Below are 72,089 nucleotides of genomic sequence, written 5' to 3' on the forward strand. Positions count from 1 at the left end.
AAAATATAATTAATAATTAGTTTTTAACACATGAAAACATTTAATGAGAATAACAAGGATTCCAACATAAACTATTTTCCTAACAAAAGGGATATATTTTCCAATAAAACTGAATAGGGTATGTGCTATGGTGAGTGCTGTGAATTGTGCAAGACTGTTGAATCACAGATCTGTACTTCTGAAACAAATAATGCAATATATGTTAAGAAAAAAAGAAGAAGAAGATAGCAGGAAGGGAAGAATGAAGGGGAGTAAATCAGAGGGGGAGATAAACCATGAGAGACGATGGACTCTGAAAAACAAACTGAGGGTTCTAGAGGGGAGGAGGGTGGGGGGATGGGTTAGCCTGGTGATGGGTATTAAAGAGGGCACGTTCTGCGTGGAGCGCTGGGTGTTATGCACAAACAATGAATCATGGAACACTACATCAAAAACTAATGATGTAATGTATGGTGATTAACATAACAATAAAAAAAATAAAAAAAAAAAACTGAATAGAAAACTTGGACGGACCCAGCAGGTACTCTGTTAAGTGAAATAAGTCAGTCAGAGAAAGACAAATACCATATGACTTCACTCATATGTGGAATCTGAAAAACGAAACATGAGAACAACAACAACAAACAAAAACCAAAAGCAGAAACAGATCCATAAACAGAGAACAAACTGATGGTTGCCAGAGGGGAGAGGGGTGGGGAGTTGGGCAAAATGGGCGAAGGGGAGGGGGAGGTTCAGGCTCCCAGTTACGGAACGAACAAGTTTTGGGAATAAAAAACACAGCCTAGTGAATATAGTTGGTGGTATCATAATAGTGTTGTAGGGTGACAGAGGGTAGCTACCATTGTGGTGAGTAGAGCATAACGTATAGCGTCGTCAAATCACTGTACTGTCCACCTGAAACTAATGTAACGTGTGCCAACTATACTTAAATAAATATTTTTTAAAAACTGAAAAGTATTGCTTAAAAAAAAACCTATGCCTTAACTACTTTCTCATCACAATTTCTGTTTCTGTTCTCTCTTTATAACTAGTGGGACTACAGCGTGTGCCCTTCCAGTGCTGGTGAATTTGTGAGGGTAAATAAGGAAGAAAAGAAGAGAGAGAGAGAGAGAAAGAAAGAAAGAAAGAAAGAAAGAAAGAACGAAGAAAGAAGAAAGAAAGAAAGAGAGAGAGAGAGAGAGAGAGAGAGAGAGAGAGAGAGAGAGAAGAGAAGAAAGAAAGAAAGAAGAAAGAAGAAAGAAAGAAAGAAGAAAGAAAGAAAGAAAGAAAGAAAGAAAGAAAGAAAGAAAGAAAGAAAGAAAGAAAAGAAAAAGAAAGAAAGAAAAGAAAGAAAGAAAGAAAAAGAAAGAAAGAAGAAAACAAAGAGAGAGAGAGAAAGAAAGAAAGGGAAAGAGAGAAAGAACGAAAAAGGTCTAGCAACAGTTCTTAGGTTTTCAGTTCTACCAGCAGAAATGATTCCATTCCATCAGGGAATAGCAAAAACAGTGCAAAGGAACTATATCATTAGGTGATAAACCATGCATTGTTTGCATTGTAAACTGACATGGTCAATTCCCTACTTTGCTGTTATGTTTTCCTCTCTCTTGCACTCTGTTTTTATTGAATGGGGAGGTGGCTGTCCTGACTTCAGACAGAAAAGAAGTTGGAGACACTGTCTTAAAAAGCACGATTAATCTATATACAGATCATATCGTGACACTTTAAATATAAAGATACATGTAAATAAGTAATTAGACTGTACATAGATCCTATCATACTACTCAAAAATATAAAAGATACATGTAAATAGTAATTAAACTATACATATATCCTATCATACTACTCGAAAATATAAAATATACATGTAAATAAGTAATTAAACTATGCATAGAGCCTATCATACTACTGGAAAATATAAAGATGCATGTAAATAAATATATTTTATTTATATAAAAATTTGTAGGATGCCTGGGTGGCTCAGTGGCTTAAGCATCCGACTCTTGATTTCAGCTCAGGTCATGATCTCAGGGTCGTGGGATCCAGCCCAGAGTCAGACTCCACGCTAAGCATAGAGCCTACTTGGGATTCTCTCTCTGCCCCTCCTCTCATGTCTCCCTCTCTAAATAAAAATTAAGCAAATAAATAAATAATTTGCAAATATAAATATATGATGCTATTACACACCTATTATGTTTGTACATGAGTACATTACATTATTCGCATCAAATGTTGATTTGCAATTGTGAATAAAAGTTTCCTTAGAGGTAAAATAACTCACCAAGAATGGTTCTGTCTCTACTATAGCACGCTCACACTGTATTATCATTTATTCATCTGGTTTCCCCTTCTTAAGAGAAAGAAGGAATCATGCTTTGTCTTTATAATTCAACATTATGTCTTTTCTTTTAAAGATTTTATTTATTTACTTGTCGGGGAGCGAGAGCACAAGCAGGGGGAGAGGTGGCAGAGGGAGACGGAGACTCCCCGCCAAGCAGGGAGCCCGACATGGGGCTCGATCCCAGGACCCTGGGATCATGACCTGAGCCGAAGGCAGACGCTTAATGACTGAGCCACTCAGGTGCCCCTTTTTATCAGTTCTTATTTCAATTCCAGTAAGTTAACATACAGTGTCATGTTAGTTTCAGGTGTATAATACAGTGACTCAACACTTGCATACATCACCTGGTGTTTTTCTCGACAAGTGCCCTCCTTAATCCACTCACCTATTTTACCCATTCCCTCACCCACCACCCCTCTGGTAACCATCAGTTTGTTGTTGTTGTTAAGAATCTATTTCTGTTTGCCTCTCTCTCTTTTTCCCTTTGTTCATTTGTTTTGTTTCCTAAATTCCACATATGAGTAAAATCATATGTTATTTGTCTTTCTCTGACTTATTTCACTTAGCATAATACTCTCTAGCCCCATTCATGTCGGTGCAAATGGCAAGATTTCATTCTTTTCTTGTGGCTGAGTGAGTAATATTCCATTGTGTATATATCACATCTCCTTTATCCATTCATCAGCCGATGGACATTTGGGCTCTTTCCATAACATGGCTATTGTTAATAATGCTGCTATAAGCATAGGGGTGCATGTACCCCTTTGAATTAGTATTTTTATATCCTTTGGGTAAATATCCTGTAGTCAGCATTATGTCTTAAAGTTTACAACAAAGTAGGTGTTGGATAAAAATTTTGTGAGTTTTAGGAGGAAAAAAGAATGAATGAATGATCTTAGTAACCTTTTTCCCAAATATCTTGATTGCTTCCAGACCTGTTGATATTAAACAGCTTTACCATTTTTAAATGGAACCCAATGTCCCTTTCTACTTTCCACTAACTCCAAAATGTAAATATTACTAATGACACACAATAGGACATTCACAATCTCAATGAGGCTTTTAAGCAACATCCATTTATGTGGTTTTGCACGTTCTACCTCGTACTTACGAGGAGTACACTGTAAGATGAGTCACTTAAGCCAAACTGAATGGGTACCAGGGAGAAAGGCACAAAAGCTATTGTCTCAGTAATGCTATTGGTGTCCATTTGCTTTGACCTACAATGTTTTCATTTAGGAGGGACCCACAGGGAAGGTTAAAACGAAAATAATACCTAGGTAGATGCTTCTATTTAAAGCAAAGAAGTCACCGCTCATAAACTTCATAGGACACAATTGAGGGAAGATAATCTCCGCAAAGAAAAAGCCATTGTCAAAAGAGACACAGATTTAAATATAAGTACTATCTGCTAAAGGGAGGCGCCATCATGAGCCTGTGCCAGGTTTATTCTTACTAATGCTTATAACAGACAAGGACGGACTGCCAGGTGACCTAACCAGGATTGACTGGTCTGTGTCTTTGAAGTGAAGGCCCAGAAATGTGCACTAAGAGAATGACCAGGATAATGAGATAAGTAAATTGGAGATCTGAAAGCAGGATAATTTTATTAGGGCTGGAATAGAATAGTTACCTAGGATATCAAAATGAAGAATATTAGCTGACCGGGGTGACTAAGCTAGGAAAACCACAGGACATGAGAACATCAGAATTGCTGATCAACAATCATCCACAAAGGATTTAAGGGGATTTCGATGAAAGACAGCTGAACATAGTACAAAATGGTGGCTAATTATAAGAATTGAAACTCAGCAGTCAGGCCTTACATTTCTGCTATTTCAATGACAAGATTTGGAATTCTAAGCAAGTTAATTATAGCTTGGTTTCTTCATCTGTGCAATGGAGAAAATTATATATACATAATAATAGTTACAGTTATTGATATGGAGATTAAATGAGATAATATCTATAAAACATTTAGCACAGTGCCTGGTACTTATAAAAGGTCAATAAACAAATAACAGTCACTGTTATTATTAGCATACAGTCTTAAGTCAGGGAGATTCTTGGACACCAGTTTGACATATATAAAAAAAATAGAAGAAAAAGATTTTTTTTTTCAGTGACTAAGAAAACTACACAGTAAGATTCTGTATGAAATTGACACAGAAGCCAAGTAGAAGATTGAGGATTCTAAAATAGAATAAAATCCTGGCTCCACTGTAAAAATCTATCAGGTTATAATGAAAAGGCTGTGTTCTGGAGTTCACCAATTTAAATATAACCTGTGGCCCTGTGACCTCAATGTGAGTTCAGTTGTACTCTGTAAATCATGGTTCACATGTTATATAGAACAGTTCAAAAAATGAATGAAATAGACAAAATCCTAATGCCATATGCTTTAGTATTAAAACCCCTAAACTCTTATAGCTGCATAAATTGCAAGATAAGCTTATCTGTTAGCCGCATATCATATTCCATTCGATCAGACCTATGGTTGTTTCAAGGATAAGTGTTACCTAATTACCAGGCAACCTGGTAGTTTTTGTTGCTGGGAAATTTTTTTTTTACAATAAATCTTTACTTACTAAAATATGATTAGGGGCAACTCTAATCAGGTTTAAGTAATATTGAGATTCTCCTGGGTTATATCCACCATGTCTAGATCCTGAAGAAGTATCCCAATTACTTAGTCTTTTCTCAATCAGCAAATTAACATTCATGCCAACACCCAATAAAAAGTGGCCACTGATTCTCTCTGTTCTCAGTTCGGCCTTGAGTCCTCAGACTGACCCAACCCAGACTGACCCAACTCCCCTTCAAGTTCTGATCTATTCTTGATGATTCTGGGTCCTGAACTTGTGAGTTCCTTTACAACTACAGTTTTATTTGTTCCCAGATTTCATCTCAGTATCATTGCCAATTCTGTCCTGTTGTGTTTTCTACCAGGAGCTGGATTTCATCTTTGTCTCCACTGCTATGAGTTACTCTTTGCAAATAACCCAAATAGTCCAGCCAGGATTTAAGAACTTACACCTCACCACCCACCCTGGAAGGTAGATGTTCGTGACATTTTCAGAGGAACCAGACCATAGGGAGCCCTCAAATTGGTGGCAATCTCTGGATAGAACTTCTAACTTGAGCCCCACATTTAATATAGTGATGAAGATATTGTAAAGATTCCTCTTAATACTCTTCCATTAGTTTGGTAAAAGCCCCACATTTCTGCTCTCACAAGAAGGTCCAAAGCCCCTCTTACTCTTCAAATTAATGCATAATCCATAACTCTGTTACTCCTTTTATTCAAGCTATCACCTAACATTCCCTTCCCTGTCGTATCTGGACAGAAAAAAATGTTTAGTGGGTAAATAAGAATGTTTCCAGTTGCTTGTCTCTTTCTGGGCCATAAGAGAGTGTGCTATTTTAGTCCATCTCAATAATTTTTCCTTGGCATTGTTATTAGTCAATTTGGATCCCTCAACTTCATATCCTTGAAACTTCCTACAGTTTTTTTTTCCTGAGAATTTGGGCGAGAGGCCAAAGTTAAATGTGGGGAAATCAAGTTCTCTGTCAGACCAGGTGGTAGTGTCAGTCATCACCATGACATTCTTGGATTATTGGATTTCATACCTTCCCGCCAAGCCACCGTTTCCTTCCAGATTCCAGCTGGCCCATTCTTTCAGCCTCAGCTTGTGCTTACAAGCATAATTCTCTTAGTTTATAATTAGTCCTCCACATTCACTGGGGAAGAAATGATGGAGGAGAGGGAAGGGAATGGACATAATGCTTCAATTCTAAAACATGATCAACTGTAAGAAAGTGAGAAACATCATCGATTTAGTATTAGCTTTGGAGGAGGAATCTTATAAAACACATCACAGATTTTTTTTAAAGAGTTTATTTATTTATTTGACAGAGAAAGAGCACGAGTAGGCAGAGTGAGAAGGAGGGAGAAGCAGACTCCCCGCTGAGCACAGAGCCCAATGTGGGGCTCGATCCTGGGACCCTGGGATCATGACCTGAGCCGAAGGCAGACGCTTAACCAGCTGAGGCACCTAGACACCCCACAGATGTTTTAAAAGTACAAAATATCTTTGGATGGAAAAAAACGTTGTATCTGTAGATCGTTTATCTTTCACTGGGTCAGGCACTGTGCTAGGCACATACTACATGCATTAACTTGCTTATTTTTCTCAATTGTCTCGCCTTGCATTCGATTTTAACCTTTTTGTAAATGAGGAAACTGAATTTCTTTATACCTAATGAACTTGCTCAAGGTTACTGAGCTAGTAAGTAAAAGAAAGGCCTATGTTCTTTAAATTCAACTGCCAAGCTCATACCTCTCTCCTGGAGGTATAGTAGATGAAATACCCTGCCTCCTAGCCTCAAGGATCGCTGGATGGGACCAGAGTTTCGGCGACTTCCTATAAGCCAACTGCCTTCTCCAACAACTTATAAGTAACTCACTCCCAAGGTTATACCTTTTCAGTGCCTGAAATAATTATCAACCTCAAAATTTGAATCTACAGTCCCACTCAAAGACAACGTTTTGTGTACTACTCATGTTTTGTTTTGTTTTGTCTGGCCTTCCTGCTGATTTAATCAGTTCTCACTCTGTCAAGCAGGGTATTCAGAAAAGCACGCCACCATTCAGCCTGTGTGCATCTGTTACATGTGGTTAGTGTCCACTGACCTACCTGAGCCTCCGGCACTGCTGAGAATCTGTTTTCTACTCTCCCTGGTTACCTCATCTTGCTTGTCCCATAGTGACTCTTCCAAACTCTAATTATTCTCACTAGTTCCTTATTCCAAGCCCATGTTGTTCTTAGCATCTGACCTTGCTTTCTACTTTCCAGGGAAGGGAGAAAACTTAAACCCCTCCTTTCCAAAACCCACCCTTTTCCATGGGCTCATGTCAGTTCTCCCCAGTATTTACAGGACTAACTCCTTGAACTCTTTCAAAGACTTGGCTTACATGCCATTTTTTCTCTCACTTCCAACTGCCTTCTTTAATTCGAAGCATCTCTTTCCTCTGCTCATTTGGTCCTCCTCATTGTCCTCAGAGCAATCACTTTCTAACATACTGTCTAATTTATTTACAATCTTTACTGTCATTGCTTACCTCCCTCAGTACAATGTAATCTCCCCTAGGAGCTTTATCTATTTTGAACACCAATGTATTCTAAGCATCTAAAACAGTACCTGGCTCATGGTAGGTGCCAATAAATATTTGTTGAATGAATGAACAAATACGCACAAGTATTTTGGTTGCTTGCATTCTTCCTTGTCCTTCCAGAGGAAGAGGTTACTCAAACCATGTTTAGGTAAGATTGATTATGATAAATGTTACTCCAGCAGAGATCAGGAAGATGATATAATTTACTTCTTCATGTCTGAATTATGATGTTAAGGTTGCATACTTGATGCCCAGAATGAGAAAGCTCTCCTTGCGACTCCTTCTACCTAACTCAAGGGCAGGGAATGCATTCGGTGATGCCCCTCACCTCTGATTATCTCTCAGTAAATCTGGACAGAACACATACCTGTGCTCTACTCCATCTCTGTCATTAAATACACTCCCCAAACAATTGGCCTCCAGGTTGACCCAAAGGTACTGAATTCTGCTGTATTTCATTTTCTTTGATAGCTTTGGCCACGGATTTTTGTCATTGCAACTGAATTCTGTGCAGATGATAGTCGGGTATACCAGAGACTTCATTGACACCAGCAAGTATATTTCTCTTTGAGCACAAGTTGAACTTGAGTCATAGTCCCCAGTGAACAGGAATTGTTGAGTGTAATATAATCGATATCCCCTTTGGCTAAAAACTGCCTGAAATCCATAACCTACTGGAAAATGCAATGCAAACACCTGCTGTCTACCGATTTCCTAGAACAAAATATGATTGCAAGAGATACTTTATCAGATAGAGAATATTTCCAAATGCTGAATTCCAGGCTTTATCAAAAAAGTCTTTCCTAGAAGATCCATTGCATTTACCCTGAGGGCCAAGTTCCGCAGAACAAATACATCTTTTCTTAATGTTTGACAGTACTATTGTTGCCTGCCTTCTCTTCCTTTTGATGGACAATAGCAATTCCTGACACACACACGAAAAACTCCAAATAGTTTTGTTCAATTTACTCTTGGGGCTGTCTAATTCTTCCTTTGATTCTTACTGTTACTTGGGGTTGGCTTCCTTTGGTTCATGTCAGAACATCTTTTTGATTTTTAAGTAAAATATTCTGTGAAGTAGACACTTGATTCTGTTTTTTTTTTTTTTTGTATTAATACATCGCTTATAAAAAGAATGATGAGGGGCTCTTGGGTGGCTCAGTCATTAAGCGTCTGCCTTTGGCTCAGGTCATGATCCCAGGGTCCTGGGATTGAGTCCCACATGGGGCTCCCTGCTCAGCGGGGAGCCTGCTTCTCCCTCGCCCTAACCCCCCTCCCCACTTGTGCACTCTCTCTCTATCTCTTTTTTTAAATTTTTTGTTGTTATGTTAATCACCATACATTACATCATTAGTTCTTGATGCAGTGTTCCATGATTCATTGTTTGTGCATAACACCCAGCGCTCCACGCAGAACGTGCCCTCTTTAATACCCATCACCAGGCTAACCCATCCCCCCACCCCCTTCCCCTCTAGAACCCTCAGTTTGTTTTTCAGAGTCCATCGTCTCTCATGGTACCTCTCCCCCTCCAACTTACTCCCCTTCATTCTTCCCCTCCTGCTATCTTCTTCTTTTTCTTTTTTCTTAACATATGTTGCATTATTTCTTTCAGAAGTACAGATTTGTGATTCAACAGTCTTGCACAATCCACAGCGCTCCCCATAGCACATACCCTTCCCATTGTCTGTCACCCAGCCACCCCATCCCTCCCACCCCCCACCACTCAGCAACACTCAGTTTGTTTCCTGAGATTAAGAATTCCTCATATCAGTGAGGTCATATGATACATGTCTTTCTCTGATTGACTTATTTCACTCAGCATAACACCCTCCAGTTCCATCCACGTCGTTGCAAATGGCAAGATCTCATTCCTTTTGATGGCTGCATAATATTCCATTGTGTATATATACCACCTCTTCTTTATCCATTCATCTGTCGATGGACATCTTGGCTCTTTCCACAGTTTGGCTATTGTGGATATTGCTGCTATAAACATTGGGGTGCACGTACCCCTTCGGATCCCTACATTTGTATCTTTGGGGTAAATACCCAGTAGTGCCATTGCTGGATCATATGGTAGCTCTATTTTCAACTGTTTGAGGAACCTCCATACCGTTTTCCAGAGTGGCTGCACCAGCTTGCATTCCCACCAACAGTGTAGGAGGGTTCCCCTTTCTCCACATCCCCGCCAACATCTGTCATTTCCTGACTTGTTAATTTTAGCCATTCTGACGGGTGTGAGGTGGTATCTCATTGAGGTTTTGATTTGGATTTCCCTGATGCCAAGCGATGTTGAGCACTTTTTCATATGTCTGTTGGCCATTTGGATGTCTTCTTTGGAAAAATGTCTGTTCATGTCTTCTGCCCATTTCTTGATTGGATTATTCTTTGGGTATTGAGTTTGATAAGTTCTTTATAGATTTTGGATACTAGCCCTTTATCTGATATGTCATTTGCAAATATTTTCTCCCATTCTGTCGGTTGTCTTTTGGTTTTGTGGACTGTTTCTTTTGCTGTGCAAAAGCTTTTTATCTTGATGAAATCCCAATAGTTCATTTTTGCCCTGGCTTCCCGTGCCTTTGGCGATGTTTCTAGGAGGAAGTTGCTGCGGCTGAGGTCGAAGAGGTTGCTCCCTGTGTTCTCCTTTAGGATTTGGATGGACTCCTGTCTCACGTTTAGGTCTTTCAACCATTTGGAGTCTATTTTTGTGTGTGGTGTAAGGAAATGGTCCAGTTTCATTCTTCTGCATGTGGCTGTCCAATTTTCCCAACACCATTTGTTGAAGAGACTGTCTTTTTTCCATTGGACATTCTTTCCTGCTTTGTCAAAGATAAGTTGACCATAGAGTTGAGGGTCCATTTCTGGGCTCTCGATTCTGTTCCATTGATCTATGTGTCTGTTTTTGTGCCACTACCATACTGTCTTGATGATGACAGCTTTGTAATAGAGCTGGAAGTCCGGAATTGTGAGGCCGCCAGCTTTGCTTTTCTTTTTCAATATTCCTCTGGCTATTCGGGGTCTCTTCTGGGTCCATACAAATTTTAGGATTATTTGTTCCATTTCTTTGAAAAAAGTGGATGGTATTTTGATGGGGATTGCATTGAATGTGTAGATTGCTCTAGGTAGCATTGACATCTTCACAATGTTTATTCTTCCAATCCATGAGCATGGAACGTTTTTCCATTTCTTTTTGTCTTCTTCAATTTCTTTCATGAGTATTTTATAGTTTTCTGAGTACAGATCCTTTGCCTCTTTGGTTAAATTTATTCCTAGGTATCTTATGGTTTTGGGTGCAATTGTGAATGGGATCGACTCCTTGATTTGTCTCTCTTCTGTCTTGTTGGTGTATAGGAATGCCACTGATTTCTGTACATTGATTTTCTATCCTGCTACTTTACTGAATTCCTGTATGAGTTCTAGCAGTTTTGGGGGTGGAGTCTTTTGGGGTTTTCCACACACAGTATCATATCATCTGCAAAGAGAGAGAGTCTGACTTCCTCTTTGCCGATTTGGATGCCTTTGATTTCTTTTTTGTTGTCTGATTGCTGTGGCTAGGACTTCTAATACTATGTTGAATAGCAGTGGTGATAGTGGACATCCCTGCCGTGTTCCTGACCTTAGGGGAAAAGCTCTCAGCTTTTCCCCATTGAGAATGATATTGGCTGTAGGTTTTTCAGAGATGGCTTTTATGATATTGAGGTATGTACCCTCTATCCCTATACTCTGAAGAGTTTTGATCAAGAAAGGATGCTGTACTTTGTCAAATGCTTTTTCTGCATCTATTGGGAGGATCATATGATTCTTGTTCTTTCTTGTTATCGTATTGTATCACGTTGATTGATTTGCAGATGTTGAACCAGCCTTGCAGCCCAGGGATAAATCCCACTTGGTCGTGGTGAATAATCCTTTTAATGTACTGTTGGATCCTATTGGCTAGTATTTTGGTGAGAATTTTTGCATCCATGTTCATCAAGGATATTGGTCTGTAGTTCTCCTTTTTGATGGGGTCTTTGTCTGGTTTTGGGATCAAGGTAATGCTGGCCTCATAAATTGAGTTTGGAAGTTTTCCTTCCATTTCTATTTCTTGGAACAGTTTCAGGAGAATAGGTATTAATTCTTCTTTAAATGTTTGATAGAATTCCCCTGGGAAGCCATCTGGCCCTGGGCTTTTGTTTGTTGGGAGATTTTTGGTGGCTGCTTCAATTTCCTTATTGGTTATAGGTCTGTTCAGGTTTTCTATTTCTTCCTGGCTCAGTTTTGGTAGTTGATACATCTCTAGGAATGCACCCATTTCTTCCAGGTTATCTAATTTGCTGGCATAGAGTTGCTCATAATACGTTCTTATAATTGTTTGTATTTCTTTGGTGTTGGTTGTGATCTCTCCTCTTTCATTCATGATTTTGTGGATTTGGGTCATTTCTCTTTTCTTTTTGATCAGTCTGGCCAGGGGTTTATCAATCTTGTTAATTCTTTCAAAGAACCAGCTCCTAGTTTCGTTGATCTGTTCTACTGTTCTTTTGGTTTCTATTTCATTGATTTCTGCTCTGATCTTTATTATTTCTCTTCTCCTGCTGGGTTTAGGCTTTATTTGCTGTTCTTTCTCCAGCTCCTTTAGGTGTAGTCTCTCTCTATCTCTTAAATAAATCAATACAATCTTTAAAAAAGAAAAAGAATGATGATTCAATCTGCAACCTGTATTTCATCAGCAACAATATTTGAAAGGAATGACTGCCATCTGCTTGTCCGCTGTGGAGGTGGGGATTAAAGCACTTTGTGGTTAAGGAAATTCAATATGGAATTGTGTTCTCCATTCCTTTCCTTTAAGGAGCCTTTTCTAGCTCTCATTTTTCCTCTTTAAATGAACTATTGGATCAGAGATCCCACTTTACTTAGGCTGTGACAAGGTAGAACAAGCAATCAGTCTCCAAACTACAAATGGATTGTGTCACCAAAATGTGTTTGTTATCTGCTTTTAGTCTTGTGACTCCCTAATAATTTTTTAGGCAGAAATGACATTCCTGTACTAGTTAATGTGAGCCTCCTGTCATGACATTTCTTTTTTATTTTTTCCCCTGGTTCTACACAAGATCATCTTTATTTTATTATATATATGTGTGTATATATATATATACACACATATATATAAACATATAATGTATTATTTGTTTCAGGGGTACAGGTCTGTGATTCATCAGTTTTACACAATTCACAGTGCTCACCATAGCACATACCCTCCCCAATGTCCATCACCCAGCCACCCCATCCCTCCCACCCCCCCTCCACTCCAGCAACCCTCAGTTTGTCTCCTGAGATTAAGAGTCTTTTATGGTTTGTCTCCCTCTCTGGTTTCATCCCGTTTCATTTCTTCCTCTCTTCCCCCATGATCCTCTGCCTTGTTTCTCAAATTCCACATATCAGAGAGATCATATGATAATTATCTTTCTCTGATGACTTATTTTGCTTAGCATTATACCCTCTAGTCCCATCCACATCGTTGCAAATGGCAAGATTTCATTTTTTGATGGCTGCATAATATGCCATTGTGTATATATATATATATATATATATATATATATATATATATATACCACATATTCTTTATCCATTCATTTGTCAATGGACATCTAGGCTCTTTCCATAGGTTGGCTATTGTGGACCTTGCTGCTCTAAACATTGGGGTACATGTGCCCCTTTGGATCACTACATTTGTATCTTTGGGGTTAATACCCAGTAGTGCAATTGTTGCATCATAGGGTAGCTCTATTTTCAACTTTTTGAGGAACCCCTATACTATTTTCCAGAGTGACTGTACCAGCTTGCATTCCCACCAACAGTGTAGGACATTTCTTATGCGAGAAAGGAATGGCGGTGGCCAGTTTGGGTGTTTTGCTCCTTTATATATCTCATCCTCTCAATTTCTCTCTTCTGTTTTCCTCATGTTTTATCTCTGATCTTTCTGAGGCATTTTGTCCTTCAATCCCTCCTGTTTCCCCTTAGTCTCTTAGCCTTCTTGCATGGCTTCCCTTCTCTCCCTACCAAATGTCAACCCACTCATCCATAACTACACATTCACCAGCAATGTCAGCCTCTTTGCCTTCTGCTACAAATGCCTATCAAGGTCTCATTCCTTTGTCATCTACTCCAACTCATTTATGGTTTGAGTTTTCATCTGGATATGCAACAATGTGTGATAATTCTAAATTTTCACAATTTTTTTTAGTTCTTTTGCCTCATTCCCACCTACATTTTCACTCTCTGCAGGAAATTTGTACTTGTTCTTTATAGAGAAATTAGAAACCATTGGACATGCATTCCCTAAACTTGCCACTAATATAATCATGTGTCATTATCTTCTTTCCATCTCTTTCAAAGGGCACGTTGTTCTTCCTCTAACCAAGTTCAACCCTTCCACCTATGCTTTTGTATTTTTCCTCACCCTTCTTAGACATTTTTCTCCTTCACTAGTGAATGAAATTCATCGTTTTCAACCACTTATTCTCCATTGGATCCTTTTTGAACATGTATTTGAAAATATTCTGTATATAAAAGTGAAATAAAAACAATCTATAAACGTTTCCTCTTTTTTATCCATCTCAACTAAGCTTCTGAAAGATTAGTCCAGTGGTAGAAGAGTTTCACAAGAAGCCAAGTTCTGGTATGAGCCCATGGCAATAGGTTGTAAAGTAGACTGGAGGCAAATGGAACAGGATGAAAAAATAAGGAAACAGAGAGGCTATTACATTAGATGGTTGCCAAAGTGAGGTTTGAAGCCACTTAAAATAAAGGCCCACCTTAACCAGGAGGAAACACTATGACCAGATACTAAAATATTAGTCAAATATTAGTAAATGAGCAAGAATTCAGAAAGTCCATGGATGATTTATGAGATGGGTGAAGAGGGGTTGGTATAAGCCTCCAAAGAGCATGATTTTTACTCTACAGAAAAGGAAAAATAGTATAGATTCCAGAACCAAAGTCAGAGAGATGCCAGTTTAATTCCCAGATGTGAGGTCTATGAGAAGTCAGAGAAAAAAACTGAATCCAGATGAAAGAGTTGCAGGGAAAATAGCTTTACATGGCAAAGCCTACTTCCAGTTAAGATCAGGAAGAGTTGGGTTGTTCAGTGAACAAGTCACAAATGAAGGAGAAATTAGTAACCAGATCAGGGTCTCCCAAAGGCACGTAGAGGGTGAGAACCAGGCAGAGTACATTAACTGAGAATGTACACGGTCGATGAGTGGAAAAGCTTGGATCATAGGCAATGAGCAAGGATAACAGACTTGAGTAATGGCAGACTAAACTGGCCACACACTTCCAAGATTTGCTGTAAGAGTTTCCTATTCATCTGGGAAAGATCAACTATGGCTTGAGTTACTATAATTCCGAAGGAAGGGGTACTCAGTGAGGAACTTCTGATTTAAGTTGACCATACTGGCTCTGATGACAAGGCTCTGGGCATGAGGTTCCTACACTGAGGACCCCACCATTGTGGTGTGTGTGCGGAAGGGTTAAGGAGGAGTTCTAATGCTCAGAGGCTGGGTCATAAAAACTGAGAGAAGCTCATCATGAATCCATGCGTCATAAATCCACGGGAGCCACCAACTACGAGTATCTCTGCTAATAGTACTCAGTCTTGCTCTAATTGACATATCTCACAGCAGGCTGCGTTATCTAGGACTCTATTCAGAAATCCAGGAGAGATGATTGCTGCACATGCAATTATAGAAATGCTCATCACCCTTCACCTCTTTTTCTTTCCCCAATAGAGACATATTTTTGTTAAAAATACAGCCGTTTCATGAACTTAGCTTGAATTTTTCCTGATGCATTCACTGATGGAAAACAGAATTAGGCCAACTTTATTTCTGGGTTTGATGGGCTTTCCAGACTTGTTAGGGTTAGCTGGAAGTAATCTTACTCCCTGTAGTGTTTAGATGTTTAAAAGTGCTTTGCTGCACATACAGAGCAGATTTTTACTGTGGCTAATCAGAAATAAGCAAAGGGCAGATTTACAGTGGGAAAGATAGGGAATATAAATGAAAGAGCTCTGCTCAGCTAATCTGAATATAAACATAAAATTAAAACAGGATGTATGGTAGGGAAGGCCATGTTAAAATTTCCAGTTTTCATTTAGATATTGTACATCAGGTAGACCCAGTTACCAGTATCAAACCTTCTATAAAGCATATTCCAATCTCTCCCATCTGCAAATTATGCTCATGCAGATGTTACATGTCTTATGATGGAAAGACTTCCAAAGGGGAAAGTGGTTTCTTTCATATCAAATGTAATAAACCCAAACCAGGTAAGTCAGCTTTGCAGCCTGGAATCCTATTTGTTTGCATTAGGTTGGCTTTTCTCATCTATCTTTCACCAGTAATATTAGACTATACATCCATTCTGATGATGTATAAATGGAAAATTTTCAGTGTAAGAGCACATGGGAACCTCTACAAGATCACTCTGACATGCTTTTTCTCTTATTTTTTCCTGCTGTGATTTTGGAAAGCTATAGTTTTCTCCTGTTAAAATGATCAGTGCTTTAAGTGAATGAGATCACTTACTGAAATAAAAGTCCAGCCAAGGCATATTCTCATATCGTGATCTCATACAGGCTCAGCCTCAAGAGAGGCCCCTTGAGAGATTTTGCAAAGTTGTTCATCCAATTGTTGTATGCGGCCTCTGTTCAAAAAGGAAACATGGTTGACAAAATCTAGTAAAAAGGGCCCCTGGATGCCAAAAACAATATAAACGCATGTGTGCCTTAATATAGGCTGCTATCTTGCACAAATAATCTTCCTCTGTTTAAAGCCTGTGGTGCATGAAACACCTGAATACTTATGTAATCCTCACTTTCTGCATGGTGAGAGGCCCACGATGCTGAGCTCTGTATGTTGCCCTGGGCCCACAAACAGATCATGGGGCATCTGGGGATGCTGAGACCACCTCCAAGCATCACTTGGCTTCAGAACTTTTGAATTGCTGTTCCTCTGACACATATATCTTTCAATTTTCCAATTACTGTCCACTCACAACTAGAGGCAGTGGTCATTGAACATGTCTTAGATTCTAAATAGTTCAAAAATGATGATGAAAATATGAGATAAATTAAAGTAATAATTGTTGGCTTACCACCAGGATTAATCTAGAAAACACTGCACTATAAATCTTTTTTTTTCATTAACCAATATTTATTCAGTGCTTAATTTGACAACGTTGTATGCAGGCCTTGGTCATGCATTGTCCAGGCAGCCCAGCATAACCTCCAAGCTAAAGTTCCTGTGCCCAAGGAACAGACCCGATCTCACCATGTTTATTTCTGATACCTTCTTGGGCATTTTTTTTTTTTTTATTTTAAATTCCAGTATAGTTAACATAGTGTTATATTAGTTTCAGGTGTACAACATTGCGATTCAACGATTCCATTCATCAACCCAATACTCATCATCTATCCTTTTGTATTGGAGTCAACTTTACATAAAGTGAAATATGTAAAGTGAAATGAAGTGTATAAAGCTTTAATAAACCAACACACTCTTGTCCCATCTTCATCAAGGCATAAAACACTGCTAACACCCAAGAAAGTTGTTCCATTTTCCCATTATCAATTCCACCCCCTATAGGCCATCATCACTTTGATCTCTATTGTCATAGATTAATTTTGCTTGTTTTTGAACTTCTAGCAAAATGGAATCCTAGAGTATATGCTCATTTCTTCTGGCTTCTCTCAATTAACATCATGATTTTGAGATTCTTCCGTGTCGTTATGTGCACACCATGAGTGGATTCTTTATTTTCATTGTTTAGTACACCATGGTATGACTATCCCATGATATATTATTCTCCTGTTGATGAACGCTCAGTTTTGTTTCTGGTTTTTGAGATTATGAATAAAGCTGCTATGAAAAGAATCTCATATAAGTCTTCGGCGGACATGTTTTCATTTATCTTGGAAAAATACTTAGGAGTGAAATTGATGAAGATGTTTAATTTTATAAGAAACTACCAAATAGTTTTCCAAACTGGTTGAACCATTTTGTGCAACTTTCCAATTGTTCCAAGCCCTCGACAATATTTGGTCTTTTTAATCTAGCTGTTCTAGTGGATGTGAAATGGTATCCTATTCTGGCTTTAATTCACCTGATAATTAATGATATTAAGAATCTTTTCATGTGCTATTTGCCTTTCATATATCTTTATGACTGTTTTTTACCCATATTTGTTGGAGAAGAGGTATTCTTTGCCTCTTCTCTTGACGTGTTAATGTTCTTGTATATTCTGGGTAAATTCTTTGTTAAATATGTATGTTTCAAATATGTTATTTCATTTTCTGGCCAGACTTCTTAACTTTTTAATAATGTCTTTTGACGAATAGAAATTTTTATTTTGCATTAAGTTCAACTTGCCAGCGTTTTGTTTTATGCTCAGTGATTTTTGGTGCCTAAGAAAACTTTGCCTACCACAAGGTCATTAAGATATTCTTTGATATTTTCTTCTAGACATTTTATAGTTTCAGCTTTTACATTACTCTTATAAACTCCAAATTAATTTTTGTGTATCATATGATAAAAATACTAGATTCATTTTTTAGTGAATCACTTTAAGTGAGATTTTACAGAGCAATTAAAAACTATATTTTTCTCATTGAATTGACTTAGTGCCTTTGTTAAAAAAAATCCATTGACATATATGCTATGGCCTAATATTAAATTCTCTCTTCTGTTTCACTGGTGTTTTTTGTTTATTTCTATGCCAACACCATAATCTTTCAATAACTAACTTTATAACATGTCTTGAAATCAGATAGCATGGGTCCTTCAATAATGTTCTCCTTCAAGATTCCTTTGCTATTCCAAATCTTTTGCTTTTCCATATAAATGTGTATAATTAACCTGTTGATTTTTATGAAAATGGCAGTTGGGATTTGAGTTGGATTACGTTAAATTTATAGATCAATTTGGGGGTAATTCACACTTCAAAAATGTGTCAGGAAATGCTTTTTTGTAAAGAACTAAAGAGTAAATATTTTAGGCATCGTGGGTGGGCCATACTGTTACAACATCTGTTGTAACAAATCACCTCTTCCATTGTGGGATGAAGGCAGTCAAAGAAAATACACAAATAAATGGTGTAGTTGTGTTCAAACACAATTTTACCAAAACAGACAATGGCTTGGGGAGCCTGTGAGCTGTGGTTTGCCTTGCATTAAAAAATTGAGTCTCCTAAATCTCTGGACGTAGTACATATCTCCACTTGTTAGACATTATTTACTTATTCACTACAGAGACTTGTGGTTTTCATTTAGAGGTCTTGCATCTCTTTTTAATTTATTCCTTAGCTCGGCGTGCGCTCCTTTCCACGTGCGAAAGCACAGAACTCGTGTAGTCTGGGACGCCGCAGAGTCCGGAGCCGGGGAGCTGAGCTCTCGCCATGAAGCCAGGTTTCAGCCCCCGTGGGGGCGGCTTCGGTGGCCGAGGGGGCTTTGGTGACCGTGGTGGTCGTGGTGGAGGCCGAGGAGGCTTTGGCGGGGGCAGAGGTCGTGGTGGCGGCTTTAGGGGCCGAGGCCGAGGAGGCGGAGGACGAGGTGGTGGAGGTTTCCAGTCTGGTGGCAACCGGGGTCGTGGTCGGGGAGGGAAAAGAGGAAACCAGTCGGGGAAGAATGTGATGGTGGAACCTCATCGGCATGAAGGTGTCTTCATTTGTCGAGGGAAGGAAGATGCACTTGTCACCAAAAATCTGGTCCCTGGAGAATCGGTTTATGGAGAGAAGAGAGTCTCAATTGCGGAGGGAGACGACAAAATTGAGTACCGTGCCTGGAACCCCTTCCGCTCCAAGCTGGCAGCAGCAATCCTGGGCGGCGTGGACCAGATCCATATCAAGCCAGGGGCCAAGGTGCTCTACCTTGGGGCTGCATCAGGCACCACTGTCTCCCACGTCTCTGACATCGTAGGCGCGGACGGTCTAGTCTATGCAGTTGAGTTCTCCCACCGCTCTGGCCGTGACCTCATTAACTTAGCCAAGAAGAGGACCAACATTATTCCTGTTATTGAAGATGCTCGGCACCCACACAAATACCGCATGCTCATCGCAATGGTGGATGTGATCTTTGCCGATGTGGCCCAGCCAGACCAGACCCGGATCGTAGCCCTGAATGCCCACACTTTCCTTCGTAACGGAGGACACTTTGTGATTTCTATTAAGGCCAACTGCATTGACTCCACGGCCTCTGCTGAGGCTGTGTTTGCCTCTGAAGTGAAGAAGATGCAGCAGGAGAACATGAAGCCCCAGGAGCAGTTGACCTTAGAGCCGTATGAAAGAGACCACGCAGTGGTGGTGGGTGTGTACAGGCCACCTCCCAAGGTGAAGAACTGAAGCCCCGCACCATCTGGATTGCCAGGAGATTGTGTTGCTACTGTTTCACGTGTGTTTTTCTATTAAAAGACTCATCCAGGGGCACCTGGGTGGCACAGTCCCTTAAAAAAAAAAAAAAAAAAAAAAAAAAAAAAAAAATTTATTCCTTAGCTCTTTGTTTTGAGTTATCAGGAATGGAATATTAAGATTTTATTTTCCAATATTGACTGCTGGTCTAAAAAAAAATACAGTTGATTTAGTATATTGAGCTTTTATCCTGAGAACTTGCTAAATAAACTAAGTTCAGCAATTATTTTGAAGATTCCATATGATATTCTATGTAACCAACAATTTTGCCTGTGGATAAAGACAATTTTATGTTTTCCTTCCCAATCATTATGCCATTTATCATCCCTTTTCCTCCCCATTACACTCGCTATGACTTATGGTACAGCGTTGGATATAATGGGTGAGTGAATACATCCCAGCATTGTTCTTGGTATTAGGAGGAAAATACCAATATTTTATCATTACTTTTAATTTTAGCTGTAGGTGTATGTAAATGCCCTTTATCATATTGAAGTTTCCTTCCATTCTTAGATTGCTGAGAGGTTTTCTCATTAATGGATGTTGAGTAATGTCAATATTTGTTTCTACAACTATTGAGCCCTTCCAGTTTTATTTGGAACAAAGTTAGGGCAGCATTATCTTATTTTGGTACTTTATCTTAACCACTGGCATCTTTATATTTAAAATAGTTTTCTTGTAGACACCTCATTGTCAGGTCTTGTTCTCTGCATCTAGTTTGACAAGCTCTGTCATTAACTATGATGTGTAGATCAAATAGTTTAACATGATAGTTGGTAGGATTGAGTTTAAATCTTACATCATGCTATTTGCTATTTATTTGCTCTATTGTCCTTTTCATTTTTTTTACTTTAAAACAATTTTTTCTGTTATTTTGAAATAAGTATTAATTATGACTTTACTTCTTCTCCTTTGTTGGCTTATTAGCTGTAACTATTGTTTGTTTTATTTTAGTTTTTGCTCTAGGGTTTATAGTATACATCTTAATTTATCACAGTCAATTGATCTTTTGCCACCTCACACACAGTGGGAGAAACAACAGTATATTTCAAATTTTCCCCTCCTAGAACTTGTGCTTTGTTGTCACACATTCTACTTCTTCGTGTACTATTAACTCCATAATTTATTATTATTACTTTTCAGACTACCACTACAAGAAATGAAAAATGTTCTTCAAGTAGAACAAAAATTATACCAAATGGAAATATGAATCTACACACAAAAAATCAAAAGTCATGAAAATAGTGAATAGAATGATAAATAGAAAAAGAAATTTTTCTTCAGATATCCTTAAAAGACCATAGACAGTTTAAAACAAAACAATAACCACATGTGAAAACAATCACACAGTGACTGGTCGGTAAATGGAATATTCCAATTTAAGGCAATCATATTATATGTAAAGTAGCATTATATTATTTGACTATCAACCATGAAAAATTGAAGATTCATATTGTAAATTCTAGAACAACCAGAAACATAAAAACACAAGAGTATAACAAAAGACAATGATCAAAAAATGTAATCATACAATATGTCAATTCAAAAGTAGGTCAAAAAAAAAAAGAAAAAAGAAAGGAAAGAATGAAGAGAAAAAGAAAAGCAATAATATGCAGACAGGTACATAGAAATCATATAACAAGAGGAAATATGTGAAGAAAACATAGTGATAATTACTTTAAGGGTAAATTATACAAACAATGCAAATAGAAATCAGATTGTATATATAAAAAAAGAGTGAATCCCTGATGTATCTTTTGTGCAAAAGGCACGTAAAATTATCAGGGATAAAATGGGATATTTATAATCATAAAGAAATTAATACTCAAAAAGACATAACATTTCTAAATGGACATGTACCTAATAACAGAGCTTCAAAATACATAAAGCCAAAACTAATAGAATGGAAAGAAGAAATCTATATTTATTGTTAGTTATCACTGTTTGGCTCACAGTAATCAATACAAAAAGTAGGCAGAAAATCTGTAAAAATATAAGACTAGAGGAACACTATTGATGAAATTGATATAATTGATGTTTATAAAATACTCCACCTAAAAAAAAATACTCCACCTATCAATAGCTGAAGATAATTTATTAAATGGACACAGAATATTGGCCATGATAGATCATATTCTGGATGGTAAATCTCAACAACTTTAAAATATTTGAAAACATAAATCATATATTTTTTGAGCAAAACAGAATTAAAGTAGAATTTAATAACAGAAAAATATCTGGATAATCCCTAAATAATTGGAAATTAAACAATTTACATCTGAAAAAAGTACACACATTACTTCTTATTGGATCATAGACTTATATATAAGAACTGCAACTCTAAAACCTATAAACATTAATTTAGGAAAAAAAATCCTCACAAACTTATGTAGAGTAATATTAATTAAAGAAGAAAGAACACTAACCAAAAAAGAAAAAAATTGATAAATTGGACTTTGTTGAACTTAAAACGATTAAAAATATAAAAAGACAAACTTCCAGCCTGGAAGAAAATATTGGCAAAACACACAACCAATAAATAATTCCTATCCAGAATATATAAAGAACACTTACAGATCAATAAGAAGGGGAAAAAATTACTTTAAAAAACCAAAGATTTGGGGGCACCTGGGTGGCTCAGTTGGTTGGGCGTCTGCCTTTGGCTCAGGTCATGATCCCAGGGGCCTGGGATCAAGCCTCATGTGTGGTTCCCGGCTCATCAGGGAGTTTGCTTCTCCCTCTCCCTTTGCCCCTCCCCCACCATTCATGCTCTATCTCTCTCTATCAAATAAGTAAATAAAATCTTTAAAAAAAAAAACAAAGATTTGAACAGACATTTCTAAAAAAGAAATGAGCACATGAGCATATGAAAATGAGCACATGAAAAGATGCATGGAATCTTGAGGAAAATGCACATTAAAACCACAATGAGATAGTATTACATACCTATTAGAATAGGTAAAATAAAAATGCCTGATCACATCAAGTATTATAGAGCAATAAGAACCATTGTATATCGCTGGTAGGAATACAAAATGTATAAATCACTTTGGAAAACACTTTGATAGTTTCTTCTAAAGTGGTACTTATATTGCTCTAGGACTCCACCATCTCATTCTTATTTACCCCAGAGAAATGAAACATATGTTTGCATAAAGACTTGCAGTCTACTTTTCATAGAAACTTTATTCACAACAGCCAGAAAGTGGAAGCAACTCAAATGACCATCATCTGGTGAATGGATAAACAAACCGTGGTATGCACATATAATAAAACACTATTCAGCAATAAAAAGACAATAGCTATTGATGCTATGCAACCAAGTGGATGCATCTTGAAAGCATTATGCTAGGAGAAAAAAGCCAGACAAAAGAGATTATATGGTCAACGATTCTATTGAATGAAATTCTAGAAAATGTAAAACTTTGGTGACATAAAGTAGGTATGTTTTCAAGTAGCTGAGGGTGGGAGTAGCAGAATGACTCCAAGGGGGCACAAGGTACCTTTTGGGGCAATGGAAATATTTTATATCATTATTCTGGTGTTGGTTACTTGATTATATCCATTTGTGCAAACACATTGCCTTGTACTGTTAAGATTGGTAAACTTTATTATATATAAATCATCAGTAATGCTGTTTAAAAATAATACAGCTCCAAAATTGTAGAAGAAATATCCTAAGGTATTACTTGGCAAAATAACAACACAAAGAAAAATGAAAAGAGAATTTCTGTAGAGTAGAACCAAAACCAGAATCTCCCCACAGATTAATGACTTAGAATGGCCTCAAGAATGACCTAATTTAAAGGTAAGTGACTATTAATGGGAGATCTATTTGAAATTCACATAAGGGGTTGTGTGTGTGGGGGGGGGTGTGTGCGCACAAGCGCGCGAGTGTATGGATGGGGCGGGGGAACTGTTGATGGAAAGACTGAAATATCAAGGGAGCCAATGGAGAGGGGATGAACTGGACAGTGCCCCAGAAGGAACAGTGCTAATAGGATGGCCAAGCCTGGGCTCCTGGGAAGGCTGGCCCGATTTGCAGCATTGTTTTGAAAGCCTGCTTAAAAGTGCTCCTTGCTAAGCGAAATAAGTCAATCCTAGAAAGACATGTATCATATGATCCCCCTGATAGGAGGAATTCTTAATCTCAGGAAACAAACTGAGGGTTGCTGAGTGGTGGGGGGTGGGAGGGATGGGGTGGCTGGGCGATGGACATTGGGGAAGGTATGTGCTGTGGTGAGTGCTGTGAATTGTGCAAGACTGTTGAATCACAGACCTGTACCTCTGAAACAAATAATACATTATATGTTAAAAAAAAAAAGAAGAAGATAGTAGGAAAGGGAAAAATGATTGGGGGGAAATCGGAGGGGGAGATGAACCATGAGAGACTAGAGACTCTAAGAAACAAACTGAGGGTTCTAGAGGTGGGGGGGCGGGTTGGCCCTGTGGTGGGTATTAAGGAGGGCAGTATTGAATGGAGCACTGGGTGTTATACGCAAACAATGAATCATGGAACACTACATCAAAACCTAATGATGTAATGTATGGTGATTAACATAACATAATAAAATAAAATTTAAAAAAACAATTGCTCCTTGTTTGCAAGCAGTTACCCATCTCCCCAGGTAACGCACCCTGTGTGTAAGCACCCTTCCTCAGGAATCGAAGATGTGCAGATTTGCTGCTAATACGCAAAGTGTTTCATTTAGTAAAGGCTTTCAGTAGGCTCACTTAAAGCTCTCCTACTGCTATGGCAATAGACTGGATCTGTATATTGTTTCCTAACGGTTGCTGTTTGCACTAAATACAATCAAACGGCAATATACTTATAAAGTAAACAAAGAAGTTTCTATTCTCTTCAGTGTTCTCCAAACAAAATTAATCCTACCACTGTTTCTTGGTTCACGTTATTTTCTCCTACACTGCTTGGAGGCTTTCTGAGAATACCAGAGGCCTTTGCATTCCCTTGTAGCAGGCAGGAGAGTATCACAGGAGGGACAAGACACAGAAAAGACTTTGTCTCCACTCTTTCCCTTACAGCTGTCAGGCCGTCTCCACGATGCAGTCCATCCCTTCTCTGCTCCTAAGAACAACGGGTGGTCATTATTTTACTTCGAAACCCTGGATCTGGAGGATAAACAGAAGTGGGGAAGGCATGGTAATGAAAAAGCAGAGCTGGTTTGGGGAATGTTTGTTGATTTTCCCAGTGAACTCTTACCTGCTCCATTGCGTCCATTTGCCAGACCCAACACAGAGGCAAGTGGGGCGAGCGTTTAAGAACTGTTGAAAGCAGCTGATAGAAAATGACTGATAGTCTGTTGGTCTGATTCTTTTCCATTCCACAGGCGAAAACAGGATGCAGATCTGGCTTTGTGTGGCGACCTAGAATCTGTACATATTTGCATGTCATTTTATTACTATTTCCTGCAAATACTTCCTGATTTCTCCAGATGAAATCACAGCCTCTGTCAGCACCTGCCCTCTCCCACCCAAAAAGTGAGCAAATGAACAATAAAAATAAAGTTATCCCTTCATAGTATGCCAAGTATAAATTGGTTTTTCAATTTATGAACAAATATATTTCAATCTAGTTGACTGTATCAGAGAGGATTTGAATGGGATGTGTTGGGATTTATACCAGGGTGACAGAGCATTTATTTGAACACACCTGATTACCCTCAGGTTAACTATTTTCTTCTGCCACTTGCATGCCCCCATTGACGTGCCTACAAAATAATAATAATAGTAAAAACAAAAGCAAAATGTTTATAGTAATGCAAACACTATGAATATGAATATCTATTTCTCTTCAAAAACCTAAAAAGCCTTCCCTGTCAGGTGCCCAGTTCTTGCTCCATTTGAGCTCAGAATGTCATTTGAAATCTCCTAAAAGTTCCCAGGTGAAACTATCAGTATTTGGGAGAAAAGAAAAATTATTTGATGATGAAATCATAGGACCATTGAATTTTACTGTATTTAGGGGACCATCAAACACAAGTCTAACCCCATGACACTGAGATTTAGAGAATTCTAATGGATTTGCCTTTGAACAAGTAGCTTGTGTCAGAGTTGGGATAAAATTCTAGAACTTTTATTCATTCTCAGTATGATGCCTGCGCCACTGCACTAACAGTGGGAAATGGGGCAATAAGTACACTGGCTACATGTATTGATAAATACAAGGTATGTTAATAATAAAAATAAATGGGTCATATATATATGTATGCCACATACATATATATATATATATATGTATTTGGTAGATGGAAAAGAGCTCCCTATATAGCTAGTCAGAGAGCTTTGTGAAAAGCAACCTTTTTCCAACATGGGCATTGAAAATAAACCCAAACATAGATGCCTCATGTATGTACTCCACGTCAGTAAGAGAGTAATCCAACTCAGAAGACATCACAACATGATTTGCCTCTGATAATTCACTGGACTTCCATACCACCCCAAATTGCTTTTCATCTTCACAGTCTCATTTTACCTTGTCATAAGCTAGAGAATTCAAATGGGACATTTGTTCCAGATTCAACAAATGCTTATGACACACAGCACATAATCTGCCTCATGCCAAGGGCTGGCTGCACAACACTGAACAAGCCAGGATTTGTCCCTGCCCTTGTGCTGCTTACAGTTAAACCTTTCAAGGAATACCAGTCAACAGTGCAGTGTAAGTTCTGGGGCTCCAGCTCTAGTGATTCTGATTGAATAAGTCCAAGTAGGCCCAGGAATCTGCATTTTAAGGTGCCCAGGTGCCTTTCAAATAAGTTTTCCAAAGGTGTTGCTCAGACAGCTCAGGAATATGAATCACGAGAGCCATGACATCTGCTTTAGTCTGGCTAGGGTTGCCTAACAAAATACCACTGGTTATGTGGCTTTAACACAGAAATGTATTTCCCACCATTCTGGAGGCTGGAAGTCTGAGACCGAGGTGCCAGCGTGGTCAATTTCTGCTAGGGGCTCGTCCTGGCTTTCAGACAACTACCTTCTTGCTGTGCACCCAAATGGCTTTTCCTGGGTACACGTGCACAGAAAGAGTGAGCGAGCTCTCTGTGTCTCTTCATATAAAAGTACTAATCCCTACTGGACCAGAGCGATACCCTCAGGACCTCTTCTAAACCTATTACCTCCCAAAGGCCCCATCTTTAAATACCATCACATGAGGGGTTAGGAATTCAACATATGAATGGGGGAGGGTACATAAATCAGTCCAGTGGAGCATCTTCAGTATATCCACTCATTGTCCCATTCCACTAACCTTCACTATCTTAGAACTTGGGGAACGCCCCTGCTGCGGCTTCAGTGTTGTGACAGAATTAGAATCTTGGACAACTTAACCCTGCTCCCTGAGAGGACTGATGCATTTTTTAATGAAATAATGACTGCCTTAAAAAAAAAATAGTCCTGGGGCCCGTGGGTGGCTTAGTCAGTTAAGCCTCTGCCTTTGGCTCGGGTCATGATCTCAGGGTCCTGGGATGGAGTCCCACATCAGGCTCCCTGTTCGGTGGGGAGTCTGCTTCTCCCTCTCCCTCTGCCCCTCCCACCCCTGCCCATGTGTGTGCCCTCTCTCTCTCTTAAATAAATAAAATCTTTAAAAACAATAGTCCTGAATTATTTAGCTCAGAGTAAAAGTAACTATTAGATGACATTAAGGGCCCCCACCACCAATGTGATGTCTTCATTTGAGAACTCTATAAACAGTAAACTTTCTAAGGGCATCAGTGGGGAGAACTGTGAATTCAAACAGCATTTTGCATTCCACAGAAACATCTAAAATCTCTGCAAATGTCTTCTCCCAATTTGTATGTTCTAAATCAGTCCAGAGTAAATACAATCAAAATAAAAGGGAATGATACTTTGCTGCTTTATAGCTGTCACCCAGGCCTTTCCCTGTTCTGAGAATAGCAGTTAAAATCTCAGCATTGAATCTTTGCAAGTGCGGTGCAATCTCTCTCTCTCTTTCTCTCTCTCTCTCTTTCTCTCTTACACACACACACACACACACACACACACACACACACACACACACACACATGAGTATAAAGATATTACAAGTGTTTAGGAGCAAGAATTGGTAGAGAGATGTAAGCAGTTTTGGACATTACACATTTCAAATTTTTCTTTTCCATTGCCTCGAATTTTTTTTAACAGTTTTACTGATGTATAATTGGTATACAAAACAAACAAACAAACAAACAACCCTGGACATATTCAATATACCTAATCTGATGAATGTAGAGATATGCATGCACCCATGGAAACATCACAATGATCAAGGTAATAAACATTTATCACCTCCAAAACGTTCCCCCTGTACCTTCACTGTGTGTGTGTAAGATTATTTAACATGAGATCTACCCCCTTAATACATTGTTAGGTGCACAATACTGGATTATTAGCTATAGGCACTGCTTTATACAGAAGATCTCCAAGACTTGTTCATCTTGTATAACAGGAAATTGCCTAGAATATTGTGAAACAAATACTTGCTTATAGATAAAAACAAACAAAAGTCTTGGTTTCCTTATATTGAGACATATCATGATGCAAAAAGATACAATGTTACTGGTCTCCAAGTTCTTTCAGGCTCAAGACCTCTATTCATGATGACACTTGTCCCTTCTTTCTGTTTACGCTGTCCCCTAATCCCAATCATTGGTTCAGGTCAGTGCCACCTCTTTATTCTCTATTATCTGACTCAGATGGCTGTTTTCACAATTTGGTGTTTCCTTTTTGGCTGATTAGGAATATAAAGTCTTTATTCCCTTTGCACCGTAAGCATTACTCCTGGCATGCGGCGGGTGCTCAAACATGTATTTGTCGAATGCATGAATTCACTGCATTGATAGGCAATCAGGACAGATGCAGAGGGCATGGGTTAAAAGAGTTGTATGCATTTTTGCTTAGTTGTGTGTATTTTTCTCCCTCAGAAATGGAATGCAGGAAAGTATGTTAATCCTTCTCATAAGAACACCTGACGACATGTCACACTTCAGTATAGTTGGTATGTCATGTTTAGGAAAATTAATTTGTTTTTTAATCAGATTTTTAGTCTTGCATGCTTGCCAGTGTTTATGAGAGAGAGAGAGAGATAGATAGAGAGAGAGAGAGAGAGAGAGAAGCCAATGGACTCAATCTTCCTGGGCATGTTTTTAATTCCTACATGTTTCTATACTAAATAAAAGGAAGAGATGGGGTGATTACAGGGTCTTACAATATGATTTTTTAGGTAGCCACCATACAAGAGAGTCAAGGACATGTTTTATTCCTTCCAATTCCAAAACATAGCAGCTAAGTTCATTACAAGTTAAACTCTTTGATACAGATGGGAAATATTTTAAAACATACTGGTTCAAAGTTCTCATCCTTACCAAATTAGCCTACCATTGTATTCAGGTATATAGGAATTATACAATTTCACCTAGAAGAAAAAAAAATGAAAAGGATAAAGTATAATAGAACTGATTCCAAATAACATCATGGGGTTTAACAGATAAGCACATAAGCACTTGAAGGCAGGCAATTATTTCTAGGAAACAAACAAACAACACGAAATGTTGTCACTGCCCTTTACAATTAGGGTGAAGCTATCCCAGTTTTCCTGTCCTGGCAAAATTTTTAATAGTGCCTTTTTTCACCTTTAAAAACATTCTAGTTTGTTAGGCTTTCTGTCAATTCCATAGAATGGGGCGCCTGGGTGGCTCAGATGGTTAAGCTTCTGCCTTCGGCTCAGGTCATGATCCCGCATGGGGCTCCCTGTTCCTTGGGAGCCTGCTTCTCCCTCTGCCTCTCTCTCTCTCTCTCTCTCTCTCTCATGAATAAATAAATAAAATCTTTTAAAAAAAATTCTAGTTTGGACAATAAACTATATGAATACCTTATTTGTGATTTATGAACACCTGCAGCTTAGAAATCTAGGAAATTCAAGATGTATCTAAGTAAACAGCAAAATACATCCATATATCCTTTAGTATTGATTTTGTCCTTTTCAATTATATTCTGGAAAATAATTGTCCTGAAACTCAGAATAACAATTTCAACTCTTATTCCCACATATGACTGGATATAGCATATTCTTTGTCCTCACAATGAATCCTGTGGTAATCACGCTTTGAAAATGTGTGTCACATCAAATGCAGGGCATTAAAACAGTGGTAAGACACAGGATAACTATGGAAAAAACCTTGGACACTTGGAATTTCTGCTCAAGGGATCTAGATTCTGGCCTAAACTCTACCATAAGCTGACTCTGTGGCCTTGGGCCATTCAGATAACCTTTCTAGACAAAAATTTTCTGATATGTAAAAAGAGATGAAAAAATTCTCCCTGCCTATTTCACAGAATTAATAGCATCAGTGAAGAAAATGCATCATGCCACTATCATTAATCTGATCGCATTTAAGGGCAGCCTGAATGGTACCTTACCTGTGAAAATAGACAGCTATGAAGCCCATCAGGTTCAGAATGTGATTGGGCTGCTAGAGGTCCTGGCTTACCAGGTAACTTACCTTGGAGAACCTACTTCACCTGCTCAATTATTTGTTTGTTTGCATACAAAATGGGTATAACTGTACCAAACCTTGTTTCTCCTGTTTGTGAGATAATGCAAAACATCTCACAAATAGACATTAGCTTTGGTACTTGAGAGCAGGACTACTGTGAAGGTGGTTTCTTGCAATATAAAGCTGGTGGTAGAACCTCTAGCGCTTTTAGAAGTCTGAAATTCATCTATACATATAGGAGACCCAACAAAGTGGTGGGGTGAGGGTGGGGGAGGTGAATCCAAATTGTTTTGGAAACTAAAGAGTAACAAACTCCACAGGCTCTATGTGTTAGTAGGTTGAGTTTCCAAGGAGTTCCTTCTATTTTTCTATATTCTATAACAGCCTGTATCCAATGTTACCAAAACTTGAGTTTGTAATAAATTGAAACATTTGTTAACTATGAAGACAGTTTGATATAAAAGTAGCCCCTAAAATGGAAACAGGAGAGTGTTAGTGATTATAGAACTTCACTGGCTAGATTGAAGCAGATGGAAGGAGAACTCAGATCTGATCTTCAGAGATTTAGTGGGATTAGGAGAAAAACAAAGTAGCAGGTGGATTTCCAGCAACATGATATTCAAAAGCTGTCACTGTGGTAGAGGATGACTGTAGTTGAAAACCCTCATAAAATTCAACCACGCTTATCTGGTTGAGCCTGTTTCTTGCCTTAGTACAAAGACACCTCACAACATTTTTCATGGACAAGAAGTGATTGCAGATTTTCACACATTTCAGAGTAAGGTTAATTGTAGCATTAAAGAGAGGAGAAACAAAATACAGACTTGTTGCTCCATGGAGATTTTTATGAAATATAACTTGTTTTGTAGCTTTTTAAAAAAATTTTGTTTCAGCTCTTTGTTAAACAAGATGTGAAACATTTTACATATTATATGTTAAACATTGGATCTTTGACAATTTACTTTTTATGATCTGAGAATGAGAAGGAGAAAGATATTATAGTTTAAGGGGTAAATAACTCATTTGTCACCTCTTTGGATTGAGAACTGTTCTGAGTATATACCTAAATTGACAGTTTATTAATCAACATTGGCAATTTTTGATGGAGGTTCTCTCACTATTCTGCCTTCTTGAGTATTAGCTATTTTTGTTACATCCTCTAAGATGGGCATTAAAATGAGAGCAAACTCAACCTGACAAGAAAAAAAATAATTAAGGGAGAAAAAAATCAGTGTAAAACCTTATAAATTGTAAAAAGATTACTGGTAATCAAAGTGTCTGACTTTCTCTTTATGCAAATATTATTGAAATTCATGCATATGCAAATAAAGATACTTCTTTATGACAGAGATTAAAGACATACAGTACAGTGATTAGTATTCTTTGTATACATTCAAATACAGCAAGATTGATATGCAAGCAAAATGAATTACAATCAGGAATAACACTCTATTATTATCATATCACTCAAAATCCATATCAAAGTACCAAGTAGGCAACATAGCATTCAGGGCAATGTGGGAATGTTGTAAGGCATTAACAAGAGACGGGAAAATTTCTCTTTTAGCAGACGACTTTATATCACTTGTGATTTAAAAATCTATAGGTAACACACAAAATAAAACACAATGGAAAGTATAATTATTTATAATTATATTATATAATTTGTTATGAAACAAAACCAGTTTTGCATACATTTGCAAACTTTGGACAAGGCTGATCTTTTTAGGGCTTAGCCCCTGCTAGATCAATGCTAAACTTTCCGCAAAAATTTCCATTGCAGAAGACAACTGCAACTGATCCCATCTAATATTTTATAGGGAAAAAAACCCTATAAAATCCAAGTTAGATACTCAATTTGGAAGCTATTTGGAGGAACCTACTCTTTCTTTAGGGCAATCATATTTAAAAAAATGTTATGCGCATCTACTAAGAAGGAGTAATTACTCCCAATCTTTCAGAGTGACAAATTATATTGCATGCCAAGGTTAACATAAAATATAGTCATGTACTATTTCCTTTTGCATATTGAGCCACAGTAGCAACTAGGGTAATAATAATTTATAAGTGTGAATTAATAAAGTATCTTGTTCTCATATTGTTAAGTTACAATTTTGCTTGAATAGAATAAATATGGTATTTCTGAAATCCACTTCCTTTAAAAAGGCATACTGTGGAAAGTAGATTAGTTTAGTTCAGATCTATTGCCAAATAATTTAAAATGTCCAAGCCTCCCCATAACTTAATCTAAATGGTCCTTGAGTTACTGCACCTACTTTTAAGTAGTTGACAGATCTATGCTACCTGAGCTAATCCCTACCCTACCTCTGACTTAAGATTTGGAAATGTTGGAAGTGCCACATGCAAAGATGGGAGTGCAATAAGAATTATGTTCTTCATCCTCAATCCTCTTCTAGAGTCATCAGAAAGAAAAAAGTAACATCCCAAATAATGAATGGATGAGCTTAGAAGCCAGGTAATAAAGAGAGGCAGAAGGGAGACCATAGAAGTTTAATGAGTAAAATAAATATCCTAAATTAAAAAAAAGTATTGCTGAGCACCTAGGTTTTTTTTCTTTATCTCATTTTTTATTGTTATGTTAATCACCATACATTACATCATTAGTTTTGATGTAGCGTTCCATGAGTCAATGTTTGCATATAACACCCAGTGCTCCATTCAGTACATGCCCTCTTTAATACCCATCACCAAGCTAACCCGTCCCCCCACCCCCTCCCCCTAGAACCCTCAGTTTGTTTCTCAGAGTCCATAGTCTCTCATGGTTCATCTCCCCCTCTGATTTCCCCCCCTTCATTTTTCCCTTCCTACTATCTTCTTCCTTTTTTTTTTTTTTTTTGACATATAATGTATTATTTGTTTCAGAGGTACAGGTCTGTGATTCAACAGTCTTACACAATTCACAGCGCTCACCATAGCACATACCCTCCCCAATGTCTATCACCCAGCCACCCCATCCCTCCCACCCCCCCACCACTCCAGCAACCCTCAGTTTGTGTCCTGAGATTAAGAATTCCTCATATCAGGGGCACCTGGGTGGCTCAGTTGGTTGGGTGACTGCCTTCGGCTCGGGTCATGATCCTGGAGTCCTGGGATCGAGTCCCGCATCGGGCTCCCTGCTGAGCGGGGAGTCTGCTTCTCCCTCTGATACTCCCCCCCTCACGCTCTCTCTATCTCATGCTTTCTCTCAAATAAATAAAATCTTAAAAAAAAGAATTCCTCTTATCAGTGAGATCATATGATACATGTCTTTCTCTGATTGATGTATTTCTCTCAGCATAATACCCTCCAGTTCCATCCACGTCATTGCAAATGGCAAGATTTCATTCCTTTTGATGGCTGCATAATATTCCATTGTGTGTGTGTGTGTGTGTGTGTGTGTATACCATTGTGTGTGTGTGTGTGTGTGTGTGTGTATATATATATATATATATATATATATATATATATATATACACCACACCTTCTTTATCCATTCATCTGTCGATGGACATCTTGGCTCTTTCCATAGTTTGGCTATTGTGGACATTGCTGCTATAAACATCAGGGTGCACGTACCCCTTTGAATCCCTACATTTGTATCTTTGGGGTAAATACCCAGTAGTGCCATTGCTGGGTCATAGGGTAGTTCTATTTTCAACTGTTTGAGGAACCTCCATACTGTTTTCCAGAGTGGCTGCACCAGCTTGCATTCCCACCAACAGTGTAGGAGGGTTGCCCTTTCTCCGCATCCCCGCCAACATCTGTCGTTCCCTGACTTGTTAATTCTAGCCATTCTGACTGGTGTGAGGTGGTATCTCATTGAGGTTTTGATTTGGATTTCCCTGATGCCGAGCGATGTTGAGCGCTTTTTCATGTGTCTGTTGGCCATTTGGATGTCTTCTTTGGAAAAATGTCTGTTCATGTCTTCTGCCCATTTCTTGATTGGATCATTTGTTCTTTGGGTGTTGAGTTTGATAAGTTCTTTATAGATTTTGGATACTAGCCCTTTATCTGTTATGTCATCTGCAAATATCTTCTCCCATTCTGTCGGTTGTCTTTTGGTTTTGTGGACTGTTTCTTTTGCTGTGCAAAAGCTTTTAATCTTGATGAAGTCCTAGTAGTTCATTTTTGCCCTTGCTTCTCTTGCCTTTGGCAATGTTTCTAGGAAGAAGTTGCTGTGGCTGAGGTCGAGCACACCTAGGTTTTTAAATTCTGCACTGTCACTGGAACATTTCGTATGGGGAACTGCCCAGTCTGGTCCACAGGATTGATTATTGCCATTTTTATATCTATTCAAAAAGTCAATATATTTCCTTTCCAAATACTGGAAGTGATCAGTATCACATCAATACTTGTATATTGATGATGGGGAGTGGGGCGGTTGATGATAGTATCAACACCAATAACATGGTTATATAAAATTAAATAATTTTCATAAATTATCTTTTTGGTCTTTACAACAACACCAAAATGGACCAGGACAGACTTTACCATTAACCTTAGTTATGTGGGGAGAAAGTTGAGATAAATGACTCACCAAGGCTAAATGTCAAGGCCACATGGCTGAGGCAAGTCATTGGAACCTGGTTATGAAAGTTCCATTCCCAGTACTCTATGGTAGATATCATATAGCCACTCTCTCACTGCCTAATGCTGAAATAGACACTTCCTCAGTCTTAAACTTTGTGTAAGAATACGGAAAGTGATGTTTAGAATGATGAACACTTGCTAGTATTTCCTATATTATGTTTCAGTCTGAACATCAACACAGGATTCTGTTTGCACTTAAAAGGCAAGATTCTATTTTTATGAGAACCATTAGCAAATCATTGTTTTATTTACCACAATAATGTTGTTCTCATTTCATGCTAAAAGCAAAAATACCAGTTACCTCCTTAGATCTGAAATCAAGTTATAAATCTTTACTAAAACATAAGTCTCATTTCATTTTTCTCTTGTCAACAATGTCCTTCATTGCCCAGTTAATTTAATTTTTCTTTATTTAATTTAATTTTACTTTATTTTTCCCAGGATTATTAAGATATAATTAATAAATACAATTGTATATACTTAAAGTATATAATATCATGATTTGGTATATGCATACATTATGAAATGATTACCACAACTAAGTTAATTGAAATAAATTTTAAAAATTAAAAATAGTTATCACTTTTTTGTGATAAGAATACTTACTATTTGCCCTTTTAGCAAATTCTAAGTATACGATATGGTGTTATTAACTATGCTACAATCCTTTACATTAGATTACCAGAACATATTCCATCAGTGGATCAAGGTTGATCCCTAGTCTGAGAGCTCTAGCCTGCCCTTCCTGATAAACTACCCTAAAGATTTTGGACTTGCTTAAACAGCCCCACTATGTGGGTACACCCTTCTTCAGCTACTTTGAGTGTTGACTACTAACACTCACAGTTGCACCTTCTGAGAATCACCCTCCTCAGACAAGAGCTAGCTAGCATGCTGTAGCACAGCAAAAGTGAGCTTCTTGCCCATGACCAACCCATGCAGATCCTGTGATTACATTGGGTCCATACAAATTATCCAGAATAATCTCTCTCTTTTAAGTTGAATTATCTAAATTTGTTTACGTGAGTTCTGGTCCAAGATGAATTCATCTGAATTCACATCCTCCCATGAACAAATATATATACTGAATATACGCATGGAGCAATTCCTTCTGATAGAAATTTTAAAAACCAGCTGATTTATTCCTACAGATTAGATAAATGAGAAAATATCCACATCAAAAAATGGTGCTCAGTGCAGAGGGAGAAGAGAGAAACACTCATCAGCTAGTTTTTCCCTGAAAGATGTCTACTTGCATACTTTAAAATATGTTCTCCAAGTGTCTGACTTCCAATCAGCCTACATCTGGATGCAAATTGAGATCCTCCCTTTTGCGACACTGAAACTTCATGGGACACCCTCATGTGCTGGAAGTCACTAAAAACAAAGAAGGCAGCTTGGATAATCACAAAGATTTGAGAGAAAACCAAGAGGTCAGGATGAGCACAGTGATAAACTTTATGTTCTTTATGAACCACCCTGTCAAGACTGAGAGAGATAGTTGTTGTATCTTATATGCAGGAAGCAAAGAAAAATCAGGAAACAGAAAAATCTGTTTCAAACAAAAAAACAAGATAAAACACCAGAAACCAGTCTTAATGAAAAGGAGATAAATGATTAACTTGATAAATAATTCAAAATAATAGTTATAAAGATGCTCACCAAGGTCAACAACAGATGAATAGGGAATAATTTCAACAGAGATAGAAAATATTGAAAAATACAAAAGAGAAATCACAGAGCTAAAGAATACAATGACTTTACTGAAAAATTTCAATAAAGATGTTCAACAATAGACTAGATCAAGCAGAAGGAAGGATCAACAAATGCAAAGACAGGGCTATGTCATTCATCCAGAGGAGCCAAAAGCAAAAAAAGAATGAAAAAGAGTGAACCTAGATGAAAGAACTTTTGGGACACCATTGAGTGGATCATTACTCCCATTATATGGGTCACAGAGGAAAAGAGAGAGAAAGGGGTAGAAATCTTATTTAAAGAAATATTGGCTGAAAGCTTTTCTACCCTGGGAAAAGAAACAGACATCCAAATCCAGGAAGCACAGAAAGTTCAAAATAAGATGAATCCAAAGAGACCCACACCGAGACACATTATAATTAAACTGTCAAAATTTAAAGACAAGGAGAGAGTTTTAAAAGCAGCAAGAGACGGACAACTTGTTACACACAAGGGAACAATCAGCAGATTTTTCCACAGAAACTTTGTAGGCCAAATGAGTGTGACACAATATATTCAAAGGGCTGAGAGGAAAACAAAACAAACAAAAAACCCACAACAATCAAGAATATTCTATCCAGCTAAGTTATCCTTCAAAATTGAAGAAAAAATAAAGTCTTCCAAACAAGAGGTTAAATGAGTTCATCACCACCAGAACAACCTTAAAAAAAAAATTGGACTTCTTCAAGGGACTTCAAGGAACTTCGAAGGGACTTCTTCAAGTTGAATTGAAAGCATATGTTTCACTCATAAAGGTGAATATATATATTTTAATTCAGAACACTCTAATGTAAAGGGGTAGCTAAACTACTTATAAATATACTATGGAAGTTGAAAGAAAAATATTAAAAATAACTAAACTACAATAATTTCTCAATAGAAACAAGAGATTAAAAGATGTAAATGGTGATATCCAAGATGTAAAATGTGGAAAAGAGAATAAAAATGTAGAGTTTTAGTGTGCTTTCAAAACTGTTTGTCATCAGCTTCAAAATAGACTGTTACAAATAAAAGATAATTTATATAAGCCTCATGGTAATCACAATTCAAAAACCTATATTAAATAACAAAAGATGAACAGAAGGAAATCAAAGCATACCACTACAGAAAATCATCAAATCAAAGAGGAAGAGAGTAAGAAAGAAAAAAACGAATCACAGAACAACTAGAAAATGACTAACAAAATGGCAATAGTATGCCCATACCTATCAATAATTGCTTTAAATGCAAACAGACTAAATTCTCCAGTCAAAAGACACAAAAAGTTGAATAGATTGAAAAAAAAAAGACCCAACTATATGTTGCCTACAAGAGACTCATTCAGCTTTAAGGAAACACACACTGTAAGTGAATCGATAGAAGAAGGTATTCCAAATAAATGGAAATGAGAAGGAAATAGGGGTAGATATTTATATTTATAAGAGACAAAATAGACTTTAAGACAAAGACTGTAATAAGAGACAAAGATGGTCATTATATAGTGATAAAAGTATCAATTCATAAGAGGCTATAACATTTATGAATACTTATGAACTCAACACAGAAGTGCCTAAATATATAAAGCAAAGAGAAACACAACTAAAGGGAAAAATAGAGAGCAATACAATGATAGCAGGGACTTTAATACCCCACTTTGACATAGGTACTGGCAATGATTTTTTGGATTTGACACCAAAAGCAAAGGCAACAAAAAGGAAAAATAAACAAATGGGGCTCCATCAAAGTAAAAATTTTCTGTACAGCAAAAGAAATCATCAACAGAATGAAAAGGTGACCTAACGGATGGGATAAAATGTCTGCAATCACATATCTAATAAGGGGTTAATATCTAAAATATGTGATGAATTCATACTACTCAATAGCAAGAAAACAATCTGAAAAAAATGAGCGGTTGAACTGAATAGATACTTTTCCAAAGAACACATACAAATGGCCAACGGGTTCATGAACAGGTGCTCCATATTATTCATTATCAGGGAGTGCTGATCAAAATCACAATGAGGTATCCCCTCACACCTGTTAGAATGGCTATCATCAAAAAGACAAGCGATAAGAATAGGCAATGCTGTGGAGAAAATAACCCTTGTCCACTGTTGGTGGGAATGGAAATTGTCACAACCAGTATGGAAAACGGTATGGAGGTTCCCCAAAAATTAAAAAAGAATGACCATATTATTCAGCAATCCCACTTCTGGGTTTATATCCAAAGGAAATGAAAACAGGATATTGAAGAGAGATCTGCTCTCCCACGTTTATTGCTGTATTATTCACATTAGCCAGGATACAGAAAACAACCTAAGTGTCCTTCAATGGATGAATGGATAAAGAAGATGTGTATATATACACAATGGTATATTATTCAACCGTGAGAAAGAAGGAAATCCTACTATTTGCAGCAATAGGGATGGAACTTAAGGTCATTATGCTAAATGAAATAAGCCACATAGATATAGACGAATACTGCCTGGTATATGAAATATTTTTAGAAAGCAAGGAAAAGTCAAACTCATCGAAACAGAGAGTAGAAAAGGGGTTGCCAGTAACTGCTGGGCAGAGCGGGGATAGGGATTGGAAAAGGTCAGTAAAAGGTACAAACTTTCAGCTACAAGATGAATAAGGTCTGGGGCTCTAATGTAAAAATGGTAACTATAGATAACACTGTATTGTAGAACTGAAATTTGCAAAGAAAGTAGATCTTACATATTCTCACCAAAAAAAAAAAAAAGTAAGCGAAGTGATGAATGTGTTAATTAACCAGATGGGGGGGATTCTTTCACAATCTATATTTATATCAAATCACCATGATGTCCACTTTAAATACCTTACAGTTTTATATGTCGTTTATACTTCAATAAGGCTGAAATTAAAAAAAAAAAAACACTTCAGTCAAAATCCTGTATATTAGCTTTCCAGAACATATTCATCTTCAAAATGAAACTTTATATTCTTTGACCAACATCCAGACTTCGTCCCCACCCCCATCCCCTAGAAACCAGTATCCTATCCCCCATTTAGGGAGTTTGCCCCCTTTTATACGGTTCCACATAAGTGAGACCATGCATTACTTGTCTTTTTCTCTGCCTTATTTCACTTAGCATAATGTTCCCCAGTTTCATCCCCACTGTCACAAATGGTAGGCTTTTCTTCTTTATTAAATCTGAGTGATAGTGCACTGTGTGCGTGAATGTCTGTATATATCTTTATCTATCTACATCTTCATCCATCAACAGATACTTAGGTTGTGTCCTTATCTTGGCTAATGTGAATAACACTACGACGAACGTGGAGTGTGGATATCTCTTCGAGATCCTCTTTTCATTTCCCTTGGATATATACCCACAAGTGGGATTGCTGGATCATATGGCAGTTCAATTTTTGATACTTTGAGAAACATCCATAGTGTTTTCCAGAATGGTGCACCAAGCTACGTTCCCGACAACAGCGCACAAGACTTCCTTTTCTCCATACCCTCATGAACACTTGTTATCTCCTGCCTTTCCATAACAAAGCAAAAGATAGGGGCGCCTGGGTGGCTCAGTCGTTTAAGCGTCTGCCTTCGGCTCAGGTCATGATGCCAGGGTCCCCGGATCGAGCCCCACATCGGGCTCCCTGCTCGGCGGGAAGCCTGCTTCTCCCTCTGCCACTCCCCCTGCCTGTGCTCCCCCTCCTGCTGTCTCTCTCTGTCAAATAAATATATTTTTAAAATCTTGAAAAAGAGAATTAAAATAAAGCGAAAGATAGTACATGTGGATTTGTTTTACTCACTTTTAGCTTTTCTATCACGCACATGCCGGGGAGGTAAAACTTTACCTCGACCCTCTTAGGGTTTTGGGCTGGACCTGAGAATTACATTGATATAAACCAGATGAACAGGAGAAAAGCACCCAGGTTTATTTTATGTTTTGGATGACACGGGAGCCCACTAAGGAAAGGCAGACTGAAGGAAGTGCCAAACCTAAACGCTTCTATACCAGATTGAACGAAGAGAAGATATTGTTGAGGAGTAAGTGAAATATACAGGGGAAACTAATAGAAGTACAGTTTGGTTTTTGTTTGTTTATTTGTTAACGAGGTCTGTTCATACAGATTCCTCTGGGCCTTGACTCCCCATTTCTGGTGATAAGAATGTTTCTTTCCTCTTGGCATAGGGAAGGCACCTTTCACATAGAGTTTTATCTCCTGCTTTCAGGAAGAAAAGGGAAAGTCAAACACTCTTCTCGAATTTGCTCTTTTTCAAGTGCTTTTACCTCAAAATACACCTTATGCCGAATATTTAGGAATAGCAAATGCTGCCATCTTTCATGCACCACACAAGGAAGAGTTCTTAGTTTATCAGTTAGTGGATAAACCTGAATGTCAGTAGAAGGTGTGAAGGATGTATTTACAGTCAGCTTCTAAAAAGATATCTTTATTTAACTGTATATAACCTATATGTTAACGGTCTGATTTTTCTGTCTCAGGGAATAGGTCACTCAGAAGACAAGGGAAGAAAATAACCAGAAAAACCTGATATAGACATTGTAATCACAGGCAAGAGGGTGCTATAAACTCAGGAGAATACAATTATTTTGAGAGAAAAAACAACCAAACAAACCTGAAGCTAGCTATATATATATATATATATATATAGCTCATTTTTAAACAGAGACTACATTGAGTCTCTCTGCTCCTTGGAGGCTGTTTGGTGGTGGTATCTAAGTACTTGAACTTATGATTTCAGAATCAGTCACATGATATTGAGAATTTATACTTAGGTTGAATCTTTAGCTTTGTCTGAAATGACCAAATGGGTTCCTTGATGATGATATGTTTTTATTGTTTATTTGATTGGATTTTTTGTTTGATTGTTCTGCTTCTTAATTAATTTTGGTGTTGAATCTGTATGTGTTTATTAGAAAAGTATTGATTTTCTTTTTGTGTTTTACTAAAACATGTACAGTTTTTGATGAAACAGCAAGTGGGTAGCTCATTTTTTGGTTGGGGTATTGTTCTAATTCCAAAATTTCCCACCTCTTAGGAAAACCTAACGTATTTGAACATAGTATATCATACAAAAACCACCCACTGATTATACAACAATGACTAAGAAACAGGGAAAAGTAATAAAAAGAATTCAACAAGCTTTTTATGATATATCTGAAATCTTTGCTTCTGCACTGGTAAGTCAAACATCCTAAGGGAGAATTTCATAAAGCAAACAAAAAGCAATGTCAAATGTTACATGTTTGATGTTAGACTCGAAATGTGGGTACATTATAGCACATTATAAAATCTGATCTCAAAAAAAAAAGAAAAAAACCCAGGTAATGCATAAAAAAAATTTAACCATTTCTATTTCTCTTCAAGGGATTTGTGTGTTAAACACATCCCTAAAACTCGGAGGAGTTTTATGAATCCTACAGTAATAAATAAAGCTGAATTAAGACCTACAAATGATATTTCAGCAACAGGGGAATTACTCCTGTGATTACCAGGTATATCGCTTTTACAAGTACATTTTTATTTAGTTGTATTTCCTGGCCTTATATTTAAAATTTATTGGTATAGATTACTATTTTTAACAGCTCTGCAAAGAGAGAAATCAAATAGAGTTTTATGATTTGAAAATTATTTTGCCCAAGCAGCAAAGTGAAATTTTTTACAGTGAAATCCAATGATGAAAATGGGCTTGCTGACACTCTTGGATTAATGTAAGGAAAATCTATATACACTCAAAATAATTTAAATGACCAATAGTTGTACTTTTCCTCAGGCCTTAACATGGGAATGATGACAAACTCTCCATACTTACTTCTTCAGATTTGGCATTGTATTTTCTATAAATTGCTTCAATGATGTAGGTAGCAATAATCTGCTTATAAATTTTAGCTTGCATCACCTTTGAAAAATTCTAACCATGTCTCAAATTCCCTCTCCTTCAACCAATTCTCTGTAATGTCAAAAACATTCTGGAACATTCAACTTCAATTTAATTGGTTCATTAATAGAACCTTTGAAGATCTTTATTTCTGTCTACAAATATGTTGTTTGAATACAGTATTGGTCTTCCATGTGTATGTATGGAAAATTAATTTCTAAGCTAGGCTGATTCAAAGTAACTTCGCACACTCAGCCAAGGGAATTGATAAAATGCCTTAGGTACATTATTTTCTATTATGTAACCTTGTCAAGTAGCAAGCAAATATTCCCGAGCCATTCAAAATCACAATTGGTTTCTATTAAATTCTAAGTAATTCACATTTTATTTATTGGGATTAATATTGATTATGTCTCCTCAAAGCAGCTTTTTTTTAAAATTTTTTATTGTTATGTTAATCACCATATATTACATAATTTGTTTTGGTGCAGTGTTCCATGATTCATTGTTTGTTCATAACACCCAGTGCTCCATGCAGAATGTGCCCTCTTTAATACCCATCACCAGGCTACCTCATCCCCCTACCCTCCTCCCTTCTAGAAACCTCAGTTTGTTTTTCAGAGTCCATCATCTCTCTTGGTTCGTCTCCCCTTCTGACTTAACTCCCCTTCATTCTTCCTCTCCTGCTATCTTCTTCTTTTTCTTTATTTTTTTTCTCAAAATATGTTGCGTTATTTGTTTCAGAAGTACAGATCTGTGATTCAACAGTCTTACACAATTCACAGCGCTCACCATAGCACATATCTTCCCCAATGTCTATCACCCAGCCACCCCATCCCTCCCACCCCCGACCAACCAGCAACCCTCAGTTTGTTCCTGAGATTAAGAATTCCTCATATCAGTGAGGTCATATGATACATGTCTTTCCCTGATTGAATTATTTCACTCAGCATAACACCCTCCAGTTCCATCCACGTCGTTGCAAATGGCAAGATCTCATTCCTTTTGATGGCTGCATAATATTCCATTGTATGTGTGTGTGTGTGTGTGTGTGTGTGTGTGTGTGTGTGTGTGTATATATATATATATATATATATATATACACCACTTCTTCTTTATCCATTCATCTGTCGATGGACATCTTGACTCTTTCCACAGTTTGGCTATTGTGGACATTGCTGCTATAAACATTGGGATGCACGTACCCCTCCGGGTCCCTACATTTGTATCTTTGGGGTAAATACCCAGTAGTGCAATTGCTGGATCGAACGGTAGCTCTAATTTCAACTGTTTGAGGAACCTCCATACCGTTTTCCAGAGGGGTTGCACCAGCTTGCATTCCCACCAACAGTGTAGGAGAGTTCCCCTTTCTCCACATCCCCGCCAACATCTGTCATTCCCTGACTTGTTCATTTTAGCCATTCTGACGGGTGTGAGGTGGTATCTCATTGAGGTTTTGATTTGGATTTCCCTGATGCCGAGCGATGTTGAGCAATTTTTCATGTGCCTGTTGGCCATTTGGATGTCTTCTTTGGAAAAATGTCTGTTCATGTCTTCTGCCCATTTCTTGATTGGATTATTTGTTCTTTGGGTGATGAGTTTGATAATTCTTTATAGATTTTGGATACTAGCCCTTTATCTGATATGTCATTTGCAAATATTTTCTCCCATTCTGTCGGTTGTCTTTTGGTTTTGTGGACTGTTTCTTTTGCTGTGCAAAAGCTTTTTATCTTGATGAAATCCCAATAGTTCATTTTTGCCCTGGCTTCCTGTGCCTTTGGTGATGTTTCTAGGAAGAAGTTGCTGCGGCTGAGGTCGAAGAGGTTGCTACCTGTGTTCTCCTTTACGATTTGGATGGACTCCTGTCTCACGTTTAGGTCTTTCAACCATTTGGAGTCTATTTTTGTGTGTGGTGTAAGGAATTGGTCCAGTTTCATTCTTCTGCATGTGGCTGTCCAATTTTCCCAACACCATTTGTTGAAGAGACTGTCTTTTTTCCACTGGACATTCTTTCCTGCTTTGTCAAAGATAAGTTGACCATAGAGTTGAGGGTCCATTTCTGGGCTCTCGATTCTGTTCCATTGATCTAGGTGTCTGTTTTTGTGCCAGTACCATACTGTCTTGATGATGACAGCTTTGTAATAGAGCTGGAAGTCCGGAATTTGATGCCGCCAGCTTTGCTTTTCTTTTTCAATATTCCCTTGGCTATTCGGGGTCTCTTCTGGGTCCATACACATTTTAGGATTATTTGTTCCATTTCTTTGAAAAAAGTGGATGGTATTTTGATGGGGATTGCATTGAATGTGTAGATTGCTCTAGGTAGCATTGACATCTTCACAATGTTTGTTCTTCCAATCCATGAGCATGGAACGTTTTTCCATTTCTTTGTGTCTTCTTCAATTTCATTCATGAGTATTTTATAGTTTTTTGAGTACAGATCCTTTGCCTCTTTGGTTAAATTTATTCCTAGGTATCTTATGGTTTTGGGTGCAATTGTGAATGGGATCGACTCCTTGATTTGTCTCTCTTCTGTCTTGTTGTTGGTGTATAGGAATGCCACTGATTTCTGTGCATTGATTTTATAGCCTGCTACTTGACTGAATTGCTGTATGAGTTCTAGCAGTTTTGGGGTGGAGTCTTTTGGGTTTTCCACATAAAGTATCATATCATCTGCAAAGAGTGAGAGTTTGACTTCCTCTTTGCCGATTTGGATGCCTTTGATTTCTTTTTGTTGTCTGATTGCTGTGGCTAGGACTTCTAACACTATGTTGAATAGCAGTGGTGAGAGTGGACATCCCTGCCGCGTTCCTGACCTTAGGGGAAAAGCTCTCAGCTTTTCCCCATTGAGAATGATATTTGCTGTAGGTTTTTCGTAGATGGCTTTTATGATATCGAGGTATGTACCCTCTATCCCTATACTCTGAAGAGTTTTGATCAAGAAAGGATGCTGTACTTTGTCAAATGCTTTTTCTGCATCTATTGAGAGGATCATATGATTCTTGTTCTTTCTTTTGTTAATGTATTGTATCACATTGATTGATTTGCGGATGTTGAACCAGCCTTGCAGCCCAGGGATAAATCCCACTTGGTCATGGTGAATAATCCTTTTAATGTACTGTTGGATCCTATTGGCTAGTATTTTGGTGAGAATTTTTGCATCCATGTTCATCAAGGATATTGGTCTGTAATTCTCCTTTATGATGGGGTCTTTGTCTGGTTTTGGGATCAAGGTAATGGTGGCTTCATAAAATGAATTTGGAAGTTTTCCTTCCATTTCTATTTTTTGGAAAAGTTTCAGGAGAATAGGTATTAATTCTTCTTTAAATGTCTGATAGAATTCCCCTGGGAAGCCATCTGGCCCTGGGCTTTTGTTTCTTGGGAGATTTTTGATGACTGCTTCAATTTCCTTAGTGGTTATAGGTCTGTTCAGGTTTTCTATTTCTTCCTGGTTCAGTTTTGGTAGTTGATACATCTCTCGGAATGCACCCATTTCTTCCAGGTTATCTAATTTGCTGGCATACAGTTGCTCATCATATGTTCTTATAATTGTTTGTATTTCTTTGGTGTTGGTTGTGATCTCTCCTCTTTCATTCATGATTTTGTGGATTTGGGTCATTTCTCTTTTCTTTTTGATCAGTCTGGCCAGGGGTTTATCAATCTTGTTAATTCTTTCAAAGAACCAGCTCCTAGTTTCGTTGATCTGTTCTACTGTTCTTTTGGTTTCTATTTCATTGATTTCTGCTCTGATCTTTATTATTTCTCATCTCCTGCTGGGTTTAGGCTTTATTTGCTGTTCTTTCTCCAGCTCCTTTAGGTGTAGGGTTAGGTTGTGTATTTGAGACCTTTCTTGTTTCTTGAGAAAGGCTTGTATTGCTATATACTTTCCTCTCAGGACTGCCTTTGCTGTATCCCAAAGATTTTGAACAGTTGTGTTTTCATTTGCATTGGTTTCCATGAATTTTTTTAATTCTTCTTTAATTTCCTGGTTGACCCATTCATTCTTTAGTAGGATGCTCTTTAGCCTCCATGTATTTGAGTTCTTTCTGACTTTCCTCTTGTGATTGAGTTCTAGTTTCAAAGCATTGTAGTCTGAAAATATGCAGGGAATGATCCCAATCTTTTGGTACCGGTTGAGACCTGATTTGTGACCTAGAATGTGATCAATTCTGGAGAATGTTCCATGGGCACTAGAGAAGAATGTGTATTCCGTTGCTTTGGGATGGAATGTTCTGAATATGTCTGTGAAGTCCATTTGGTCCAGTGTGTCATTTAAAGTCTTTATTTCCTTGTTGATCTTTTGCTTAGATGATCTGTCCAATTCAGTCAGGGGGGTGTTAAAGTCCCCCACTATTATTGTATTGTTGTCACTGTGTTTCTTTGGTTTTGTTATTAATTGCCTTATATAATTGGCTGCTCCCATGTTCGGGGCATAGATATTTACAATTGTTAGATCTTCTTGTTGGATAGACCCTTTAAGTAGGATACAGTGTCCTTCCTCATCTCTTATTACAGTCTTTGTTTTAAAATCTAGTTTGTCTGATATGAGGATTGCCACCCCAGCTTTCTTTTGGTGTCTATTAGCATGGTAAATGGTTTTCCACCCCCTCACTTTCAATCTGGGGGTGTCTTTGGGTCTAAAATGAGTCTCTTGCAGACAGCATATGGATGGGTCTTGTTTTTTAATCCAATCTGATAGCCTGTGTCTTTTGATTGGGGCATTGAGCCCATTTACATTCAGGGTAACTATTGAAAGGTATGAATTTAGTGCCATTGTATTGCCTGTAAGGTGACTGTTACAGTATGTTGTCTGTGTTCCTTTCTGATCTTTGCTGCTTTTAGGCTCTCTCTTTGCTTAGAGGACCCCTTTCAATATTTCTAGGAGGGCTTGTTTCGTGTTGCAAATTCCTTTAGTTTTTGTTTGTCCTGGAAGTTTTTTAACTCTCCTTCTATTTTCAATGACAGCCTAGCTGGATATAGTATTCTTGGCTGCATATTTTTCTCGTTTAGTGCTCTGAAGATATCTTGCCAGTCCTTTCTGGCCTGCCAGGTCTCTGTGGATAGATCTGTTGCCAATCTAATATTTTTACCATTGTAGGTTACATATCTCTTCTCCCGAGCTGCTTTCAGGATTTTCTCTTTGTCTCTGAGACTCGTAAGTTTTACTATTAGATGTCGGGGTGTTGACCTATTTTTATTGATTTTGAGAGGGGTTCTCTGTGCCTCCTGGATTTTGATGCCTGTTTCATTCCCCACATTAGGGAAGTTTTCTGCTATTATTTGCTCCAATATACCTTCTGCCCCTCTCTCTCTTTCTTCTTCTTCTGGGATCCCAATTATTCTAATGTTGTTTTGTCTTATCGATCACTTATCTCTCGAATTCTGTCCTCGTGATCCTGTAGTTGTTTCTCCCTCTTTTTCTCAGCCTCTTTATTTTCCATCATTTGGTCTTCTATATCACTGATTCTCTCTTCTGCCTCATTTATCCTAGCAGTTAGTGCCCCCATTTTTGATTGCACCTCATCAATAGCCTTTTTGATTTCGACTTGGTTAGATTTTAGTTCTTTTATTTCTCCAGAAAGGGTTTCTCTAATAACTTCCACGCTTTTTTCAAGCCCAGCTAGTATCTTTAAAGTCATGATTCTGAACTCTAGGTCCGACATCGTACTAATGTCCGTATTGAGTAGGTCCCTCGCTGACGGTACTACCTCTTGTTCTTTTTGCTGAGGTGATTTTTTTCGTCTTGTCATTTTGTCCAGAGGAGAATAGATGAATGAGAGAACAAAATGCTAACAGGTTTACAACGTCCCCAGGAAATATACTGTATACAAATCAGAAAAGACCTGAAACCAGGGGAAAAGAAAGGGAAAGAAAGAAAAAAGAAAGAGGAAAAAAAAAAAAAGAAAAGAAAGAAAAAAAGTTAAAAACAAAAAGAGAACGATACAAAAAAAGCAGAATGTGATCAAATATGATCAGGCTAGTGCATAGATCAGTGCCACACACTAGATTTTGGGCGTATTTTGGTCTGTTAGAAAAAAGTGCCTCCTAAAATTTTAAAGGAAGAAAGACATATATGTACAAAATAAGGGTTGATACAATGAAGGGATAGAAGATGACTGTAAAGATGAAAATTATAAAAGATTTTATAAAAGGACTTGATAAGATAAGTTGTTTGAAAAAAGAAAGAAGATTTAAAAAAAAAAAAGAAAAAAGGGAGAGAATGTGATCAGGCAGGAGAGTAGAACAGAAACATACACTAGTGATTTAGAGTATTTTTTTATCTGTTAGAAGAAACTGTATCTCAAAATTTTAAAGAGAGAACAAGTTATATATATATATGCCAAAAATAAGGGTAACTACTATGAAGGGATAAAATATGACTCTAAAAATGAAAAATAAAAAATGTTGTTTTTTTTTTTTAAAAAAAAGAGATTGATAAGATGTTGGTTGAAAAAGGGAAAAAGAAAAAAAAAACAGTTAACAAAAATTAACTTTGATGAACTAATGAATCATGGTAAAAAAAAAAAGCCATGAATTCTGTGTGCAGTATTCCCCTAGCGCTGGAGTTCTCCCGTTCTCCTTGATCGGTAAACTTGGTCTTGGCTTGCTGGCTGTTCGTGCTGATCTTCTGGGGGAGGAGCCTGTTGCCGTGGTTCCCAGACGTCTTTGCCGGAGGCGGAATTGCCCCGCCCTTGTCGGTCCGGGCTAAGCAAGCTGCTCGGGTTTGATCTCAGGAGCTTTTGTTCCCTGGAAGCTCTCCGTACAGCCTTGGAGGACCAGGGCAAAAATGGTGGCCTCCCAATCTCCACCCGGAGGAGCTGAGAACTCGGGGCCCCGCTCCTCAGTGCGCCCCCAGAGAAAAGCAGTCACTCCCGTGTCCCCGGTCTCCGGCCGCACTCCGTGCTCACCCGGCCTGTGACCGAGCGTTGCTATCTCTGGCACCCGACCCCGTGTGGAGTCTCCAAACCCAGCAGATCCCTGTGGTGCGCTCCCGCGCCGCTCCTCCCGGGGGAGGAAGGGGAGTCTCCCCGGATCTGCCGCTTGTTGGGTCCTTGCTGGAGGCACAGTGGCCCGACTGGGCCGCAGATCACAGTTTATGGCCACCCCGAGCTGAGAGCCCGCACCTTGGCTCCGTCTCTGCAGCCGGCTTCCCCGCTCCGATCCCTGGGAGCTCTGCCGCACTCAGGCACCCCCGGGCTTTCTGTGACCCCGAGGGTCCTGAGACCACACTGTCCCGCGAGGATTCCACCCCCCGCTTAGCCACCGCAGCGACGTCCCTCAGCGGAGCCGACTTCTAAAAGGTCCGATTTTGTGCTCCGCGGCTCTAGCACTTGCCAGAAGCGGCCGACGGAGGCCCCTCCCCCGCCGTCTATCCTCCCGAATATCGCCTCGGATTCACTTCTCCGCACGCCCTACCTTCCGGTAAGTGGTCGCTTCTCTGTTCAGAGAGTTGTTGCTACTCTCCTCTTTGATCTCCTGTTGAGTTCGTAGGTGTTCAGAATGGTTTGATCCCTATTCAGCTGAATTCCTGAGACCAGACGAAATCTAGGTCTCCTATTCCTCCGCCATCTTGCTCCGCCCCTCAAAGCAGCTTTTATGTAAACTCACCACTTGTTGTTGAGGGAGAGGAAGTAATGACCACATGACTAATTCCTAAGAGTTCTTTGATTTGAAGGTGTGGTAATAAAGCTACCTATAAAACTCAGCTTATAAAATTTCTAAATACTCATGTTTAGAGTCAAGTTAATGAAATAAATCATCTAAGCCAGTGTATTAGCAAATCACAGAGAAAATGAGGAATTAAAGAATGGTAAGCAATAAATGTAAAAATATTTTAAAACCCTCTAATGAAAATAAGGTCCAGGCTGAATGTTGAAGATGACATAAAGCTTCAGGAGTTTAAATTTTATTCAGGCATAGACTTAAAAAGAAAGAAGTAAGAAAATTCTTAAAAGACCAAACATTGAAGAAAACAGAAGATAAAGGGGGCAGAAAAAATGATCCAAAGGTAAAAGAGAAAAATGGACACACCAACAAAGGCAAAGAACAGGAGGTTGTTTGAAAATTAAATTAAAACAGATAAGGTTTGCAATGGTGCAGGCTACAAATGAGAGGTTGTTAAAGAATGACAAAGGTAATAGAGGCACAAGAGAATCCTATTTTAAAAAAAGACATACTCTTAGCAATAAAGATGTTAAGCTTTACTTACAGTAACTGAAAGATGAGCAGGGACTGTTTTGACCTCTGGTGGTTTTGTGTACCGAGTCGTACAGGAAACTTGGCTCATTTGAATGATATATGCGAAGTGAATATTTTGATGCTTAATTTATTATTTTTTAATGAAGACTAGATCACAGATCTATAACAAGTCAATAACCTTACTCTAAGTCTTGTTTTAAATTACCTATTGCCAATGCAGTGCAATTGATTTACTTGTTAGCCCCAGCTCCTGCAGAGCTACTGGAAAGAAAACATGTAAATCATTTCTCTCTCATAAGTTTTCAAGGCCAGAGAAAATAGCAAAGGTGCTACTGAACCTTCTTCGATGGGAACCACGCATTGACTATTCATTAATTTTTTTAGTGTTCATTACTTCCTAAACATGTGAAGGGGGCAGCTTAACATGAAAGCTACAAACACAGAACAAACAAACAAGGACTTAAAAAGTAATAATAATAATACTAAATCTAATGGAGAAAAATATCTTTCCTAATACCTGAAGCGATGTATAGTGTTAAGCACAAAACTTGTCTTTGTGAATTTATGACACCAAACTTTGGAAACCACTGACCTCCATTACAGTCTTTCCCATACACAAGGCTTCCCAGTGTCATCTTCACTGACAGTTCTGTATCCTTTGTGGTATCCACCTCTGTAATCCCATGTGTATGTGGAAACTATGTATCAGCCTCTCTGACAACTTGCCTTGAATTCCCAAGTCCATTCTGTTTTTGACCATGCTGATTCCTCTGCGTGAAGGGAGGACCCTTTTGCCTTTTGACTGGCTGAGGAATTTCTCTCTTTGTTTATTTGTTTTTTAAAGATTTATTTATTTATTTGAGAGAGAGGAGAGAGAGAGAAAGAGCATGAGCAGGGGGGAGGGGTAGAGGGAGAAGCAGACTCCCCACTGAGCAGGAAGCCTAATGCACAGGACTCAATCCCAGCACCCAGGGATCATGACCTGAGCCAAAGGCAGACGCTTAACCAACTGAGCCACACGGGTGCCCTGAGGAATTTCTGTCTTAAAAAATTCTGGGCTAAAGGTTTTCCCCTTCTGATGCTTTTCCTACTCATTCTAGCTATAATTAATGGCTTATTATCTGTACCTCCGTCGCCCGCTATTTATACATCTCTTAAGAGTTCTTGGAGCTTATACATATTACCATATGTATATAATATACACATATTACTAGACTTTGGTTGCTTATCATCCCCCATAAATTTTAGTATACGAATTATAAAGATCTGAATTAACAGATATTTGAAATGAATTGGTAAGACTATATAAAAATTGTTAGAGTTGATAACTAAAATTGAGGTGTCCTGATAATTATTTACTTCAATTTTGTGTATGCTTCCTTAAAGTCATTTGCCAGAGATGTAGTCCACACAATTTGCATTTTGACAAGTGATTTCCATGAACAGTTAGTAAATGACTAAATAAACATCTAAATAACTCCAGTGCTATTACCACCATTGGTTTTCTTGCTGAATGGAAGATCAGACATGGAAATCTATTAGTCTAAATCAGAAGTATCGAAGAGGAGATGTAAATAAGTAAATAAAACAAGTAGAAATAAATACAATACAATAAAAGTATGGCAGATAGGGTAAAAAATTAAAAAAACATAAATATATTCTACATGAATTTTTTTTTATCTTGCAGAACACCACATGGGTTAATTTAATTGAACAAGAAGAATGAAAGAACATATCCTGGGGAAAAAAAAAAAAAAAGAAGAGCTCCCAGGGATGAAAGCCGGTGATTTTTGCTTAAAAAAAAAAAAAAATTGTAAATCCCTCTCTCCCAATCTACAGCAGGATGTTCGGGTCACAGTCTCCAAGTCTTCTGTTCTGATGATGAGAGCTATATTTAATTAACCTGTGAGCCAGGAGACTATTTAGCAATGGAGACATTTTCACGTACCAAGTATTTGGTGGAACATTGGACCAAATTTTTATTTCAGATCAATAAATACACGTTGGGGACCGAGGATACTAGTTTTTGTATAAAATCTGAACATCTAACTAGTTCTATAAAATCTAAACAAATAACTAGTTGTATAAAATCTGAACATTTAACTCTCTAGTCTACAATAAGATTATATGATTTACACCCCTTGATTTCCTTTCTCCCCTCTATTCCCCATTCCAGATTTCTGACTGGGCCCTGTATTTGAATCTTATTAATTCCCTTCTTCTTTGTTATCTCTAATTATAGAGCTGTCAATCTCAAACCCCACAAAAGAGGGAAATTTGAAAACATTCTGGATTTGTATTATACTATTGAATGCATTGTGGGTTTTTTCATATAGCTGGAGGGAGACAGCTTTAAATGAACTTTTCACAGGGAAAAAAATAGGTGAGTGTTTAACAGGAAAAAAAGGGAATTGACAGATATATAATTATTTTAGTGTCTGAACTCTGTTTCTTTCTTCCCTTTTGTCAGCTGCCTTCTCTCTTGACTCACCAACATAGCCTCCAAAAGTTATGGCATTCGGGCCCTCTTTTATCCCATGTAAAAAGCGGACTGAACAGGCATCTACTCGAGTTTTTTCCTTCAGGTGAAGCATGCAGACTTGAGCTGCGAGAACTGAGGGCCCGAAATCTTCAGAAGCCGGGGGATTTGGCCCACAGCAAGAGTAATTGCCCCTAAAAGTATCTACAGAAGAGCCCCCTGTAATTACCAGTTTCCAACACAAAAACTATTCGTGTGGTACAATCCAGAAAGATTCTTGAAAAAAAAAATCACGGAATACTTTTCATTAGAAAGGAGGCAAAAAATGTATGTAGGTTAAATTCCAGAAGTGAGTTTCACTATGTATGCATGTTAATATCCTTGTAATCCTACTGGCATCAGTAATGATCATAATTTAGGGGAGGGAATCCAAAAGGAGTCAGAGGTGATATGCAAAAACTGTTTTATAAAATGAAAGGGAAAAGACAGGAGAAAAATTCTGCTAGGGAATGACCCTTATTTTATGAATTGTAACCTTCATCTGTATGTATGGTAGCTTTCTCCATAACTTGAATCTACAGAGATGCCATTAAAATCCAATAAGTCTTTAACAATATGCACATTTGTAACATTTATAAGACTGCCATTTGTTTCAGGGTGATGGCCCAATATCTGTTCTGATATTTCATTGTCAAAAATGTGACCCCCAAATTTCTAAAACAGAAAGCCCAGAGCGAAACACAAATGTATTATATAGTCAAACATTAATTTTTGAAGTTAAATTATTTGTAAATGTTTATATAATAAAAGTACATAGGATTAATTCTATACAATGCTAAATTATGTCTTATTTGTAACTGAATTATATTATCACAACTATTAGAAACTGTATTTTGGTTCACTACATAAGAAAGGAATGAGTGACAGACCAGAGAATTGCTTTAGGAATATTACCATCTTTATTTAAAGATTCTTACCTGGCATTATCCTTTGACATTTCACATGCAACCTATGAATATGTATTGATAGAAGTTCAGATAAGATGACTTCCAGAAAATCCTGTCTGGTGGATTGCTGCATGAGTTTTAGTTATATATTGGCTGAAATTGTCCAAATGTTTCTTTATTAGTAGAATGTCTAAAACAGTATATCATGACACACTATTTAATTCAGTATAATGACTTCGACTGTGAAATTTTTGTCTAAAATCAAAAGATGAACTGACTCTTTCAGCATAAAAATTATAATAGTATCAGTTATTTTGAGTACAGATAGACTCAATCCTCTGGAAGCTGGGATTTGGCTTACTTAGGGAAAATACTCCTCTTTCCTTTTTGGGAGTTGTGGTCATTTATTTTATCCTATCCCATTTTTAAAGGTTGCTGACTTCCCTTCTTATATTCTATTTTTAAGGTGTGCACAATGGAGTTTTTAAAATTAAGGGATTGCTTGATTCTTGCAACTTTAAAACCACAATGCATTTCTTTTAATATGGGAAGTGGTTTTTATTCCAAAAAGAACTGGAATGAATGTCAGATTTATCTAAGAGGAACAATATCATTCATACTTCATATAAATCTCTTCTTCTATCCCCCGAATGCAAATTAGTTTAATATATGGTAGCAACTAACAATGATAATAAATGACCCATGACTGCTGGTCCAGTGATAATGTTGAGCATATTCTTTGAATCCATGATGAATGGCTCAATTAGTCAACCTATCAACAAATATATGTAATTTATAAAACTGTACTTATCTCTCCCAGGCTTAAAATTCCAAATCTTATTATATTATGTGCAAGATGCAATGCTAGGTGCTAGGTGCTCTGACTGTTGGTCCCAAAGTTCTTTTTGTAAGGCACACTGAGAAAAAAACAAGAACTCACCTTACAGATACATAGCTGAGGTGGTTTAAATTATTGTTCAAAATTATTCAGTTCCATCGTCCTCCTCATTTTCATGGAGGAATGTATTTCCCTGCTCCTTGTCTTTGGGCTCAGCCATATAAATCACTTTGTCTAATGGAATATTACCAGTCATGATGCAAGTGCGGACCTGAAGTGTTAATGTTTGGTTGTGCGTGTACTCTTGCCTCTTCCAATCACTGCTTGAAGAACATACCCTGGCTAGCCCATTTGTCCAAGGAAGATGAATAACAAAGAAGCAGAATGACTTTGCCAACTTACAGAGCTGCAGGTTGAAGTTGAGTTGCCCCGAGCCACTAACCCGGACCAAGCAACTCTTGGCCACTGCCCAGACAAGGTAGTGAACCCAGCGGAGATGAACAGAGCTCCTTTAGATTATCCACAGAGGTGTGAGAAGTAAGAACTTCTTACCATGTGCCACATTGCACGGCTATACAGAAATACCAAGATGAAAGTGAACATTTATTGATCTCTCGTTATGTGTCAGATAGTATTCAAGCATTTTCCATTTTACAATTTTACATCAATTTATTTCCTCTTCACTACAGTTCTGTTGCAATCAGCATCCCCATTTTACAGGCAAAGGAGACTGAGACACACAGAGGCTAAGAATTGGTGCAATGTGGCGTAGCTAGTAAGTGGGCTTGGGATTCGCATTCTTGCTGTCTGGTTCTGGAGCCACTCAAATTACTGACTCTCGGCAAATATTATCTATATTTGACTTAAGGCAGCATGCAAAAGAGGTAGGCATAAACAATACAGTCATTAAGAAAATAGAGAAATCATTTTTACCTGGAATGGTTGGGGACCCAGAGTGAGTAAGAACTGAATGACGATGCTTCTTTGGCAAGGAGCTTCAAGGAAGTCAGCTGCATCCCTGAACAATCATAATCTTATAATCAGCTTACTGTTTAAAAGTGTTCTAAAAAGGAGAGAACCAAAAGCAAAGGAATGTAAAAAGAAAAACAATCCTAGCTTTTTGACTCAACCACTTACTGGGTCTTCCTCAAGAAAGAAACTGCCAAACTGATTTGTCAGAATAGACAGCTCATGGACCACTGTGATAAGCTGGTTTACCCTTTTTAAAATCCATTTTTTGAGACCCACCTCCCTGCTTTCCTCCCTCTTTCTCCTGCTCCATATGGGTCAGGGGCAAGTGGGCTCAAGAATATTTTGGGCAATTTTTCTCTACTATATTTTCTATTTGTGTGATGACCCCTTTGTTTCATGTATGATCTCTGTTTCTTAAGCTCTTAAAGCTTTTGAGTGTCCCCAGCTATGATTTCCTGCCATTCCGGATCCTTATCTGCATCTTCCTTGTGCATAGCGACTGAATACGGCACTAACTTTTCAAACATCCCAGAGCTGATATCACCATATGTTTTGAAGACCTGCTCCTCTGTGATCATTACTTTCATCAGAAAAACTCATGTAGGGAATTGGGGTCTTTTCAGAACCTTCTATTTCTTTTAACCTCCATATCCAAATGGCCACTAAAGTCCTCTATTTGGTTCCTATGAAAGAGCCTCAAATTCATACTCTCCTCTTGATCACTTTCACTGACCTTAATTTGTTCCATTATCTCTCACCCAGATAGTACAAGGGCTTCTTAAATGATCTTCCCACTACCAGTCTCTGTTTTTGTTTTGTATGTGAGTGGGTTTTTCAAATATTACTTTTTGACTGATGGACTTCTCAAGTAAATCTGATCCTTCAAGGAAAAAAAAATAAAAGATATCAGGGCACCTGGGTGGCTCAGTCAGTTAAGCGTCTGCCTTCGGCTCAGGTCATGATCCCAGGGTCCTGGGAACGAGTCTCACATCAGGCTCCCTGCTCGGCGGGGAGCCTGCTTCCCCTCTCCCTCTGCCCCTCCCCCTGCTTGTGCTCTTTCCTGCTCTCACTTTGACAAATAAATAAATAAAATATTTTTAAAAAGATGTAAATGCATGTACACACAATATCATGCATGTAATTCAGGAGGTCTTTGGACCTATGGAGGCTGTAGAATGATCCCTAAGGGTTGTGGATCCAGTTAAAAACCTTTCCTCTAACCCCTCCTACCCAATAAGACCAGATATTTTTCAAAATGGAGATATAATTATGCCCTTTCCCCAATTAAACCCTTCAATGACAGGCAATGTTCTGCAAGATAAAACCCAATCAATACATCGGTTTAGAATTATAAAGCTCATTATCATTGACTCCACTTGAGTTCTTCATTTTGGCTTTTTTTTTTTTTTAAAGTTCCCCACACACATCATAGCCTTCAGTCATATTTAAAGCTCTCTAAAATTCCCAAATGGCTTCTTCCATCCTATTCATCAATTCTTCCCCGTTTCAAGCACACTCTTGCTCACCATCGTCAAGGTGAAGCCCCGACCCAGTGTTCCTGCCGCTCCCTCGTGTCAAAGTCAGAGGATCCATGAACTCTTTGAAAACCAGAATCATGTCACTCACATCAGTGATATCCATTATCTAGCTCAGTGTCCAGCCGTTTGTAAGTTCTTAAATCAAGTTTCTGTAAAGGAGGTGGGGGGGGGAGGAGGCAGAGAGAGAAGAAGAAGAGGGGTGTGGAAGGAAGGAAGGAAAAGAGCTATGACAATTCCGTTGCACTAAAGACCTCACACGGGGATGGTGTGAAGACAATTCGATTTATTAAAAGGAAGATAACTAATATATACTGACACATTTAAAGTGAATATCACATAGGAAACATTCACTTAGTTCTTACAGCAGCTGTATTTGCTAAAGCTTATAGCGGAATTCAGGGATGCCCAGGGGGCTAAGTAATTTGCACACCATCTCTGGGTTTGCCGCAATGATGCTGGGACCTTGTATGAATCCAGAGCCCAATCTTTCCATCACACTCGTTAGTCTTCATAACAAAAGTAAACTAAAGATTTAGCCTTTCACTGATTTACATTTGACTTTCACATGGATCTTAAGGAATTGTGGTCATGAAAACCCAGAAATGCATGCCTACTTTCCAAAGATGCTGATTTTTAATTCTTTCTAAGCAAAGTCAGTTCACTTAAAATTAACTGGTCCTCGAGCAGATACCCACACAAGCCATGTCAAACTTTCCTTACTGATATACAGATTTAGGTCTAGGCCTGGCAAATTATTCTCCGCTTACCCTCTAGTTAATATTTGCTTGTGGCTGAAACACAAAATCAAGTTCCAAGTGGTGCTAGTAGGAAATGCAAAGAAAGATAAGCCTCCCTTCCCATTTCTTTCTCAATGAATATCAACATGAAGAAATCAAGTTTACCTAGTTCAACTTATGAACAGCACCTGGAAAACAGAGACCCAAGTAAAACTTCACTGCTGCCAACATCCAGGGTCAGAAGCACCCGGGATAAGTTTCTACAACCAGAAGGAGCTTCAAGAACAGAGTGAATTATTGCTTTTGTCATTTTACAGGAATACAGATGAAGAATGGCTACAAGAATGTATTCCAGTGCAAACCGCATTCAGCTTCTGCATGCGGTGGACTAACACTGGGTTGTTTTCTTCCGTCTCTTCTCCAGCTGTCTGGAGGCTCCTTCCCTGCCGGCACCTGCGAGCCCCGCCCTGTGCCGCGGGCTGGGCGGCCGGGAGGGTGGGTGTGCTCTTCCCTTGGCAAAGATAACAGAAAGTGACATCTTTTCTGAGCTCTGGCTTCTAAAGACGGTGATTATTTTTGCAGCTGCTTTTGCTCTTTGCTGAAAAAGTGTTTATTTCTCAAATACCCGCTTTTAAATCATGTGGCGGTTTCCATCTAGGACCAAAGATGTGTTTCTCTTCGGGCATTTCTCTGTTCATATTTTTCATGGTCTTCTAATGGTTATGGTCAAAACTGTTTAATTCCACGTTCAGCTAACGTCTTAAATGCTTTTAAATACTTAATGATTTTTATCCAGTAGCTGCCAAATACAGTCCTGAACTCTGAGCTTCTCCAGAGCGTTAAAAACTACCCGTCCAGTTCTCCCATGTTCTTTCTTGATAAAACAAGAAAAAAAGAATTATTATAAACAGCAATACATAATCCTGAGTGTTATGGAGGGGGTAAATTTTTTTGTAGCACTAGGTCTGTTTATTATAATATGGATAAAGAAATTGTTAGTAACATTCTAGAAGTCTTAATGTTTCAAGTGAGATCTACTAGGTGCCATGTATCAACTCAGTAGTCAGACCTTCTTAATTCATTTCAAGATGACTGCTTCCCCAGCTAAATTAGCCATATTTCTCCTGGTCTGTAGTAGACAGGGCCTTAGGAAAGTTTAGAATCTTAGGTTGTTAACAGTTAGATGAACCTGGATAGTGATCAAGTTTAATCCTCTCTATTTTCCTTAAAAGGAAATTTAGACACAGACACTGCAGAAAAAGCTCTCAAACTTTAATGTGCTCAGAATTACCTAGAAGCCTCGGCAGGGCACACATTGCTGAGCCCCAGCCGCAGAGTGTTTGATTCAGTAAGTCTGGATGGGATTGGAGAGTCTCTGTTCCTAACAAGCTTCTAGGTATGCTGATGCTGCTGGTCACCAGGCCATTCCGGGAAAATCGCTGGCCCTGAAGGATTGGCCAAGGGGCAAACAGGATGGAAATATGACATCCTCACTTCGAAAGCGATGTTTGACCACTCTCCCCAGATGTCCTTTGTTGAGATTTTAATTCCACAAATGACAAATAGCCGCCTGAAATGCCTTCTCAGCTGCACCCACTGCATCTTGGAAACTAACCATTAGGAGGTCTTTGGGCATCGGGTTGGAACAGTATTAGCATTAAATTTAGCGAAACCTAAAGTACCTTTAGAAAGGAAGGAAAGAAGGAAAAGTGGGAGGGCTATCCGCTGTGTAGTTAGTTTTTTTTTTTTTTTTAAAGAAGGAATGTTTAAAATTCACATTTTGTTATATTGGGAAGCTGCAAGGTGAATAATCATACATTAATACTATTAATATAAACTGTGTATTACAGTTTCTTCCTGGGAATTTTTTCTAGACATAAGGAGGATTTAAATTCCAATAAGCAGCCACGTCCAGTTCTTTCCAATCGGGTTGCTGTCTGAAACCTGTCCTAGGTCTATCTTTATCTCCATCTTGCAGGTGTGAAGACACCACAGACTTCCAACCTTCTATCTGCTGAGCTAAGCAGGTCATCAGCCCCGCTCGCGAGAAATCTCATTCCCCCTGCCACCAGCCCAGTGAGAAGCTGGAATGGCTAATGAAGGTGTGCACACTTCCATTTGAGGAGGGTCCACAGCAGTGTCCTTTGTCTATTTTTAAGGTTTTGCTCCTTACATCATCTCTCTACCTCCCCACCTCCTACTCCAACTCCTCCAAAAACAACGTTTCCATTGAAGGAAATCTGTTATGGGAATTGTCAACCAATGAAGGAGAAGAAAACACCTAAAGGAGAAAAAAAAAAATGGAAAGCTTGTTTATTCCACAACCTGCAAGTTGTATAATGTAGGTACCTTTGTGGTACCTTCTTATAAGTGAATTATAAATATAGATTCGTTAAGTTTAATAGGCAACATGAAAAGCTCAGAGGCCACAAAATTTGAAAACAGAAATGGAAAAATCCCTTTAGAAACAGATACACATAAGATCTTGAAAACATCTAGGGTCCTAGTGGTGCCACTGGACCCATGAAGGATTGTGAACAACACTAAACAATTCCAAATACGTTATAAGTACTTATATATACCAAAAAAAAAAAAAGCCCTTTGCATTTATATAACACATGATGGCACATTTGATGCTTCATCTCGCACCTTCCTGGTTGTGTTGTGCAAAAACATCCTTCATCGCTCCACGCGCCTACCCCTCAGCCCCGCCTCAGCTTGAGTTGTGGGGATCCCAACAACCCAGGTGAGCCATCATCACAACTGTGTTCATCAATTTTCATCTTTTTGGAATGCTCTTTCCCTCTTTCCTTGCCTATTTTAAGTCCTTTCGATACTTGAAAGCCTAATTTAACAGCCACCTCTTATGTTCAGCTGCTCTTCCTGTATTTTTGTTCATAGGGCATTCCTCTCTCTCTGAACAGTCACAGCAAGAATTCAGTTGTGTTACCAAAGTTCAGCACTGGCACATCTGCCCTGTTCTCAAATCTCAGGTAGCATGTCTTCTATTGGTACAGTGTGGATACATGATCGCAACTCAACAGGAACTCAGTTATGGAGAGTATTGACTTCAAGATAAATCTGAGTTTAAAAATAATTAGCATGGCTTCTAGCTGATAGTCCCCAGTCATACACATTGATGATGGTTTTGTTAAGAGCACAGGCTTGAGAGTCACACTGCCTGGGTTGGAGTTCCAATTCTACCCCACAAAAGCTGGCTAGTTAGGGTTGCTGTATCTCAGATTCTTCATGTGCCAAATGGGGAAGAAGATAATACTCACCTCATAGGGTTGTTGAAAGTGTTAGATGAATTAATAAGGTGATTAGAACAGAGCCAGAACCATTCAGGAAGCCAACAAATATTAATTAGTTTCATGATTACAATTCATGAAGACATTTATTGTTGCCCTAAAGAACTCTTTAACATGAAGATACTGTGACAATAATGTAATATATCACAGTGATGGATTCAGACTTAGATACTCAGGTAAAATGAAACAATAAACACAAACTCAATCCTTTCACTGGGCTAAGCATTTTCAAATGGGAAAAACATGACCTCCACTCGCTTGGCTAACTTAAACATGTTATAAAACAACATGGACCTTTTAATAGGCATTTTTGCACAGCAAAGATCAGTGCTCAAAAAACCCATAGAAATCACCCAATTTCTTTAGGAAGAAAGAGGAAAAGGATTTCTGGATAATTTAAGGGCCTTGTAAAGTCTGAAGTGCACGATGGTCTATTGCTTCTGGTATTCATTAAGGTTAGTAAATATTATGGGGAAATGTATCACAAAAAAAGGAAAAATGGAGCCCAGAGTAAAAATGTAAGCACCAGAGGGGCGCCTGGGTGGCTCAGTTGGTTGAGCGACTGCCTTCGGCTCAGGTCATGATCCTGGAGTCCCGGGATCGAGTCCTGCATTGGGCTCCCTGCTCGGCGGGGAGTCTGCTTCTCCCTCTGACCCAACCTCCTCTCATGCTCTCTCTCTCTCTCTCTCTCATTCTCTCAAATAAATAAATAAAATTTTAAAAAAAGTAAGCACCAGAAATATAATTGAAACAATGAGGAAAGGGTGTAAAAAGTTATACCCTTAGAAAAATAAAGGCTTATTAAAAATTGCTAAGAAATAACTTTTAAATGTTCTAAAACTGTGACTCTTGTCAAATACACACACACACACACACACACACACACCACATCACATTGAGATTTTTGGTATAACCTTAGTTCATCACTTACACTTTTCTATATGAAGCTATCCCAATTGAAAATATATTATTAAATACCTTAGAGCACCCTCATGAGCCTGTAATTTATTAAATTATTTAAAATTTAGTTTAAATAAAACAACCCTTGCCCTATAGGAGTTTGCAATCCAAGATGGGATGTGCTGATGTTGTTATAAAATAAACTCAATGTACATACAGAGCAAATAGAGGAAGAAGAGAAAACATGATTATCTCAGTTCCATTTCAAGAGAAAAGTATCCAAAGATGAAGAGAGAGTGGATGGAGCAGAGAGCTAGTGAAGAAGAAATACCTAGCCTTCCACGTGTAGGAAAAGACCCAAGATAAATGGGATGCAACCAATAAATGAAACAGGTTTTGACCCATCCACTTCTGTTTCTTTTGCTTGGAATCTCCTACACTTTTCTATCTTATACCTGCCTAGACTTAACTTAAAAATAAATCTATTGAAATAAGTCCATGTGTATCAATGAAATTTCAAAAGAGGAAAAACTAATATATGGTAATAGAAAAAAAGGTAATCTATAATATTAGAAATCAGGTTAATGGTGAATTTGGGGAGGGTAGTGATTTCAAAGGGCAAGCAGGTGCTATCTGGGTTACAGTTGCATTTTGCTTTTGGCTCTGTGTGCCTGTTACACTGTTTTCCAATTTGCTATATGCATTCATTGAGACGTGCAAGTATTATTTGTGCATTTTTCTGTATGTAGGTTTTATGTGAATAACATTTACAAAATGTTTTTCAAAAAGTCAACTCACATCATCTCTGCCATGAAACTTTCCTGCAATACTTTTCCCACCTTAGGTGACTCTTATTTTTCTAGTCTGTCTGTACCTACAATATTCAAGTTAGTTAAAAGCAAGAGAACATAAATATTTTCTTAGTTTATCACCAGCAACTGCAAGAAGACTGTTATGAATCTATGCTTAATAAATTACCGATGAAATTGAATGACAAAAATGTAAGATTTGCATGATCAGAATAAAGTGCCAGGGAGAGTAAGATAATTAAAAATTGCTAATGATCAAGATCTTGTAGAAGAATATTAAGGAGAGTCCTTAACTTATGAAGAAATGACTGGTTAGCATGTGGGTACTGTCTACCATTATTTTGTTTCCCACAAATTTTAAATTAATATTGAGGTTGAAGATTACAGAGGCTTTTTGCCTGTAACTTATCTGAGTATATTTATTTTACATATATTTATCTTATTCCTGGATATTCATTAAAAAGGGTTTCCAGTCAAGGAAATGTGGTCAAGCCATATTTATTAATTTATAAGTAGAAACTATCTGATAATAACAATCTTGGTTTTATTTATTCATTAAATGCATACTGGGCCTCCTCTATTTGATAGAATAGTTCATATTCTAGAAATACAAATATAAATAAAATAAATTCTTTCCTTCAAGGCACTGACTGGTTAGTGAGTAGATAGAAATATATATATTTTAATTGCTATACTAAGGATTAACCCAGAGTGTTGGAAAAAGTTTTAGAAGACGCGACACTTCAGATGAAGAAGCCAGAGACCAAAAAGCTGATAGGAAAATCACACTTTGGACCTGAGGATATGGGATAATTGTAGCTATTTGAGGGTTGTGGATATCTCGTATTGCCAATGAAGTTCTAGACACAAACAGGGTCTTTAGCTCATTATTGTATCATTTATGGTAATTTTTCGTGTTTTAGCCATTCAATCATATTTGCTGATTTTTGCAACTGGAGACGTGGCTACAATGGTCTTATCTCTAGCACGTGAAGACCCCGGAGGTCATTTCTTCCATCCTTACAACAAGGAAAAGCTGGACAAAGTGAACATCAATGACTCTTCTTAGACCCATCAGAGAACCATTATCTTGGTATCTAGAAAGAAAGAGCATCTAGACGCACAACGGTGATTTGCTTACCTGGAACGGAAGCTGTTTAAGCTAAAAACTGATAGGAACACTTACATGGTAATTTTGATGAACTGCTGAAGGCTGAGTTAGAGTTATAACTCCCTAGAGGCTGCAGTCTTTGGGGTTGGTCCACATTTCTCTGTGATGTCTCTGCAAGAAGATACATGGGGGGTCCCCCTGTGGTTCTGGCCAGGAAAGGGGAGCAGGACGTATTGTGGAACACACCCAGAGCCTTCATCACAAAAGCCTATTCTCCATGGAAAAAGATTTGCCAGAGTTTTATACCAGATGGGGGAAAAAATATTTCTTCTATTCAAAGCCACCTCTGGCCTTCCTGTGTCAGCTAAGGAGGACAAACAAAGCAAAACAAAACCCTGAGGCAACAGGTCAGGACTTTGAGGACATTGGTCGAAAATGCAGACAGGCAAGGGAGGAGGAGGTAGAGGCATATAAACATTTGCCAAGATTACGGCCCTGAGACACAGGCCCGCAAGAACACAGAGAGGCAATCATAAAATTGCAGATTACATCACTGCTGCACGCCACAGAATGTGTTCCAAATAAAAGAACTGTAAGACATAGACTCTCTCTGAGAAGGGGCATTTAGGGAAGCCCAAAGCAAAGAGAGGAAACTCAAACAAGGACATTAGAGAAATGTGAAGCCTCTGGCATCTACAGAAAACATTAAACACAGCACAACTCCTAGCCACATTAACATAAATTCTCAGACTAAAGGCCTAATTACCTCAGTTCCTATTACTGGAACTGAGGCTTCTGACAAGAGATTATAAGACATGCCAAAAGGCAAAACACACAAAACCAAAATCAACAACAACAGAAAACCCACACCACAGTCTGAAGAGGGAAAGCAATCATCATACTCAGACTCAGATATGACACAGATTTTGGAATTATCAGGCCTCAGATTTAAAATAAATATGATCAATATGTTAAAAGTTTTAATGGAAAAAGTACACGACATGCAAGGGCAGCTAGGTGACGTAGGCAGGGAGAGGGAAGCTCTAAGTTAGAATGAAATGGAAATGCTAGAAACCAAAAACACTGTGATTGAAATAAAAAGAGTCTCTGATGGGCTCATCGGTAGACTTGAAGTAATGGAAGAAAGATCCCCTGAGTTTGATGACAGGTCAATAGAAACTTCCTAATCAGAAACTCAGAGGAAAAAAACAACAAAAATGGGCAAAAACCAGAATGTCTAAGAGCTGGAATAATTTCATAAGATATAATGTGTAAAATTGCCATAACAGAAGAATTTAAAAAAAGATTGGCACAGAAGAAATGTTTAGAATAACAGTAACCAAGGATTTTCCAAAAATGATTGGCGTTATCAAACCACAAGTCCAGAAAGCCTAGGGAAAAGCTAATAGATAAATATCAAACAGCAACAATAAAATCCCATACCCCTAAACCCATCATATTCAAACGGCAGAAAACCAAGGACAAAGAAGGTACAGAAGAGGAAAAAAAAAAAAAAAAAAAACCCAGCCTACTCATAAAGGAACAAGGATAAGAATGACAGTGGACTTCTTTTCAGAAATTATACAAGCAAGAAACAAGGGGAGGGAAATCATGAAAGTGTTGAAAGATATGTTGGTGAGGCTGTGGAGCTGAGCAATTTAGTAGGAGCCGTGATAACCCGCCAAACTGCTTAAAAATGCAGAAAACTCTCCCAGACCTCAGAACATTCTGACCGAGGGGCTCTCCTATGGGATCTGGAGAACTGTATGTCAACCAGGAACTCAAGGTGATTCTGGCCCAGGTGCTTTATGGATCCCATTTTAAGAAACACGACTACATTACAACCAACATGCCAAGATGCGGTTAGACCTGTAAGGACTTGATTAGCAGCAAAGCCTGGGAGAGAAAGTGAAGAGGGAGGCACAAAGTTTCAGGGGAGACATCAGACCACCCTGTGAGCTTAATCTCAAGGGAAAGAGAGGAGAAAAAAGTTTGGGTGGAAGAGTCTTAACCTGCCATCTGGTCTAAGGAAAATTCCATCAGGATGCTAGGGAGTCCTTGAGACCCAGTGGGCCATTACAGGAGTCCCCTGCCTTCCAGGAACAAGCCAGCCTCCGTGTAGTAGTCATGTAGTCCTTAGTTTGGAAGCGTGGCCTCAGTGCAAATGCTGGGATGGATGTCGGAGCAGGATGGATCCATTTTGGATGGATTTTGGGAGGCACTCACGTCTACCCAACTGTGGTTGTGGTCCACAACGTGTATTTTCATGCCTGCCCTGGTACCAGACAGAAAGAATTATATCAAGTCAAGGATCTACTGCAAAGAGAGGAAGAGAGGCAGCTCAGACGTTTGCCATGGATGTTTGTGAGAAAAGCTCTCCTTTCTGTTTTGACAATCTTAGAATGACAGATTTTTTTCCCATCTAAGTTATTAGAACTCCGGCAGATCTTGCCATTAAAACAAAAGATTTAATTTAAATCTGTAAAATACAGCTATAGCATTGCCTTTGATGTGGCAATTAAAACACATCTATCTGGCAGATAGGATGAAATATTCACAATGATCTTAAGGACAGCTGAGGTCACATGTGAAGCGTGGTTTCTCGCATGGTGTAATTACCCAAAAGCATTATGCAAAACTCTAAATGTGGCAGTTGTATGAAATAATTGGGAGATTTCAGGCATTTTACCAAAATAACAGTCATAAATAAAACACCCCACTTCTTAGCAAGTGGTGGTAGTTTAATCACCTTTGCTAATGTTTGCTTGTTCTCTCTGGAAGGTTGTTCTTTTAAATAGTGTATTGATAATTACATTCATTCTAGAACATGTATGACAAATTTAGGTCAGATTAATTTCAGGAGAAGCACTCTCACAGACAAGGAGTTAATGGACAGGGGCTATAGTGGACTACAAAATACAGTCAAGTGCCTGGCTGTGAATAAAATCACACAGGGTTTCTTTTGTGAAGAAGTGCTTACACTTTAAGTTGATTTTTGTCATTGGTTAGATTTCACAAGACCCCTGTGTTCCAATGTCTCTCTTGCTTCTCATAAGGCAGAAGAGCTTTGTGTGCTCATTGCAAAGAAACATTATCTTTGTTATGTAGCAAATTACCATTAACATTAAAGTGCAATCAGGGGTGTCTGGGTGGCTCAGTCAGTTAAGTGTCCAACTCTTGAGTTTTGGCTCAGGTCATGGTCTCAGGGTCGTGAGATTGAGCCCCACGTAGGGGCTCTGTGCTCAGCAGGGAGTCTGCTAGAGATTCTCTCTCTCTTCTTCTGCCCCTTCCCCCGCTCTCTGCTCTCTCTCTCTCTCTCTCTAAGATAAAATGAATAAATCAGTTTTTTTAAAAGATAAATTCAGTCAATCCCCCCTCTGGATCTCTCTTCCCTGTGCTGTAAATTAATCTATAGGACAGAGCTGCAAATGTTAAAGCTGGACCGAGCTTTACAATGCCCCTTCTCCAGCCCAGTTTCTTCATTTAACAGATGAGAAAATGGAATCCTCGAGAAAGGACACGGTTTGCAACGTGGCATGTTACGTAACCTACCCTCACTAATCCTAACTGTAAAGTGAAGATAAGAATGCCCTTCCTACCTACTTCTCAGAATCTCTGCAAGAATCGAGTTAGACACTGTCTGCAAATTTTTGGAAAACAATACAGTCAGTCTTAACATAATCATAATCCCAAAGATAACATTTATTGAACAGCCGGAAAGAACCAGACCCTGTGATTTACGCCCATGATCTCACAAGTCATCACAACCCTCTCAAGAGAGGTGCATTGGATTCCCCAGTTTGGAAATGAAGAAACAGGTTTAGAGATTTGACCTCGGTCAGAAGCTAGTGACGGAGCTGGGAGGTAGGGAACCTAGGGAGTCTGACACTAAAGTGTATAGTCTTTGGCTTTACTGATGACTTAAGGATACACACCCTTATCAGAAGCAAAACTCATCCTGGACCAACGTTTTCTTATAACCCAGGGGATTCCCCTTACTACAAAAGAGTTCCCGAAGGTTCTTTGGGAAGCAGGAAAAACTGAACCTGCCTGTCCCTTTGTAGGCTTAATGTTTATACATTCTTTACCTTTAACACTGGGTTTTTAAGTAAGAATAGAAAGTAGGAAATCCTGGTCCCGCTGTAGACGTTCTGCCCAATGCCATGGCTCCGTAGTGACTGTATATTTCGACAGTTGGACCTCAAAGTGTCCAGGGCTATCAAATCCGAATAAACGTCTCCTCGCTCTGTGTTCTGCTCCCTCGCTACACTAAGCGTGAAGCTGTAAGCTGCCTATCAGGAATTTAGAAGAGAGCCCAAGACCATGGCAGGGGCATCTGGATGTGCTGTATGCAGATGACGTTAAAATGCTGCCACCTTCTGTTTAGCCCCGGTACTGCTACCGCAGCCCTTCCCACCACTTCCCTGCTCCTGGGACTGATTTATACTGATCCCCAACTGCACTTCTGCAATATATAATATGACAAGCTAAACGCAGAGCCTGCCAAAAATTCTTGATCAGCCCAGCTTTTGTGCTGCAGCACTTGAAAAGACCATTACTACTGCCATCCCACTAAAGTGTGCTCAATATTTTTGACAGTGAATTATCTGAGCTGCAGTTTATCTCTGCATTCATGGGGCGGGGGGGCCAGGCCTCACCATTTAAAAATTCAAAGGAGGGAAGATAAAAAGGATGGGGGGAGGGATCATTTCCCATTGTTACTGGATGGTTTTCTGGATGTGGCAAGGGCGCTAGATTTATCTTCAGGTGCATTTTCTGCTGAGCCACTCAGAAGAAATGAAATAGCACGAGCAGAATTGTAAGTGAGGGAATGGCACCAGCACCTCCATTTTTCTCCAGGAGAGAATGTTGTACTCAAGAGATAGTGTGTGCTGGACCCCGGCAAGCTGGGCCTCCCGGACTGGCTTATCAAGGACAATCACCTCTTGGAACCCTATAGCAATCACTGACACCATATAGCGTGATTCCATAGATCTGGAGCTCTGCTGGCCTGTCATCTCCTCCTTTATTTCTCCCCAGAAAGTGAAAGCAGGCTTCATTTTACCTCAGCCTCACAGCCTTGCAAAATTAGCTTTGTCCAGGATCATTGTAAGAACTCGCACATGGCCACCTCCAACCATGTGTGTGCACTTAGGCCTGAGTGAGTTGGGACTCCTTATACATTAAAATACCAGGACTGTTTAGTAAAGCTGGAAAGTCAGGAATGGAAAATAGTTCTAGAGACTAAAACTGTCTAGTTAAGTGCTTACTGACCAAATTTTTATTGACTAAGAACCTTATACCTTATAGATCTATGATTATACTCAAATCTTCTCTTGGGTCTAAAATAATCTATCCTCTATTTGTCTATCTCTCTACCTTTCTATCTGGTTTTGTGTCTCTTGCTACAAGAGACAAATAAGCAAACAAAGTATATATTATTTCCTCCTCAAGCCTTATAGAAAGAAAATCACTTAATCTTCTATTTTTTTCTAAAATAAATAACATTCTTAATGTTCTTATTTTATCTCATTTATGCATCATTTCCCTAGAAATGCTCCTCTATATTTCAAGTCTTACATATATTATACCCTTAACATTAATTGGAGACATTCTTACTGATCTTGGATCTTGCAAATCCCTAAACTAATTAATAACTTAATTGCAAATAATTTCTACTATAAATGCAGTAAAACAAGACTTTTATATATTCAGGTGATAATTTTGTGTTTGAGGAAAATTAACACCTCAGTGTAAGGATGTTATGTAACCCTAAGGTGGACATGCCTGCAAAGAGTAATCCTCCCCAGCCTAGGTTGAAATGATGCCAGCAGAGAGCTTTCTTGAAGGGTAGAGTCTCTGTATTTTTCAAGGGTTAATGCCCAAAAGTCAGGCACCTACAGTGGGCCAAACACAGAAAGACACTCTGACATAGGAAATCTCAGATGGACCTAAGGTCACAGCAATTCAGGTGAATACGATTTCCCCACACACTTTAGTATCCAGACTCCCATGCCTATTAGTAAAATGTTTTTCATCTTCAGTTTCTCCAAGTTGAGCAAATACGAGCAAACACCTCCCAACGTTCTGATTTTATTCATATACAGTTTAACAGCAACCTCTCCCTTCTTTTGGTAACTGAATTTGATCATTTCCACTTAATTTTACTGACTGGGCCAGAAAGAAAAATCATAGAGCAACTGTGTCCTGGGACAGAATCATACAACCCGCAACTCTCAGATGTTCTTAGCAATCTTGCAGAGTATCTAACTTACAGGACTAAATGGGAGCAAGGGAAGACGCCATGTGTCAGACACCCAGGCAGGAGGGAAGGAACTCTCAGAAAATCAGGTCCAGAAAAACAAGGGGTTTCAAAGCTAGATTGAGCAAGAGAGCTCTTGATGCAATCCCATCATTATCCGTGAAGAAACCAAAATGTAGAGACTCAGCCATGATGATAGAGCTAGCTTAGTGAGGAATAAACCTAGAACCGAATCAATTAGCTGACCTTCCTCTCTGACGGCAACATGAATTCTCAGATAGTAGAAACAAAAGAAAATTCAGGGAGTTTTTGGTATTTTATTGAGTAAGAAACAAATTGGGAACAGAGGACTTCAAAACCTTCTCAGGAAGGTTAAGGTGAGGTTTTATTAAGCTGGGAAGAGGAAGTTTCTAGAACTTAATTCTCATTGGTTAAGAGAGCAGGTTACTTAGACCATCCCCGATGGGCTATAGTGTGTTGAGTCCCATTGAGAAGGAAGGAAGACTGAAACTTCCTCTACAGTTTAAGTGGATATTTCGGGGAAATGCGTGCTTGTGAGTTTTGCTGAGCTGGGTCTGGGCAGGCTCTTTGGCTCAGAGGCAAAAAGTGGTCCCAGCCTCCATTCCGATTTTTATTTGATATTAGTGGGCAGACACAGGCTCACGCCAAGAGGCTCACACGCAGCAATCTGTATTTTTACATGACACGGGTGGCCTGAGCACGCTGCTTTAGGAAAAGCTGCATTCCTCCATGGAGTAGCTTGCCATTGATTTCAAGAGAAAGACTTCTGGGATCAAAACTGAGAAATTAATTATTCAAGTGTCTAGCCAAGGGGTCACCTAGGTTAACGGACGGATAGGAGTTATCCTGCCTCCTGTCCCTCTACACTTAGAGTATTCAGGCTGGTTTCTGGGGAATAGAGAAGTGTGAGTACCCCCCACCCCCAAAATAAAGCCAAAATGTCAACTCTGCTCAATTCTGACCACCCTATTATCCTCCAGCCACTTCCCAGTAAGAAGAGATAGGGTCAAAGCCTTCCTTCTCTCGTTGGTCTCTCTCAAACCTTAAAAGCCTCAGGAACAATGAATTATTCTCTTTCTACAAGGAGCTCTCATTCCTAAATTATTCTAAGCAGTTTGGTCAATATGCTTAACAGAAACAAATTCAGGGTTCCTCTTATCAGGGTCATAAAAGAAAACGGATGTGAGTAGCGCCGGGGTGGCCCAGTTAAGCATCCGACTCTTGCTCTCGGCCCCGGTGGTGGTGATCTCAGGGTTGTGAGCTCGATTCCCACACGGGGCTCCGAGCTCAGCCTGAAGTTGGCTTGAGATGCTCCCTCTTCCTCTGCCCCTCTCACTTGTGCCCC

General features: G+C 38.5%; 1 protein-coding gene across 1 annotated transcript; it reads left to right on the forward strand.

Moving 5' to 3' along the window:
* Positions 1–18,846: 18,846 nt before the first annotated feature.
* On the forward strand, positions 18,847–19,949 carry LOC118357187 (rRNA 2'-O-methyltransferase fibrillarin). The gene has a single exon (XM_035728528.1). It carries the CDS (start codon positions 18,924–18,926, stop codon positions 19,863–19,865), a length of 942 nt encoding a protein of 313 aa, XP_035584421.1. The 5' UTR covers positions 18,847–18,923; the 3' UTR covers positions 19,866–19,949.
* The last annotated feature ends 52,140 nt before the right edge of the window (positions 19,950–72,089 follow it).

Source organism: Zalophus californianus, chromosome 7, assembly GCF_009762305.2.
Source record: "Zalophus californianus isolate mZalCal1 chromosome 7, mZalCal1.pri.v2, whole genome shotgun sequence".
Classification (NCBI taxonomy): Eukaryota; Metazoa; Chordata; class Mammalia; order Carnivora; family Otariidae; genus Zalophus; species Zalophus californianus.

What these genes read in the sequence shown, in the direction of transcription:
- LOC118357187 (XM_035728528.1), top strand. Translation starts at nt 18,924, where the DNA reads ATGAAGCCAGGTTTCAGCCCCCGTGGGGGCGGCTTCGGTGGCCGAGGG.